Raw genomic sequence first — 72,089 nt, 5'->3', positions numbered from 1 at the left:
CTAGAAAATAGGTGAGGGTGGTCCTTGAGAAAATCTTCCTCTCGCTCCCAGGTGGCTTCATCCTCCGTGTGGTGGCTCCACTGAACCTTGCAAAACTTGATAACCTTGTTGCGGGTGACTCGACTGGCATACTCTAGAATCTTAACTGGTTTCTCCTCATAGGTCAAATCGTTATCCAACTGAATTGCTTCCAATGGCACGGTGTCTCTCAAGGGTATGTCAGCCATCTCCGCGTGGCACTTCTTCAACTGAGAAACGTGGAACGCATCATGAACTCCTGACAATCCTTCGAGCAATTCCAACTTGTAGGCCACTTCTCCCATACGTTCCAATACTCGGTATGGTCCTACAATCGTGGCGCTAACTTTCCCCTAACACCAAAATGCTTTGTTCCTCGTAGTGGCGATACTCGAAGATAAACTCGGTCTCCGACTTCGTAAACTGTCTCCTTGCGCTTAGAATCTGCTTAGCTCTTTTGCCTGGATTGAGCTACATTGAGCCTATCGCAAATCAATTTCACCTTCTGCTCAGACTCCTTAATCAAGTCTGGTCCAAACAACTGGCGGTCTCCAACTTCATCCCACGACAACGGTGTCCTGCACCTTCTTCCATACAAGGCTTCGAAAGGGGCCATCCTTAAACTGGATTGATAGCTGTTGTTGTAAGAGAACTCTGCATATGACAAATTCTCGTCCCAACTAGATCCATAATCTAGCGCACAAGCTCTCAGCATGTCCTCCAAAATCTGATGGACTCTCTCGGTCTGTCCATCTGTCTATGGATGAAAAGTTGTGCTGAACTCTAGCCTGGTACCCAAAGTTTCGTGCAACTGATTCCAGAACTTTGAGGTAAACTGGGTTCCTCTATCTGATACTATACTCCTCGGAACTCCATGTAAGCATACAATCCTGGTCATGTATATCTTTGCCAACTTAGCACTGGTGTAAGTGGTCTTTACCGGGATGAAATGAGCTACTTTCGTCAACCGATCAACTACAACCCAAATCGAGTCATAGCCTGAACGAGTCCTGGGTAATCCCGTGATAAAATCCATGCCTAACTTATCCCACTTCCATTCGGGTATCGGCAATGGCTGTAGCAATCCTGCTGGCTTCTGATGCTCTGCCTTTACTCTCTGACATACGTCACAAACTGCTACATACTCCGCAATATCTTTCTTCATTCCGGTCCACCAGAAAATATCCTTCAAATCCAAATATATCTTGGTAATTCCTGGATGAATCGAATATGGTGAATCATGTGCCTCTTGCAGAATCAACTTCCTGATCTCCGGGTCATTGGGCACATAAACACGGTCTTCAAACCATAGGGTGTCGTGCTCATCCTCACGAAATCCTTTAGCCTTTCCTTCGCTCATTTTCTCCTTTATAGAGGCAATCTCCTTGTCAGTCTTCTGAGCTTCTCTGATTCTATCCATCAAACTTGACTGAATCTCCAATGCTGCTACATAGCCTCTCGGAACTATTTCCAAACATAGTTCATGAAGATTTTCGGCTAACTCCCTTGGTATTTCTCCCGTCATTAGTGTATTGACATGGCTTTTGCGACTTAATGTGTCAGCTACTACATTAGCTTTTTCTGGGATGGTAATGCAATCTCATATCATAATCCTTGATGAGCTCCAACCATCTCCTTTGTCTGAGGTTCAACTCCTTATGCATGAAAATGTACTTCAAACTCTTGTGATTCGTGTACACCTCACAATGATTTCCAATGAGGAAATGTCTCCAAGTCTTTAGTGCATGCACTACGGCTGCTAACTCCAAATCATGCGTAGCATAATTCAACTCGTGAGGTTTCAGTTGTCTTGAGGCATATGAAACAACTCTCCCTTCCTGCATAAGCACTGCTCCAAGTCCTCGACGTGAAGCGTCGCAGTACACCTCATAATCCTTGGTCTGGTCTGGCAAAATCAACACTGGTGAAGTAACCAAGCGTTTCTTCAACTCCTGGAAACTAGCCTCACACTCCTCAGTCCATATGAACTTGGTATCCTTCTTTAATAACTCCGTCATAGGCTTTGCAATCTTTGAGAAATTCTCAATAAATCTCCGGTAGTATCCTGCGAGTCCAAGAAAACTCCGGATCTCTCCAACTGTTGTTGGCGCTTCCCACTTGGTCCCGGTATCAACTTTAGTGGGATCTACTGATATACCTTCTCCGGATATAACGTGTCCGAGGAATCCTACTTCCTTCAACCAAAACTCACATTTGCTGAACTTGGCATACAACTGGTGTTCTCTGAGCTTCTCAAGTACCAATCGCAAATGCTCCTTATGCTCCTCTTCACTTTTCGAGTAAACCAGAATATCATCAATGAACACCACGACGAACTTATCCAAGAACTCCATAAACACTTTGTTCATCATGTTCATAAAATAGGCAGGTGCGTTAGTCAGACCAAATGACATAACGGTATACTCGTACAGCCCATACCTGGTGGTAAAAGCTGTCTTAGGTATATCCTGTTCTCGAATCTTCAACTGGTGGTATCCTAATCGCAGATCGATCTTGGAAAATACCTTAGCTCCTTGTAATCGATGAAACAGATCATTGATCATTGGTAGTGGGTACTTGTTCTTGATGGTTACTTCATTCAATCCTCGATAATCAACAACCATCCTTAACGATCCATCCTTTTTCTCCACTAGAAGTACTGGTGATCCCCAAGGCGACGAACTTGGGCGAATGTAACCTTTATCCAGTAACTCCTTAATCTGCTTCTTAATCTCCATCAAATCCTTTGCAGACATCCTGTATGGTCTCTTCGATATTGGCCCTGTGCCTGGCAATAGCTCAATCATAAACTCAATATCTCTATCCGGTGGTATGCCTAGCAACTCTTCTGGAAATACTTCAGGGAAATCCCTTACCACTGGTACTTCCTCCTGCACAACTCATGTTAAACAATTTACTTGAGTCCCTTTTGGCATATGTCGGGATACATACTTGATCCTTCTCCCTTCTGGGGTGGTAAGCAAAATTGTCTTACTGGCGCAATCAATGTTTCCTCTGTACATCGACAGCCAATCCATACCCAGAATTACATCCAATCCTTGTGATTCCAAAATGATTAAATCTGAGGAAAACACATGCCTACCTATACTCAATGGCACTTGAAAACATCCTTGACTAGCCATATACTCCGCTCCTGGTGATCTTACTAGCATAGGTGTTCTAAGAACCTTAGTGGGCAAGTTATACTTATCGACAAATCCCCTTGATATGTATGAATGCGATGCACCAGTATCAAAAAGAACGAGTGCAGTAAATGACTTAACCAAAAACTTACCGATTACTGCATCCGGTTGCTCTTCAACCTCCTCCACGTTAACGTGGTTCACCTGTCCCCTGGTGAAAGGGTTCGGCTTCTTCCTAGAGCTTCCATTGCCATTCTGGCCTTCAGGACATTCATTGGCATAATGTCCGGTGTTCTGGCACTTAAAGCAAGTGACTTGGCTCAGGTCCTTCTTGGCTGGGGTTGATGGATTGGTACGGTCCTGGCCGTTGCTTCCTCCATTGCCATTACCATTCTTGGTGTCGTTGTGATTGTGCGAGCTACCTCCTCCATGGGTATGCTAAAAATGTCCTCCCGATCTAGGGGTAAAACGTGGCTTCTGTTGGGCTCCAGAATTGTACTTCCCTTGTCCATACTTCCTCTTGCGGTTCTCAATTTGCTGCTGCTTGCCTTCAATCATAAGAGCACGGTCTACCAACTCCTGGTAGTTGTTGAAGGTTGCTACCATCAACTGCATGCTCAACTCATCATTCAGTCCTTCCAGAAACTTCTCCTGCTTAGCTGCATCCGTAGCAACGTCATCTGGGGCATAACGTGCTAATTTACTAAAGTCCTCCACATACTGGCCAACTGTCCGTCCTCCTTGGCGCAAGTTGCGAAACTCACGCTTCTTCATGACCATAGCTCCTGCTGAAACATGGGAAGTTCGAAAAGCCTGCTGAAACTGGTCCCAAGTGACAGTGTCGCCAGGGAAAGTGGCTATGAAATTCTCCCACCATGATGCTGCCGGTCCTTCAAGCTGATGTGCGGCAAACTTCACCTTCTCCTCATCTGTGCATCCTGCTGTGGTCAACTCTCTAGCTGTCTTGCGGAGCCAATCATCTGCTACTATCGGCTCGGTGCTACTGGAAAACACCGACGGATTCAGCCTAAGAAAACGGGCTAAGTGATCAACAGGTGGTGGTGGTGGTGGTGGGTTGTTGTTGTTCCCCTGATTCTGATTCTGGACTAGCAACTGTATCAATGTGTTCTGCTGCTGGATCAACTGGGTGAGCTCCGGTGGAAAAGTAAATCCGGGGTCACGTCTCGGAGGCATCTGAGGGTTTAGAAAAGATGAGATTTAAGAATAGAGGGGGTCTAAAGAGAAAACACTACCCATATGCACATGAGGAAAAAGCAAACAATTCACTTCATTCAATCAAACAAGGGCATACAATCGATCTAACTATCGCAAAAGTGCTCGGACTATTGTATTTACATGGTGGTCTACTACTACTAATGAGGTGGTCTACTAGAAATATTCTTCGGTTGCAGACTCCATGATATCTGCTCCGACTTCATCAACATAGTCATCATCGCTATCATCTGGGTCCGAGTCGGTGTCGTCGATGATGATGTAGTCTTTCGGGCGAATCTCCTTGGGTTCTTCGTCTTCATCTACTGGTGTAGGGCCTCCCATAAATATTCCGATCTTCTTGATCAGATCGTCATTCTTCTCCACCAATACTTCAATTTCTTCTTCATAATCTTCACGTGTAGCCTTGAGTTCTTCCTCCAGTTCTTTGATTCTTGTCCTAGCCTTCTTCAGATCTATCATGTCGGCGCACATCTGGTTCTTCTGTCGTCGAATGTGCTGATTTAACTCCTGGATAAAAGCTGCAATTGATCTATCCTTCCGGGTGCTGATCATCTCCCAGTGCTCATCTCGGCGCCCACAAATCTGGTAGATAGTATCCTTGAGATCATTGCGGTAGACTTCTCCAATGCGTCCCATGGCGATGTGAGCTGCCATGCTCTTTCCTAGACTCCATGTTGGTGCATCAAAAGAAAACTCTATGGGCTCAGTGACTGGCATGAACGTCCTTCCTGGAATTTGAACTTGAATCATCCAGCGCTCTTCTTCAGGTAAAGTGGCGTTGTAGGTTCCGGTGAAGCTTGGTACTCCTATGTTCAGGTATCTAGTGACTTCCTTCAAGTGACATCCAAAGGGTGTATCGTCATCCGGTTGCGTGAACTTGTTCCTTGCATCCGCCATCCTAAAGAGTAGAAAATATGAGAGGTCAGAAGAGAAGAGAGTGAATAGTGATCTAGGTCTTTAGCTTAGTGGTCGTGTCCTACAGTCAGCGTGTGCTCTGATACCATCTCTGTAGCGACCAGACCTCAAACAGTCTGATCTATGTGCTCAGGTGTCATCCCTGGATCAGTAATGCTGACACCACACAGTACTCGGAGGATTTATAACAGAGTAGCAATCACACACTTATTGCATCGAGTGTCTCAATAGAGAACTTATTACAATAAATATGGCTTAAGGCCATCTATTAACTATAACAGCAGAAGGCTTGGAAGATAAGTGAGTCCATCAACTCCAACGGCATCACTGAGTATAGAACCACGACCTAAAACTCCTTAATCATCGTTTGAAAAGTCTGCAACATTAACGTTGCAGCCCGAAACGGGTCAGCACATGGAATATGCTGGCAAAGTAACACATAGAGAGTAATGGAATGAAACAGCTATACTATATGCATATTTGGCTGGTGGAAAGCTCTATGGTTACAGTTTTGCGAAAAGCCAATTTTTCCCTACTTCAAAGGAATAAATTTTATTTAACTATCATGGTAGTTGTTAAACATTGAGAATGGTTGACAGCATCCTCAATCCCAATTAAGCATCATCATTAAACACAACAAAATTAATTTTTAGAGTAACATGTTGAGATTCACATGATAATCCAAGTACTAGATACTCAAACTGTCCATAACCGGGGACACGGCTAACCATGATTAGTTTATACACTCTGCAGAGGTTTGCGCACTTTTCCCCACAAGACTCGATCGCCTCCGATTGGTTTCTCGCACTACATGGTGTTTGAGAAGTCGGATGACTGAGACATAGTCTTACAGAAGCGCTAGCACCTTATGATGGATAGACCGTTACACCTACTTTCCCCTATATCTGCTAGTCTACCCTGTAAGAGTTCGCACGACTTATTCAACTATGCTAGAGCCCATAATAGCTTGTGGCTGCACACGGAAGTTTCTAGTATGAAAAATCTCATGATTCCTTTGGGCCTGGGTGGCGGTCCATAAAAAAACAGGCAATCCTGGAATACCCAGGTACCTCAATCCACCCATATGTGTGTTTAAGTTGCCACCTTAGATAAACCATTAATTAACAAACTCACATCTTTCATGGATATCACTCACCCAATCCACATCTACTAGCATAGCATGGCACAATAGGCAAACGTAGAAGTAACTCCCAGAGGTTTGATAATAAACAGGTAATAGGTACTACCTCAACTACTTCCCATCCCACAATTTAGTTAGATCCTAATCATGCAATGTTTGAGGATTGATCTAATGCAATAAAACTGGGTGGTAGGAGGTATGATCAAAGTGTTACTTGCCTTGCTGATGATCCGCGAAACCTAGAGATTCGAAGTAACAGGCGGCACACTCCGGGTATTCTATCGCAGACAAACAAACAAGCATACAATAAGTATTCTAATGCACGGGTAAAACTCAAATAAGAGATCTAACCAGAAGGTTCAACTTAAGAACTCCGGTTTGCAAAAAGAATCAAATCAAACGAAGCAACGAAAGTCAAACGGCAAAAGAAATAAGCTTTGTTTACTATTCTGGATCTAGGGCAATTTTTATAGTGGCAAAAACTTGTTTAAGTTGGTTAAACGGATAAAGGGTTTCGAGACGAAACTCCAGGCGCTTGAATCGCCTGATTCCGATAAACGAGCGAAAAATTATACTAAAACGAAAATCGGATCAGGAATCGCGATCAGAAAAATCACGGATTTAATCCGAGAAAAAGAAAAACGATGAACGTTCGCTAGAACAAACGTACGAACGCTCGCTAAATAAATAAACCGGAAAAACTGGTCTATTTAAAAAAAATGAAACTAAAAAAAATAAAACTGCGACTTTTTTTTCTCTTTTTTTTACCTCGGGAGGCGGGTCGGCGGCAGCGGCGGGCGCGCGGATCGAGGTGCGGCTAGGGTTAGGGTTGGCGGCGGCTCGGGTGGCGGCTATTTAAAGGCTGCCCCCGGGCGGAGTCCCGCTTGGGTACGGCCCAAAGTCGGTTTGCGTTTTTTTTTATTCCGCGCAGAAAAACAAATAAAAGAAATAATAAACGGACTCCAAAAATCCCGAAATAAATTTTCTCGGGCTTCTAAAATCAAGACGCACAAGGTGAACATTTATTTGGGGCCTAAATGCAATTTTGAAAAACACACATTTTTCCTAAATTCAAATAAAATACCGAAAAACTCCGAAATAAAATCTTATTTGATTTTATTATTAAATCCTCAATATTTCTTTATTTTGGGAAAGTCATTTTATTCCCTCTCTCATATTTTTGTAATAGAAATAATTGATGATAAAATAATTAAAATCAAATGATCCTATTCGCAAAATTTGAGAGAACTCAAATATGGAAATAACGAAATCCCCAACTCTCTCCGTGGGTCCTTGAGTTGCGTGGAATTTCTAGGATCAAAACCAAAAGCAAATAAATTATGATATGCAATGATGGTCTAATGTATAACATTCCAAATTGAAAATTTGGAATGTTACAGCTAAGGTGACATTGGAGCCCCCATGCCAGCCAAGTTGTCAAAGCAGGTAGGCATGGTGTACATCGGCTTAAATAATCAACGGTGCGGCGATGCTGACGCAGGTTAGAGTTTTTGACGCGGTCAATGCCGGCTTGACGAAATGACCGTGCGGTGATGCAGGTGCACCCAACCTATGGAATCCGTGGGGCGACTATGTTTATCTTGACGATTATTTGACATTCGCGCTGCTGAATTCTTGGTCGGCTCGCCGAGGTGATAATCCGAGGCGGTTGTCATCGGCTCAATGAAGCGACGTCACGGTCGACGCTATCACTGGTCGGCATCTGTGGAGCAACGTGGTCGGACTAGTTTGACACCGCCGCAACGTTGAAGATCGCCTCGGAAAAGGCTAAATTTGTGGGCACGTGTTTGAGAACACAACACACTACGTAGAAAAAAATCTTTCAAAAAGGACGTCCGATAACCCGTTCATGGAAAAAGATGAACTCAGGTCGGATTCATGCAGAAAACAGATCCAAAAATTGATAAACTCATTGTATGTTTCCTGAAGTTTGAACTGTCGGATCGATATGAAAGTTTGAGGGGTTTTCGATATAGGAATTCCACAGTCGATAAACGGTTGGATCTTCCAAAAGATATCCGAGATGACCGCTGGAGCCCATGTACCAATCTTGTCCAGATTTGGCAGGGGTTCAGTATATCGGAGATTTTCTGGAGATTCCTCCATCGGAAAATGGTCAGATTTTATACGGTTGTTGTAGAGCCAATTCCACACAATTCCACCAAAGCAATCATCAAAGCGACGCTCGAGTAGGCGGGGACGCGAACACGAATCTGTTGTCCAGAAAAAAACAGCACGATCACGTGAGGGCAATGTTGACGTTGAGCCCACTAGCTCCATCGACGATTCTTCCATGATCTCATTTGAGGTTTGAGTTGATGATGAAGGCACCCGTCCGATCTTGACGATCCTACACAGAGCATAATCCTCGGTCCAGCAATGGTGACCACTCGAGTCGGCGATGAAGATGCTGATGTCGACGACAAAGTTCGGTTCCCACATGTAGATCGCGTTGGAGCCAATCTGAATTCCCATGCACCACGGCGATTGCCGACGAGGACCTGCATGGGCCACCAATGTCGGTGCTAAATCTGGCATAACTCGAGGTAGGGGTCTTAATCTAGGCGTCTTGGAGCGATGATAACGCAGACACGGGATTTTACCCAGGTATGGGCTTTCACGAAGAGATAATACCCTACGTCATACTTTTGATTGTATTGATATGGGGGATAGTACATACTACATGTATCTACCACGAGATTGTTCTAATAAATATGATCTTAGTTGTCATGATCTATCGACTAGCTGGCCTCAATTTATATAATGCACCAGAGGCCGAGGGTTACAGGAGTCCTTGTCATGTGCACCAAGTCTTGTAGAATCTCCCTTGTATGAGTCATGGGCTACCCGAAGAAGCCCATTAGTGAACCGACATGGGGTCCTCGGCCCGACCAACCTGGTCGGGAAACGACGTGGTGAGTACCCCTAGTCCAAGACACCAACAATGACATGTTTCAAAAATGTTCAATGTGTGTTTAAATAATGTTCACCATGTATTCGTAAAATGTTTAACATGTGTTTGACAAATGTCCAACATGTGTTTGGAAAAGTGTTCAATATGAACTTGAAACAAAATGTTGTGGATCTAAAAAATATTTTACATGTATTAAAAAAACAACATGTATTTGTAAAAAAAGTCATCGTGTATTACAGAAAGGAAATTAGAAAAATGAACTAAAATGTAAAAGGAAAATCTGAAAATGAAAACCGATAAGCTAGGTGAAAAAAATAAGGAAAAAACTCGATGAAGCTTTCCCAAAAATAATACCCACTGTACATATATGGAAACTTCCGAAAACGGTTCACACACAACATTGTTCGCCGGCCCGTTCGCGCAAACGTTGTAGATGAGAGCTGTATTGGTCTCAAAATAAGTTCTAGACTTTTGTTCCGCTATGGTATGATATTGTGATGTCTTGATATTTATGTTGGGAAGGTCTAGATGAGTACTCCAAACTATCGATTCAAAAGCTATATACTTCCATTTTGAACAATTAGATGGAAAAGAAAGGTCAAATATGTCAATTATTGATACCGAAATGGAGGAAATGAATATATACTCAAAATTTAATTAGTTGGTCTTTGCTCAAAACAAATGTCTGTTGGATAGACTGTTACTGAAATTATCAAAGAAACTACAAAAGGGCTATAGACAAGCTATTTTCTTGTCAAAATAACGGTGTTCAAAGGAAACCAAATATTTTAATGGCACATTGCGGAGACACTGAGGTGAGTACAATTTTCTAAGACTTGATGTACTCTTTGATGACATGTTTGTAGCTTTTTTGGCTTATTACTATAAATATTTTCTTCTTGCAAGATGTTAAAGATATTTTACATAACCATCCCAAATTATGAATATGTTGAACTCTTAGAAAATTTGGTGTGAAGCAAGAAGTTTTATTGTAGCCTTTTGATAAGGATATTCAAAGCCTAATTAAATTTAACTACAACTTAGTGGAGATAAAGGAAAACACATGTGATAAAATTTCATCTATCTATCTATCTATCTATCTATCTATACCTATACTAATTCTTGACTCCCTAGAAATTCCTACTTTAATCAGTAATTAGGAGCCGTTAATCTGGTGGGACCAAGTTATAACGGTGTCGATTAATTCACGTAATCCTTGACTGAAACGAATAGATCTTTTTTTAAATTACCTCATAGGAGTCCTTGCGATCTATCCCGCAGGCATGATTCTTCCATGATCAGCTGCCAATTTTTTTATTGGGGCCTCTCGAATCCCCAGTTCATCTACCACGCCATGTCAAACAAAAAAGAAAAGCACATCTCCTACACCGGTGCAACATGAAGTGGCCTGTAGTGTTCGATCTGGTGCTCCAATCCATGTAAGGGCTCACCCAAATTCCAATCCAATCTTTCTTCGATACCTATTGTCCAGGCTTACCATGTTTCTCTCATAGATTCGTTATTGGTTTTTCATCCTTAGAGCAAATCACCCAGGACCTGATGTGCGTACGTGCAACAAGCAGACAGGTTGCTTGATTGATGAGAATTAGCACTAGCTCACGTAAACGTGAGAAGCTAGGTTCAACACGATCGCTTAATTCGTTTCTCGACGGGATAAGAACGACTCGCCTCTCTCCACAGAAGTCCCGTACATGAGTTTGTGTGTGGCTAGCTCTAATCAATTGGTTTGGCTTACTCCGGCGCCGTCGTCGGAACTTCTGCGAGTTTGGCGATGGAGCGGCAAGGCGGCAACACCACTAGCTCACGTATACGTGAGAAGCTAGCTTAAATAGAATCGCTTGATTCGTTTCTCGACAGGATCGGAATGAGCCGGCTCTCTCGATAGACATCCCGTAAGTGAGTTTGCGTGAGGCTATCTCTAATCGACCGGATTGACTTACTCCGGCGCCGTCCTTGAAACTTCTGGGTAACTTGGCGATGGAAGAAATCGATCGGGAGATTTTGGCGATGGAGCGGCAAGAAGGCAACACTACTAGCTCACGTAAATATGAGAAGCTAGCTTCAACGGAGTTGCTCGATTCGTTTCTCGACGGGATCGGAACGACTCGGCTCTCTCGACAGAGGTCCCGTACGTGAGTTTGCGTGTCGCTAGCTCTAATCGACCAGATTGACTTACTCCGGCACCGTCGTCAGAACTTTTGAATAATTTGACGATGGAAGAAACAAATCTGGAGATTTTGGTGATGGAGCGGCAAGGCAGCAATACGGCGGATCACACCCCAAACCCTATTGAAGTTCATCCGTAAATTTATGTGCCGCAGGCACGTAACGTTGCATCATCCATTCTCTCCTGTGTTCTACACCCTGATTGAGGCGAAGGAAGGAGGCGAAATCTCAGTAAGGTGACGGTTCTGCCGACGGAGACAATCATGGCGGAAGAAGAGAACTTATAAAAACACGCAGTTTGGCACAGGGAGGCACGAAGGAGTCTTCATATATTTCTAAAGTAGCATGCGCAAGGCTGCACCCTATTTTTGAACAAGCTGCTCCTGATCCAAACAGGGTTGGTTAGCTCTCTGCAGTCCGACCAACATGCATTATGTGCTAACGGCCATGGTGAAGATCAGCTCAATGATCTCAATTCATGTAGTGGTGTCCACGATGGTGGTCATATGTAGACGCGGCATCTGCGGGATCTAGCCATCAGGCATGCTTACCGAAGATATGGCCCACGTACAGCGACATGCAGATTACCGTTTTGGTCAATGTGTGGCGGCAGTTAGGATGATCCACGTAGCTGCAGCTTGCAGGGTTTGACGGTTTGACTGCCTGGCCAAAGATGCAGCCTTTGCTGTACCTTGAGTCTCAACGGTATATTTCTTATTGCTTCATATGGCAAATTGCCGGAATGAGTTATTGTTTTGTGGCAGCAAGTAATCACAGTTTATCCTGAGATTACTCATCTGACCTCATGCAAAAACATCAAATCCTTTTTAAGACTACAGGAAATAGCTTTAGAGTTTACTATGGCCATAACAAATATGAGCTATTTGGTGAGCTGACATATGAGTCTAAAACATTGTACTATGTGGCGAAGCACTTAAGGAGGCAACAACTAACAGACTGTGGTTTGAAGAAAATAGAAAATCCAGTTGCCCACCATTGATCTCATTTATATGTGTAGAATACGGTCTTAGACAAATATATAATCTATCAGGATCGGTGGAAGGTTAGCTTAACTACAAATAATTTTTTCACCACGCAGACAATTGCCAACTCAAAGTCATCCTCTATCTGTTAGGCCGCTGAACTCTGATGATCTACAATATACATTTTGTTAGTTCAGTAGTTCGTTTCCTGCATAAGAGCCAACTGTTCGCAGGAAATACACTGTATTTCTTATCGGCATGCAAAAAGAATTGTTATCTTGGAAAAATAATGAATTTTGATTATTACTTTCAACGGTGAATTTTTTTTATCAGGTTAACAACTGTTAACAAGAAGTCTTAAATTTCCAGTCAAGCCTTTTGTTTCAGTAAGCCCAACTGATGTTTTTTCTTCTATGGTTATCAAGTGTTACAGGTCATTCCACAGTCATTATAATTTGTACTAAGAATCAGCCTGGTGCTCTATATTTGTAATCCATGCACCACTGAATCTTTTACAATGGAGCTGTGTTAGCAACCTCAACAATGAAACACAGGCCAGCTTCATTGATGTCTATTTGAGGCTCAAGCTATATATCATTTTCCATGTCCCACCATGTTAGGTAACAGGATTAATTATGTTTTCGATGTATGCTATTTCTTCCCGATACATGCTTAAACTCGGATTATCTACAGTGGATATCTTATCATTGACTCACAATTAAATGAATATACGACGCCTAGACTCTGAATATAATCATATGCTTATGTCATGTAGCGTATAACGACTTCCTATATTTTATAATTCGGTCTTGGTTTTTCTGGACAGACATGAAAAGTTGAGGGAAGATTCAGGGTACATGTGGATTAGTAATTGTTGCCTACAATCCCATATCTTATACATAAAAAATTCCAATAGCTTTTGTTAATTTTGTGTTTGAATGTATTGCTTGCGGACATGCTGTGAACGATTATTCATGCTTATAATTTTGGATTGCTGATATTTGTTTAGATGTTTCCTTAGCGTTGCTCAAACATAATAGTGCTCATTTTACTTGCTGCTGCTGGTAAATAAATACATCAGTTTGATCTCAATTTGATAGGGTGTCTATGGAACGATGGTTTCTATTCAATTTAGGTATATACATTGACTCTTAATCTCATTCTGTCTACTGTTTTCATAGTAATGGCATAATGATGCTAACGAATTTAACTATCTAGCTTAATATAAAAGAAGACATCTCTGTTTTTTGCTACTCAACTATGATATTAGTAGGCTCATAACAGATAATGTCACAATCATTCACTTAATTGTCTTTTTTTCTGCTATATATCTTTTTTCTATGGGAATGATTTTCTTCAGCTCTAAACATTCTGTCTTTACTTATAGGAGGCTCATTCCTAGCATCCATGACTTTACGGGTTTTTGGTACTAATTCTTGGGGCACCCAATTACAATTAATATTTTACAACGCAATTTTTTGTCGCACTGTTAGTTCACCTATCCCCACCATACTATGCCTAGATATCTCTGAAGCCCCTTGGTCTCCTCAATTGTGTCTAGCTCCACCATATCTGCCACTGGCACCCATGATGCATCTGTCCTCCTCAATTGTACAACTTCATCATTAAGGCGTCCTCCTCTTTGCTAAGGTTCTCTGCTTTCATCGCAGCCATGCCTGGGTGACAGAGTATTATCAATGTTGTTCTCTCCTCAGGCTGATGAACAAGACTATGCATCATATCAAAAATTCAACATCCTCACCCCTAGCATCCAACTCAGCCAAGAATATATACGTAATTAATTTGATTCCCTAGCTGTTCGCCGTCTTGACACCATGGGATGACTGTATGCGGAGTTCTCCCATCGTGAGTGAGTGCGGCTGCACGATCTGAGCGTCGATTCGACGACCACCAATTAAGACAGCACGCGTAGCTCCACAACACGTACATGCTTGGGTTGAATCTGCTGAGACATACAAGTATATGATCTATCTTTAGATGCAGGCTTCTGGTCGATTCCGGTCAAGGCTAGCTAATTTTCAATTGGCCGGAAACACACGCACGCTACATCCCAGGTTAATGAATTTCAAGGAGCAGCTCGGCCGATGCTTTTGTACGGAAGCAAAACGCACAAGCGCCAACATGTCAGATGACTATGCATTGGTCTGCACTCCGTTGTGGGCCAGGTGCGCTCGAGAGTTAATATACCGGCCTCGGCCTCGGGCATGCTCTCGGTGTACTGCAAGCACCTGTGCAAATTCAGAGTATGTTCTTTATTTTCTCATCTTCGATTCCTTTGTGTTGCTTCCAGTGCCATATGTGTAAATTGCTAACTGCATGTACATGGGATAGATATCTACAATAAGTTGCAAAAGAATTACTCGCATATAGGCTGCTACATCGGTAATGACATGAATGTTCTTCTGTCATGATCTATTTGTAATACCTTGATTTTGTTTCCAAATGTTTTCAGAGTACTTTCATCATTACAGACTAAAACAAAATTTTGTTGTTGTTGTTGTGGCTGCTTGATTTCTCCATCGTAGGAAGAATAGGAAGTGAACAATTGTTCAATTCAGGTTTATGCACTGATGTGTGTGATATGTAAGCAAACATATTATTATATATTTTTCTAATGGTTGATTGCATGTTTTTAAATAAAAAATAAATATGCAATGAAATTACATGACATAGCAATCATAACTTATAGGACGTTGTCAAATCTTCTCTTACATTGCAGATGGTAGAGGAATAAACTTGCCTATATCAACAAAATTGCACAATAATGTTTTTGGCGACCATGTACTTGATCTGCATGTTTTGTTGTATACCCGTTCCTTCCAAGGCCTTTTGTTGAGCTAGAAAAAAAGATAGCAAACTACAATATCAACTTCACCCAACTAGGTCACAAATTTATGTCTTGGATTTCAGATGATTTCAGTTTGAACTGAAGCATCAATAGTTAATGCAATGCTTAATGTTATTGTTACCATGGAACAACTTGATTCCAGTGTAATTTTTTAATCTTCTTTATTTTTCAGGGAAGAACCATCAAATTTGTGCGGCAACACTGACAGGTGTAGGTGTTTAAATAGTACGAATATGTTTAATAATTGGTATTACAAGCCATATTGCTTGGAGACAAGTGAGATGCTTCAAGTGCATGAGCCGTAAGGACCCCTTAATTATGTAGATGTCAAAAAAAACTGCAATTCTACCTGCCTGCACTAATTAATTCTATTGTAATCCTCATAGATGATTTTTACTATTTTATTTAGAGGTATAATCAAATCCTTTGACGTAATTTAGGAATACCTGAGGTCTAAGTGTTATATCTACCTAGGAAATGGAGAAGAGTAATACGGGTCAAAGCTTCTCTAATTTGATGCCGATAAACTTCCCAGCTATTAGTTAGACCAACACGATTAAGCCTGGGTTTGGCATTTGCCTTGCAATTTTTTGTCTATGTTATTGTTATTTGACCGGCTTTTTCGTACTTTCACTGTCAGTTTTCCATGGTCAATTTTAAAGTAATTACAACACATCACTATTTATCAACTAAAAATCTGAGCCTAAAAGAATACAAGAAAGATTCAAATTATATGCATGCATCTTATTGCAGAATTATGAACAACTTGTGGAGTATTATTTATGTTTGCTACATATGATGAAGTCTATTACACAACATTAAAAATTTCATGTACACTTCAATTTTCTATACATATGTATAATGCTAGCCCGTGCAAATGCACGGGCTGACGACTAGTACTATAAATTACCCATGGGAATTTACGAATGTAACCAACTTGTGGAAGTAACTGTTATTTTGTTTGTTATGTACTTCTAACTAAACTTAGTGTATGGATGTGTGTATCGGTTGGGGCCGAGGCTAGGGCTCCTTCCCCTTATCCAACAGAAAGGATTTCCGTTATGTGCAATCAATTAATGTGATTCAGTTATACTATTGTATGGAAATACTCTAAAATATTTAGGCCCTTTCACAGTTTTGTATTCTTAAAAAGGGATAAGTATATTTTTCGTCCTTGAATTCTCTCGAAAGTATAGAAATCATTCCTGAATTACGAAACCAGTAAAACTCAGTCCCTGAACTAATCAAACCGGATAATTTTTGTCCCTGATAACACTTCCGGCGGTTTGAGTATGATGTGGACCTAGTTTTGAGTAGCACTGGCCACGTGGCCCGGTTTGATCGCCGCGTCTCTTAAGCTTAGGTTTCGGGAGCTGATGGACGCCGGTAGCTGCTCCTTCATCGCACGAAGCTCAGCGCTTGGAAGCAGTCGAGCTGGCGCGCTGCCGTGGCCGAACCATCGAGTGCGCCAACAAGAAGCGCATGCCGGCGCCGGCGGGTTCCTCGTGATGGCGCTGTTCGCGCACTGGATGACGGCGGAGGAGCCCAACACACCAAACACTCAGGCTGTCCTCGCCCTACCCAACATTGTATCTTCCCCTGACCTGTTGTGGCGGCACAAATCGTGCGCGACGGCGCCAGCATAATCCTTGACTCAACGAGCAGAGTCCAGCATGGTGCCCAGTACTGTGAGCGGCGTCGAGGCTGTGCAGATTTTTGACCAGACGGAGGTGGCGGGGCAAGCCAAAGTGCGCGGCGGCGAGGCCGACCAGGGCGCACGGCGGCGTTGCCAGCCTAGTGCCGCATGCGCGTTCCCTCGGCCATGGCATTGGCTTGCTAAGGTTGGCCGAGCATGTGCGTGTGGTTGACTAGCAGAGCTTGCAGGTGCAGCTGGCTAGCTGTGTTGCCGGCGTGCTTCCTGTGTTCGTGCGTACGGCTTCCATGACGGCTTCCATGGAATCCATGTGCATGGCTGGGCGTCGGCGACTGCAAGAACGGCGATGGCGGCTAATGAATTCGGACGCGGCCCCGTGAGTTTCTTGCCGACCTGGAGGTGCTCGGCAGCCTCAGCCTACGCAACCTCGCCCCCGTGTGCGTTACCTCGAGCTCGGCCACGGCCACCTTGCGTGCCACCTTGAGCTCGAACGATACGGCGGCGGAGGTGGCATGTAGTGACACGCGTGGATGGGCACGCACTAGTCGACGAGCGGCGCCGACGCCGGCTGCCGGTGAGGCACCTGGAACGACGCGAAGGCTCGGCTGCACCGTGACAGCTTGACATCTCCGGGTACGGCGGCTGCATCCCTGGCCGCCATACGCCTCACGGAGCATACGGGAATGCTGAACGGGACGTACAGACGGCGTGGTGCGGCTGGCTGAGGACGAGCTGACGCGCGCCGGCGTGGAACACCTTCTCGCCCGTTTGCTACAGTGGCATGGCGGTCAAACCGGGCCACGTGGGCAGTGCTAGTCAAAACCAGGTCCACATCACACTAAAAACCGCCGGAAGTGTTATCAGGGACGGAAATTATCCGATTTGAATAGTTCAGGAACTGAGTTTTACTGGTTTCGTAATTGAGGGACGATTTCTATACTTTCGAAAGAATTCAAGGATGAAAAATATACTTATCCCTCTTAAAAAACATGAATGTACACTATTGTTCCCCGTATTAAATTAAGATTATATACCTTATAATATCAATACAGATAGATAATATAGACTGGGCACATTTGACATATGCAAATAATTTTTTTATTTACCATTTGTATCATTTTACGTATGATATAAAGATGATGCCCATGCACTAAAGACGGATTTGCAACTGCCAATTTGCTAATTTTTTTCCGAATGGAAGTGGTCGCTGAAATTGCAAACATGCCAAATGCTCGTTTATTTTTATTGTTTTGCCCTTGATATCCCGTGTGTGCCTTTAATTTGCGCTCATCAAATTACCTAGGTTGGTCCATCCATCTATGTTGTAGTAGGTGTCATGAAAAGACAACAACAACCTAATAAAGACAAACAGGATAAAAATTTCATGTCAACGTGGAGGGGAGGCACCCCACCTGGAAATATTTCCAATTTTGAGTTTTTACAAAGACACACAAGGGGTCACACGGAATGCGCAGAATGTGAGGAAATGTAAATTTAAGTATTTTTAGCATTTACTCAAATCACACCAACCTCCACAGTCAATTCCATTGAAGATGCATAAGAGAACCTAGAACTAATGGCATCAACCTAGTGAAAGAAAACTCGATAGCACCAAACACCTCAAACAACCAACAATGCTTCTCGGTGATACTTCGTTTCATTACACCATTTAACCGGGGAGAACCAAGGTGTTCTGTTTCAGACCCTTTTCCTCCTCAATAGCCCCCATTTTATCTGTTGACATCCATGCCCTCCTGCTTCCTCCTAGGGTTTTTCTCTTCTTCCCACTGCTCCAGCAAGTGGTGGCGATGGTTGGTGCGATTGAGGTGTGACCTAACGAGACATGATGACTCTAATAGCAAGGAGGACGAGAAAGGAAACATGCATGGTTGTACATCTATGGTGGAAGGTTTGCAACGAAACCCTCGCTTCCAAGATCTACAAAAAGCTTGACCTAGATTTATTTTCTGGATAAGAATGCCTTATTTTATACTCTGGTGGGGGTTAGAGGTTGTCTCTTTGCTTGCAGTGTGTTTGCAAAAAAAGATGGAGGATTTCATGATACACGTTTCGTATTGGGACCATTGTTTATAAGCGGTAAGGCGAGCACCATCCGCGTTGATGCCTAAGCACCTAAAGCGGTCATATTTGTAAGGCGTTGCCAAGGTGCCTTACCACCTAAGCGTCTAAGGTATGACCCTTCATAAACAATGTTTGGAACTCCTTTACTTTCCAAGAACTTCTCAATTCAATAAAAAATTGTCGATGTCGTCAGTAGTATTCCTGAATCATACCACCAGTTCATGGAAAAAATAGACGTGTTATTCTCAATTAGCATGTCCTAATCTCTTTAGTAACTTCCTTCGTCCTGGTTTATTGCCCCGGGTATTTTGGGTCAAACTTATAAATTTAACTAATAAAACATACACTATATATCACAAAAACATATGGTGGGAATCCTCTTTTGGATATGAATCGAACAATATACTTTTCATAGCATCTAAATCATATTTTGTTGTACCACACGTTAAACAATATTTGTGGAATGTTAAGTATTTTCATGTGGTTTTAGAAAATGATAGTAAATTTCAAAGGGAAGTGTCCATGACATTTAAACAATGTTCATACTTTAAAAATATGTACATGTCATTTTTAGAAGAAAAAAACATGAAATGCAAATATTTTTTGACGTAGTTTGTAAAAAAATAACCAAACAAATGTTCATAACATTTAAAAAATCACACATTTAAAAATATGTTTGTGACATTTAAGAAAAATGTGCATGAAATGTAAAAAATGTTCTCGCAATTTTTGAAAGTTTTTTCATACAATTCAAAGAAAAATGTTTATGACACTTCAATAATGTTTCACATGTTTACAAATATGTTCATGATATTTTGGAAAAAAAATCAGTTTGTGTTTAAAATATGTCCACCTTTTATTTACAAAATGTTCGACGTGTATTTGAAAAATGTTCAACATGTGTTAGGAGTCAGATCACATAGTTGTCCCTCGAAATCATAAAGCCTAATCATTAACACAAAACAAAAACAATCATATCTCACAGGGGTGAAATTACCCATCGGTTGTGAGGCGGCGGTTATTATACTTGTATGTGTACTTTGTTGTGGCATGGGTTGGAAGGCGGTTGCGACGGTTGTGGTTATGGTGATCGTCATCACCACCGACGTGGTTGTTGGCGTTCACGCTGGTGACCTCGAAACCACTGTTAGCTATGTCTTTAACCTTGTCAACGGAGTCAGATAGGCTGCCGAAGAGCCTATACATCACCTGGTTCTGGAACTCCTCCAAACTCCTACCTTGGGCACCTTGTCCTCCAATATCATATGACTTTTGGTGCTTCATATCTATTGTTGCTTGTGCGTGAGGAAGACGGAACCGACATTTTTGATTGGGACCTTGGGAAGGGGGAATTGTTGGGTGCATATTGGCACCTTGACGAAAACGCGGAGCGGCTAGGGCAGTGGTTTTAGGCATAAATATGAACACAACGCACCGCATGCTTCTGTAGGTAGTTCAGGGGTGGTGGTTGCACACCATGACGTCAACCAGGAAGGCAAGGGTTGTGTGGAGTGTTAATAGATACGACGTGGGCTTAGGTGGGCAATTGTGGCATAGAAGCGACACACGGTGATAGCACTTATTGCCTATGTGCGGGACAACGAAAACTGTTGTTTTTAGTTGAGTCCTAGAGGAGGGGGAGTTGCTGAATGCATATTGGCACCGTGATGCAAACTGATACTATGGCGTTATTAGGTGTAAATGTGAATATGGTGCATCTCGTGTAGTGCTAGGTCGAAGTTGGTGGCTACACGGCATGATGCCGACCATGCTGGAAGGGATGTGTGGAGTGTAAATAGACGTTACAATGCATGCTCATGTGGTGGCGTGTGGCCATGTTCATAATTATGGCATACACACGACACATGGCTTTTGGTGCTTCCTATCATTTATTGTTTGTGTGTGAGGAAAACAAAACCGTCATTTTTGGTTGGGGAAAGGTATCTAGTGCACTGGGGCAATTTGTGCTACCATGCACCGGACCCCGTTTACATTCAAAAATGTTCGGAAAAAATCCGGAAAAAACTTAGTGCATCGACACAATATCAATGTATGTTGTCACAAAAATTAAATCAAAATTCAAAACAATGCTCAAGATACAAAAATGATAAATTTGACATCAATGCAATAATGGGCCAAAACTGAAGCCCAACTTATGTTATGTACTATTCAGTGTTCAAATTTTTCATTCATGTATCTCGAACAATGTTTCAAAATTTAATTTGAATTTTTTTGAAAACGTACATTGATGTTGGTCAATGCACTAAATTCTTTCTGAATTTTTTGAACATTTTTTATTGTGTAACGGGTGACCAATGCCCCGGTGCACCACATATATCCCTGGGGCATGTAGTGGTGTTATTAGCCGTAACGCGAACACAGTGTGGTGCGTGCCCATGTAGTGGTAGGGCGTTTCTGGTGGTTGCAAGCCATGACACCCAGGCTGGTAAGGGGTGTGTGCAGTGTGAATAGACGGTGCGGCGCATGCTCTTGTGGTGGCATGTGACCATGTTGGTAATTATGGAATTCCTGAATCGCACCACCAGTAGACGGAAAAAACAAACGTGTCATTCTCCATTAGCATGTCCTAGTCACTTTAGTTACTTCCTTTGTTCGGGTTTATTGGATCCCCTCCTATTTTGGTTCAAGCTTACAAATTTAACTAATAAAACATAAACTATGTATCACAAATACATATGGTGGGAAACCTCTTTTGAATATGAATCTAATAGTACACTTTTTATAGCATATAAATCATATTTGGTTGTACCACACTTAAAAAATATTTGTGGAATATTAAGTTTTTTTATATGGTTTTAGAAAATGATAGTAAATTTCAAAAAGAAATGCTTGCGACATTTAAAAAAATTCCACACGTTTACAATATGTTCATGACATTTTTAGAAAAATAATAATGTAAATGTAAATAGTTTTTCACGTAGTTTGTAAAAAATTCAAACCATTCAAAAGAGTGTTCAAAACATTAAAAATGTTCAAGCATTTAAAGTTATGTTTATGACATTATAAAGAAAATATTCATGAAATGTAAAAAATATGTTCGCAAAATGTTCAAAATTTGTTTCGTACAATTCAAAGAAAAAATTTCATGACACTTTAATAACGTTTCACATGTTTAAAAATATGTTCATGATATTTTTAAATGTTCATACATTTAAAAATATGCCCATCACATTGTTTTAATGTTCATAAAATGTACAAAATTCTTCACGTATTTTAAGGAGATGTTCTGTACCATTAAAAATATGTTTATGACATTTGAAAATGTTTCTAATATTCAAATATGTGTTCCTGACATGTTTAAAAAATGGTCATCGTGTATTCATAAATGTTTAACGTGTGTTCGACAAACGTCCAACATGTGTTCGGAAAAGTGTTCAATATGAACTTGAAAAAAAATGTTGTGGATCTAAAAAATATTTTACGTGTATTCAAAAAACAAGATGTATTTGTAAAAATGTCACCGTGTATTACAGAAAGGAAAAATAAGAAGAAAAGGATAGAAAAATGAACAAACAATTAAAAGAAAAATCTAAAAATGAAAACCGATAAACTAGTTGAAAAATAAAGGAAAAAACTCGATGAAACTTCCCCAAAACTAATACCCACTGTGCATATATGGAAATTTCTGAAAACGGTTCACACACAACATTTTTTGCGTCCGCCCGTTCGCGCAAACGCTGTAGGGGAGAGCTATATTTGTCTCAAAATAAGTTCTAGACTTTTGTTCCGCTATGGTAGGTTATTATGATGTCTTACTTGATATTTATGTTGGGAAGATCTAGATGAGTACTCCAAACTATCAATTCAAAAAATATAGACTTCCATTTTGAACAATTATATGGAAAAGAAATGTAAAAAATGTCAATTCTTGGTACTAAAATGAAGGAAATGAATATATACCCAAAATTTCATTAGTTGGTCTTTGCTCGAAACAAATGTCTATTGGATGGACTGGTACTGAAACTATCTAAGATACTACAAAAGGGCTATAGAGAAGCTATTTTCTTGTGAAAAACATTCCAAAGAAACTCAAATAATTTTAGGGCATGTTGTGGAGACACTGAGGTGATATAATTTTCGAAGAGTTCATGTACTCGTTGATGACATGTTTGCACCTTTTATGGCTTATTACTATTAATATTATTTTTCTTGCAAGATGTTACAGATATTTTACATAACCATCCCATATTATGAATATGTTGAGCTCTTAGAAAATTTGGTGTGAAGCAAGAAGTTTTATTGTAGCCTTATGATAAGGATATTCAAAGCCTAATTAAATTTAACTACAGCTTATTGGAGATAAAGGAAAGCACATGTGATAAAATTTCATAATAGAAAATACCCATGGGAATTTATGAATGTAACGAACTTGTGGAAGTAACTGTCATTTTGTTTGTTATGTACTTCTAACTAATCTAGGTTTCACAGATGGATGTGGGTATCGGTTGGGGCCGAGGCTAGGGCTCCTTCTGCTTTTCCAACAGAAAGTATTTCAGTTATGCACAATCAATTAATGAGATTCAATTAGACTGTTGTATGGAAATAATCTAAAATATTTAGGCCCTTTCACAGTTCTGTATTCTTTAAAAACATGAATAAGCTATTGTTCCCCGGACTAAATTAAGATTGTATACCTTATAATATCAATACAGATGGATAATATGGACTAGGCACATTAGACATATACAAATAAAAAATTATTTACATTGTAGTATTTTATGTGTGATATAAAGATGATGGCCGTGCACTAAAGACGGATTTGCAACTGCCAATTTGCTAGTTGTTCCCGAATGGAAGTGGACGCTCAAATTGTAAACATGTCAAACCCTCATTTATTTTTACTGTTGCCCTTGATATCATGTTTGTGCCTTTGATTTGCGCTCATCAAATCTTACATTCTTAAGAAGCTGGTCCCAATTCTGTCAACATGCAAAGTGTCCACCTCAACGTTCCCACTAAGGCCATACACTTAAGTATTCTCCTCCACTAAGCCATGCAAAATCTGCCAAATAAGCGAACGTCCCCACTAAGGGCATGTTCTAATGTCCACCCAACTCCACAAACTCCTCAAATACAGCTTCTCATTGCAGCTTCCAACTCCATGCAGCGACACGAATGTGTTCGATAGCATTGCCAGCTTCTTGCTTCGTCATCACGGGCTGGCAGCATCGCTGGCTTGTTTGAGCGCCAAAATGGGCCGGCTGGACCAGCCCAGGTCGGCCAGCCTGTGTACGAGAGAGGAATTGCTGTATCGATTCGAGGGGGGCCGCTCGTGCCATCTATTTCAAAGGGGAGGAGGACGAACCGTTTTCTTTGGCGGTGGCAAGTTTTTGTAAATATGACAAACTCCCAGCTTCTCAATTTGGTGGAGCTCGGCTTTTCCAGCTTTGCATTTTTGCACTACGGGTTGCCTCAGCTTCTCATATTCCACTTCTAGGAGCTAAAACGTTCGGCCCAACTCCAAGTTTGGAATTTGTGGAGTTGGAAGCTGGAGGGCTGCAGAACAGGCCTTAAGGCCATGCATTTAAGTCTTCTCTCCCACTAAGCCATGCATTAAGCCATGCAAAATTTGCCACATAAGCGAACTTATAATTTACAATTTTTTTGCATTAGTTTATGCATGTAACGCTACCATACATGCATGTTAGTCATCCTTCACATTTTTGTTCGAAATGATATTTTTAACAGTAATTCAAAAGTTTATATTCTATTTTTAGAGACTTTCTTTTATTCATTTTCAAGCTTATATATTCTTTTCATTAGATTTAGTTATTTTTTAGCAACTATTTACACATTTTTCCATAAAGTTACCGCAGCAATGCGCGGGGTATCATCTAGTTAACTAGGTTATTTCATCCATCTATGTTGCAGTAGGTGTTATGCAAAGACGATAACAACCTAACAAAAACACAAAACATAAAAATTTCATGTCAACATGGAGAGGAGGCACCCCACCTGGATAAGTTTCAAATTTTGAGTTTTTTCGAAGACAAACAAGGTGTCGCATGAAATTTGAGGAAATGTAAATTTAACTATTTTTACCATTTACCCAAATCACACCAACCTCCACATTCAAATCAATTGAAGATGGCATTAGAGAACTAGAAACAATTGCATCAACATAGTGAAAGAAAACTCGATACAACCAAACACCTCAAACAACCGATAATGCTGCTCGATGATCCTTTGCTTCATTGGACCACTCATCTGGGGGAGCAAGGTGTTCTATTCCATACCCTTTACCTCCTCAACAGCCCACTTTATCTGTGACAACCATGCCCACATGCTTCCTCCTCCTAGTTTTTTCTCTTCTTTCCACTACCACCAACAAGTGGTGGCGATGGTTGGGGTGATTGAGGTGTGACCTGACGAGACATGATGACTCTAATAGCAAGGAGGACGAGAAAAGAAACATGCATGGTTGTAGATCTATGGTGGAAGGTTTGAGACAAAACCCTCGCTCACAAGAGCTCCAAAAGGCTTGATCTAGATTTATTTTCTAGATAAGAATGTCTTATTTTATACTTTGGTGGGTTCGGAGGTTATCTCTTTGCTTGCATCATGTTTGCAAAAAAGATGGAGGATTTCATGCTATATGTTTCATTTTGGAACCATTGTTTATAAGCGGTAAGGCGACCTAAGGCGAGCACCATAGGCGTTGACGCCTAAGCACGTACAACGGCCATATTTGTAAGGAGTTGCCAAGGCGCCTTATAACCTAAGCGATGTCTAAGCGTCTAAGATAGGACCCTACATAAACAATGTTTCGGACTCCTTCTATTTCCATGAACTTCCCAATTCAACAAAACTATTGATGTCATCAATAGTATTCCTGAATCGTACCACCAGTTGACTGAAAAACTGACGTGTTATTCTCAATGAGGAAAGTATCATTTTCCCATGAAATCCTCTATGATGCAATTTCCCCCTCAACTCTAATACCGGATCAATCAGCTCCTCAAATCTTTAAAACCGGATCAGTTCCCCCCTGGGGTGGTTTTGGACTTGATTTTGAGTGGTTTTGACTCGCCCCATGTACCCGCTCTGCTCTCCTCCGTTCCATATCGCTTCAAATCATGCCAGTCATGGACTCAGGTTCTACCTCTGCTTACTAATTAACAATGTCGATGCGCAGACGTGCTGGACAAGCTGACCGTGCTTCGGGGCGCCTGCATGGGAGACGCCTACTCCTGGTCCTCCAAGCGGAGTTACAAGACCGGCTATGTCTGGCAGACTGGCATGACCTCACCGCCGACGTTCCCGTGCACCCGCCAGGCGCCAGCGGCGCTGAGTACGCGCTCAAGGGCTCTGAGCTGCTCCGCCTCCTCCCTGCACGACGCCTCCACTGTCTCATCCTTGTCCTCCTCCACCTCTAGATGCTAGGTCGGGAACGAGGAGATGCCCACAGCGTCCATTAGCAGGGGCCACGGCCGATGCAAGAACTCGATCTCCTTCGACATCGGCGAGTACAGTGTGGTCGTCGTGCAGTGGCACTGTGTTACGACCTCTGCTCCCCCTGGCCCAACTACTGCTACGCCCATTGGGCCGGAACGGCCCCGTCGACAAGTCAAGCCCAACAGTTGGCTGGCGGCCCAAGTCTGGGACACCACTCGCTAGGTTAAGTATCACCTGTTCCCCTCCTGTGCGGGGTGGCGTTGATGTAATCGGCTAGGCGGCGGCTCTCCTCTCCCAGTCCCCTTCCCTTCTCCACCTAGAACATCCGATCGGCCAGAATTCTTGTATCCTTGATCCTATAAGAGAATTATTGTAGTGGGAGCCTAACAAGTGGCATCAGAGCCGTCCCGATCCACCCCAAAAAATTTCTCACCACCATCAATCTGGCCGGCTGCTTTCCTTCAATTATCCAGACACAATGGGGCAAGGTCACGGCCATGGAGGAGGTCAACAAGGCTCTAGCTTACCTGACGGCGACGATCAGTGCCATGTCCGCCTAGATCAGTGAGATCCACCCGGTGGTTCTCGATCTTCAAGGGTGGCGTCCGGCGATCGAGCGATCCGTCGACGAGTTGCCTGCGGAGGTGACCGATCTCCGCCAACACATCCAGGCACCACGCCCGGTGTCCGAGCAGGCGCCCGATCCGGTGCTGCCGAAGGAGACGGCGCCCCTGATCTGCCTCTTCGACCTGCCGCCCTGCTTCCGGCCACGGCCGGCGCGTCCCTCGCTCGACCAGGCGAGCAGCCACACGCTCGCGGTGACGGCAGTCACGGGCCCGGTGACCACGGCGTTGCACATGATCTTCGGGGGAAATCGGTGGGTGACAATCACACCCCACGATTGCCTCTGGCCACTGGTATGTCTGATTTCCTTCTATATGGCGAGCAATCGTTCTTAGGGGACCGGGGGTATCACCGTTTGCCACCACCGCCGCGGTTCGATTTCCCTGTTTTCGACGGGACGAACCCGAAGGCTTGGCGTCTTAAATGTGAAGCTTACTTTCGTGTCTGCACCCTTAGCCCTGACAATTGGGTTAGCTGTGCTGCCATGTATTTCACAGATGGGGCGCTCACCTGGCTCCAATCCTCCCAAGCTCACTTGCAGTATCAGGATTGGGGGGGTTTTGCTGCTGCAATCTGCACCCGGTTTGGACGTGAGGAATTCCAGAACCTGTTAAGGCAGTTTAATAGGTTGAAACAAACCGGCACAGTGGCAGAATATGCAGAGCAATTTACTCAAATTATGCATCACTTCCTGGCACATCACCCCTCTTGGGATCCTGCATTTTTTGTTACCCAACTCATGGAGGGTTTGCAGCGTGATATTCATGCAGCTGTTGTCTTGCATTGACCCCAAACTCTGGATACTACTGTGGATCTCGCATGTTTGCAGGAAGAAGTGGTGGACGCATTCCGGCGGGACGATGGGCACCACTCGTTTCCACCTTCGCTACCAGTGACTGGACGCGCTACGCCGCGCACGGCACTGCCGCTTCCGCCACCCCCACCGAAGCCAGGCGTCGCGGTACCGGAGGCGCGACGAGAGGACCGTCGCGACCACGACAACAACAAGTTCACCTCTAATGATGACAAGCTGGCGGCTCTCCGTGCCTATCAACGTGCCAAGGGTCTTTGCTTCACCTGCGGCGAGCGATGGAGTCGCGAGCACCGGTGCGCCCCTACGGTACAACTACATGTCGTCGAAGAGCTTCTTGAAATGCTACAAGGCCAGCCTGCCGAGCAAGGGCAAGGGGAATCTGCGCCAAGTGAAGCAGACTGTTGTGTTCTGTACAAGGAAGCCCTCGAAGGAGCCGAATCACCCACAACAATGCGATTGCACGGCTGGGTGCAGGACCGAGAGGTCTTAATGCTGGTGGACTCTGGATCCTCTCATAGCTTCATTAGCTCGACCTTGGCTCATCAACTGCAAGGGGTCCAGAGCGCGCGCCGCCCACTGTCTGTGCGCGTTGCTAATGGCGGCGTCCTTTGCAGTGATCAGGAGATACCCAAGTGCGAATGGCATTCGCAGGGGGTCAAATTCACCACTGACCTCAAGGTCTTGCCCCTGGGATGTTACGATGTGATACTGGGAATTGATTGGCTGGCTTGTCACAGCCCGATGCAAGTGCATTGGCTGGAGAAGACGATGGATTTTCAATACAACGGAGTTCCAGTGCATCTCTGCGGTGCCCGAGCCGATGTTACTCGATGTGATCTCATCTCAGGGGTGGAACTACACCATCTGCTCGAGCAAGATGCATTCACCAGGGTGGTTCAGCTATGTGCTACTGTGCAAGACATGGAGCAGCCCCCATTACCGGCGGCAATTGGAAATCTCATCGAGCAATATGGAGTCCTGTTTGAAGAGCCAAAAGGATTGCCACCACAAAGATCTTTTGACCACTCGATTCCGCTGGTTCCCGGAGCCCGTCTAGTGAACCTGCGTCCATACAGGCACAACCCAGGACAGAAGGATGAAGTGGAGAAGCAACTAGTTGAGATGTTAGAGCAGGGCATCATTCAGCCCAACGTGAGTCCTTTCGCATCCCCGGTCTTGCTGGTACAGAAAAAAGACCTCACTTGGTGATTCTGCGTCGATTACCGGCACCTCAATGCGGTAACCATCAAGAATCGTTACCCTCTACCAGTCATTGAGGAGCTCTTGGACGAGTTGGCAGGCTCACAGTTTTTTACAAGCTTGGACATGCGAGCGGGCTACCATCAGATTCGCATGAGGCCTGAGGATGAGCACAAAACGGCATTCAAGACGCATCATGGTCATTTTGAATTCAAGGTCATGCCCTATGGTGTTACGGGGGGCCATCAACTTTTCAAGGAGGCATGAACATTGTCCTATCACCTCTGCTTCGAAAAGGCGTACTTGTCTTCATTGATGACATCTTAATACATAGCGAGGACGAGGACTCGCATCTCAGCGTGCTCCAACAGGTCTTCCAGCTCTTGAAAAAACACAATCTGAAGGTCAAGCTTAGCAAATGCTCTTTCGTGCAGCCAAAATTGGTCTACTTGGGCCATGAAATCAGTGGGGAAGGTGCCCACACAGATCACAAGAACATTCTGGCCGTTCAGCAATGGCCGATGCCCAGCAACATCAAAGAAGTGCGTGGATTCTTAGGCCTGGCAGGGTATTACCGCAAATTTGTTCGGGGGTTCACAGTCACCAGTCGACCACTCACAGACTTGCTCAAAAAAGGTGTCGTGTTTCGCTGGACAGACCTCGAAGACGGCGCTTTCCGTGCCCTTCAGCAGGCACTGGTTACGGCGCCGGTGCTGGCGTTACCCAACTTCACAAAAACCTTCAAGCTGGAAATAGACGCATCGGATCAAGGCATTGGAGCAGTGCTCTCCCAGGATAAGCACCCGATCGGGTACTTGAGCCGTGCGTTGGGGCCACGCAACCGACTCCTGAGCACATATGAGAAAGAAGGCTTGGCGATCCTGATGGCAGTTGATCACTGGCGAACATACCTCCAGAATGATGATTTTATTGTGCATACAGACCAGCGAAGCCTCATTCACCTTGAAGATCAACACCTGGCCACTCTGTGGCAACAGAAGATAATGGCCAAACTGTTGGGACTGCGCTACCGCATTGTGTACAAGAAAGGAACAGACAACCGCGCCACAGATGCCCTCTCGCGCGTACCGGGACCCCCCATGGCGATTTGACAGCTATTACCACTGCAGTACCAGCCTGGCTCGAGGCAGTTCAGCAAGGGTCCGAGGGCGACCCCGCGGCTCAACGCCTGCTGGCCCGCTTGGCCACACAGCAAGGCAACCTCGATGGGTACACACTACAGGAGGGCATCATTCGGCAACATGGGCGCATTTGGCTGGGTGACAATGTGGACTTACAGAAACAACTTCTGGATGCTCTACACACAGGAGCAATTGGGGGCCACTCGGGATTTAATGCAACCTACCGACGGGTTCGACGCCTATTCACCTGGCATGGACTGAAACACCATGTCAAGCTCTTTATTGAGGCATGCCAGATATGCAAACAAGCCAAGCCTGAACGGGTCCGTTACCCCGGCCTGCTGGAGCCATTACCGGTGCCTAACCAAGCATGGCAAATGATCACAATAGACTTTGTGGAGGGTCTTCCCCGTTCATCTGGCTGCAATTCCATCTTAGTGGTTGTGGACAAATTCTCTCTATGCTCACTTCATTGCCTTATCTCACCCATTCACTGCCTTCCAAGTGGCGCAGGCGTTTCTGGCTCACGTCTACAAGCTACATGGATTGCCCGAGTCCATTGTCTCCGACCGGGATCCCATCTTCACGAGCACCCTGTGGAAAGAGTTGTTCCGTCTCTCATACCAAGTTGCGGATGAGCACAGCGCACCACCCGCAGATGGACGGGCAAACGGAGCGAGTCAATCAGTGTCTCGAAACCTTCCTTCGCTGCTTTGTCCACGCGTGCCCTACAAAATGGTATGCATGGTTGCCTCTTGCTGAATTTTGGTATAATACTTCACCACACTCTGCTCTGGGCACCACTCCCTTTGAGGTTCTCTACGGGCGCGCGCCTCGCTACTTCGGTATCATCGACCCCGTCGCGTGTGCCTCCCCGGACTTGTCGGATTGGCTGCAAGACCACGCACAGATGGAGGCCTTGATCCGCCAGCATCTTCTCCGAGCGCGCCAAGCCATGAAGGACTCCGCCAACAAGCGTCGATCTTATCGGGTGTTCGCCGTTGATGACTGGGTTTTCCTCAAGCTTCAACCGTACGTGCAACGCTCCGTGGCTACCCGTGCCAATCAGAAGCTAGCTTTCCGCTACTTCGGGCCGTACAAGGTTCTCCAACGCGTTGGCGCGGTCGTGTACAAGCTACAACTTCCAGACTCCACCTTGATACACCCTGTCTTCCATGTTTCCCAGCTGCGTCAAGCTCTTCCGCCAACTGAACAAGTCCAAGACCAGCTCCATGCAACAGCGGCGGCAAGTCCAGTTCCAGAGGAGATCCTGGAACGCCGGACTACGCAACGCGGCCGCTCGGAAGTACCTCAGGTTTTGGTGCGCTAGACTGATCAGCCATCGGAATTCGCGACATGGGAAGATTCTGAGGAGCTCCGGCAGCATTTTCCACGAGCACCAGCTTGGGGGCAAGCTGTGTCTCAAGGAGGAGGGGGTGTTACGGCCTCTGCTCCCCCTGGCCCAACTACTGCTACGCCCATTGGGCCGGAACGGCCCGGTCGACAAGTCAAGCCTAACAGTCGGCTGACGGCCCAAGTCTGGGACACCACTCGCTAGGTTAAGTATCACCTGTTTCCCTCCCGCGCGGGGTGGCGTTGATGTAATTGGCTAGGCGGCGGCTCTCCTCTCCTGATCCCCTTCCCTTCTCCACCTAGAACACCCGATCGGCAGAATTCTTGTATCCTTGATCATGTAAGAGAATTATTGTAGTGGGAGCCTAACACACTGGGGCGGACGTCGCCACACGGACTGGCGAGAGACGCCGCCGGCACCGGGGCCCAGAGCCGTCTCCGCCACAAGAGCTTACGACAGAGCTCGAAGCTGATGAGATCTCGCTGCCGACATCGTCCAGCAGCCCCGACACGCTGGAGATGCTCATCAAGAATGACGCCCGCGTGGCCTCGAACACCGCCGCCGCTCGCCGGGAGGAAGAGAATGCGGGCATGGCGCGGCAGGGCGTGATCGCGGGCGGGCGGATGAGCGCGTCAGCGGTGCTGATGCAGCTCATCTCCTGCAGCGGCCAAGCTGGATGCCGGTCCGGGTGATGCTAGGCACACAGAGCGGTTCCTGCACGGGCAATCGGACTTGAGCAGTAGCATGGCAGCAAATGGCTACTCGGGAAGCATCGGCGTCAGTGTAGGCATGAAGTGGGAGTACTTCTGCGGCAGCCTGGTCGAGACCAAGAAGACGGTGAGCGGCGAGCATGCCGGACACGGAGGCGAGCTAGGCGCACACTGAAGACGTGAAGTGCATGGTTATAACCGAGAGAAGTGCACGGTCTGGGTCAAAACCACTCAAAAATCAAGTCCAAAACCACTTTAGGGGGGAATTGATCCGGTTTTAGAGATTTGAGGGGCTGATTGATCCGGTATAGAAGTTGAGGGGAAAATTGATCCATCAAAGAGGATTTCGCGGGAAAACGATACTTTCCTCATTCTCAATTAGCATGTCCTAATCTCTTTAGGTACTTCCTTCCCTGGTTTATTGCGCCCCCCCCCCCCCCCCCTCCTTCGTATTTTTTGGCCAAACTTATGTATTTAACTAATAAACATAAACTATATATCACAAAAACATATGCTAGGAATCCTCTTTTGGATATGAAGCATCTAACAGTATATTTTTCATAGCATATAAATCATATTTTTGTTGTACCACCCGTTAAAAAATATTTGTGGAATGTTAAGTTTTTTCATGCGGTTTTAGAATATGATAGTAAATTTCAAAAAGAAAAGTCCCTGACATTCAAACAATGTTCATACGTTTAGAAATATGCGCATGATATTTTTAGAAAAAAAATACATGAAAATAAAATATTTTTCCCGTAGTTTGTAAAAAAAATCAAACCATTCAAATAAATGTTCATAACATTTAAAAAATGTTCACCCATTTAAAAATATGTTTGTGACATATTAAAAAAATATTCATGAAATGTAAAAAAAATGCGGAATTTTTTAAAGTTTTTTCATACCATTCAAAAAAAATGTTCATGGCACTTCAATAGTGTTTCACATGCTTAAAAATATGCTCATAATATTTTGGAAAAAAATCAGTTTGTGTTTAAAATATGTTCACTATTTATTTATAAAATGTTTAACGTGCACTCGAAAAATGTTCAACACGTGATAGGGGTCAGATCCCATAGTTGTCCCTCTAAATCATAAAGTCTAATCATTAACGCACAACAAAAACAATCAGATCTCATAGGGATGAAATTGCCCATCGGTTGTCATGGAGGCGGCGGTTATTAGACTTGTATGTCTGCTCTGTTGTGGCAAGGGTTAGAAGGCGGTTGCAACGGTTGTGGTTCTTGTGATCGTCGCCACCACTGGCGTGGTTGTTGGCGTTCACACCGGTGACCTCGCGACCATCGTTTGCTCCGTCTTTCACCTTGTCATCAGAGCCAGATAGGCTGCTGAAGAGCATAAACATCACCTGGTTCTGAAACTCCTCCAAACTCCTACCTTGGGCACCTTGTCCTCCAATAGCCTCCAACCACTACAAAAAAAGACACATCTGTGACATCATGGCCCGAACAAAAACTTTTTCTATCATGTATGTGACACCTTTGTGACTCTATGATGATAATTATGACAAAAACACGTATCATCTTAGATGTGGTGGGTTCCTACTTCTATGGTAAACAATTATGACAGAAAATAGGCTCTTTTGTTTTGGGCAGGCCGGAGGCGCACCTGCATGACATTCTTTGGTTCGTTCATGACGTAAAAAATCGTGGTAGAAGTGAGGGCGAGAAAAAATTTTGGGAGTTTCCGGTTACGGTGGGCAATCGGGGGTGGTCGGGCCTGAGCGATGCAGTCATTTGCATGTTTCTCTCGTACGCGCGCGTTTGTGCGAGCCGATGTTCGCTAACTAAACCCGAGCAAGGCGTTCTCTTACTGAACCCGAGCGATCGATCCCTTGCACTACGTACTGAACCTGATCGATCCCTTCGCTGCTAACTAAACCCGAGTGATTCCTTCGCTCCTAACTGAACCCAATCGATCCTTCTCGATGCTTACTGAAGCCGATCGAGCCCCCATGCGAGATGTAGTCAGCCGGTGTTGAGAGGTAGTGTTGGGTTACCTCTCGATGAACAGTGCATGTTGCTGTCGCGCACGCGATACACGTAGACAAGAGTCGAGACGCGTCGATCGAGACGGTTGGTTGGCTGTGGATGAACAGTTCCCGTTGCGGCCGCCCGCTCGTACACCTCTCCCTAGCCAGTTGGGGTTTGATGAACATGACCCCGTGGTAGTAGTCGGTTGCCGTTGGAACAGGACCCGAGGAGGCCATGCCGCGGTACGCCACACCCTAGTCGATTGGGGGTGGATGAAAAGGACCCCATGGAGGCTGGAAAGGAAGTTGACGGTGGATGAACAGTGGACAGCGAAGATGCGCGGTAGGAAGATGACGGTAGATGAATAGTGGTTCGTGGAGTCCCATTTTGTGGTACGCCACACCGCTCCCGATGAACAGGACCCCGTTTTGACCGTAGGCAGTTGGCGAGAAGTCTGTTTCCTCCATTTTGCGGTATGTGAAACCCCTGCCAGTCGACATGACCCCATTTAGACCGTAGGCAGTCGAAGAGAACTTCGTTTTGTCCGTTTTGCGATACACCAGACCCTGAGCTGGTGGAGGGTCGATGAACAGGACCCCATTTTGGTTGTTCCGTCCAAGCCGATGGCTCCCGGTGAACAAGACGCATTCTCACCCAATCACTTGGCTCCCGATGAACACGACGTTGTTTCCTCTGTTCCGACCCAGCCGATTGGTTGCCGATGAATAAGACGTCGTTGCTGTACACGTTCGAGACCCCGCTCATATGTATGTACATGGTCGTGTTTTTGCAGTGTGGTTGTACGTATTTGTACATGATTTAGACAGGACTGACTGAACTGCTACCGCTCCTTACTTGGCCACGTTCATCGTGGCAGAGAGACCGATCGACCGGTATGTATGTACACGTTAGCGACCAAACAGATAACGTTACATACGCTTCGACCTGGTGGATCTCAACTGTCATGGGGAATAAGGAGGCACTTCCTTCCGTGTGAAGATATAGCTGGTTGGTCCCGTCTGTCATGGGGAGGATTCGATTTTTGTCGCGTAATAAGGAGGCACTTCCTTGTGTGCAAAGATGTGGCTGGTGGGTCCCAGCTGTCAGGGAGAGGAAACTTTTTTTCCACACAATAAGGAGTCACTTCCTTGCATGCAACCGTGGACCATGGATCTTGTAGGTCATTCACCTAGTTGCATATCTAGACAACCTATTTGTTGCTAAATCTAATTTGTTAAGAAAATCTAAAAATTGCTAGTTTCCTATTCATCATATCAATCTTTCAACCACTTCAAGTCCTCTTCCCCACTCTCCAAACACAACCTATTCTGGCGCCACTTCTGGATGAAGACTCGGTGAAATAGACATGTTTGTGAAGATGCAGACTACCTGCACCTGGACAGAAAGACCCTATGAAGCTTCACTGTTCCCTGGGATTGGCTTTGGGCCTTTCCTGCGCAGCTTAGGTGGAACGCAAAGAAGGCCCCCTTCCGGGGGGGCAGAGCCATCAGTGAGATACCACTCTGGAAGAGCTCGGATTCTAACCTTGTGTCAGACTCGCAGCTCGTCTCGTCGCTACCTTATCCTATTTCCATACTTTTGTCGCTCCATCCCCGTATGGGTGGAGAACCCGTCGCTATCTCGGCTATGATACCGGAGGCTCTAGGGAAGTCGGAGGAGAGAGCACTCATCTTGGGGTGGGCTTACTACTTATATGCTTTCAGCAGTTATCCTCTCTTCCCCGCAAAAAAAGTAGTTATCCTCTCTAAACTTAGCGGATACTATGATAGCGATAGCATTTGCCAATTCGGCAGTTCGATCTATGATTTCACATTCATGGACGTTGATAAGATCCTTCCATTTAGTAGCACCTTAGGATGGCATAGTTAATGGCGAGGTTCAAAAGAGGAAAGGCTTGCGGTGGATACCTAGGCACCCGGAGACGAGGAAGGGCGTAGCAAGCGACAAAATGCTTCGGGGAGTTGAAAATAAGCATAGATCCGGAGATTCCCAAATAGGTCAACCTTTTAAACTGCCTGCTGAATCCATGAGCAGGCAAGAGACAACCTGACGAACTGAAACATCTTAGTAGCCAGAGAAAATTCCATCCTTACTGGATCAATTCTCTATACCACTTTGCAATGAAAAGAGGAATGTTTGTTATGGTAAAACTTCATTTAAAACGATGTGGTAGAAAGCAACGTGCGGCTTGAAGGACATGATCAATTGTGGATTTTGATATCCATCATTTTCCATAGACATGTGTTCAATCATATTCGGGAGGGGTGGTGGCGTACGATGATTATTTCGTAAGCAAGGGGGATGCCCTGGGAAAGGTTGGCTTCTCGATGGTGTGGAACATGCTTTTGGTGTTTTTTAATCTCGATGGGACATCGCTCGGTATCCTAGAACAACACTAAGAAGTTGTGATAGATGATGACTACTTGCATGATTATGCACAACATGATCGTGGAGGTTGAACATGAGGACGAATTCTTCGATCAGGGGTTTCAATTTCAGGGTGAAAATATATGCCTGAGCATGATGGAGCGAAACGTTTGCACAATTCATCCAATTTCATCAAAATATGTGATTGAGCAACTCACATTCAACTATAAAATGATTTGGTTGAGTATATATAGGCTCACTCACTCTTTTCTTTCAAATGTATTTGTGACAATTTAAATTTCGTTTGGTTTGTAAATTATGAGATTTTATTTGGTTGTAGAACTATGATATTTATATTTGGTTGAATTGTGCGAACTTTCGGCAATGTTTTTGGTATGTATGAAAAAAGTGCATAAATATGACCACATGGTAGCCACACGGACAAAACTACATTGGCGCACTCGGCAACCACCCAAACATGGACAGGACGGACGCCCCCCGAAACGCCGACCCAAACGGACAAAATCCACGTCCATGTCCGTTTGCGTCGTTCAAGTTGCCATTACTACTTGCCAAAGTGCAAAGAATTGAGCCAAACGTTGCGCCGTCAGGCCAGGCCCGCCCCATGTCTAAGATCCAAGCCAAGGAGGAAAGTGCGACACTGGTAGTGGCGGATATTTTGTAGGGCCCACCACTCCTGTGCTTTTTTCTTGCCATTATATTTAGTAAACAAAATCTAGTGCCCCCCGTGCCCCACCACATAACTCTGTAAACACACAGAGAGAAAACTCAAATACGTACGTACGTCGAGTTTTCAGTTTTTGAATTTAAAGTGAACATAAATGAAGAGAACAAGATGAAACTTGGCATGATGTCATGATACACCTCATGGACAGGGTCAATGTACATACATTTAGTTGTGCCCGGATGAACACCACACGGACAAGATGGCATCCCAATCACTAGCTGGGCATGGTTCCTCTCAATCTGTTAGCGATGTGGAGGAGGTGATCTATGTTAGTTTGCGGGTAGTGCTGCAGCAGCTGGATATTGGCGGTGAAATCTCCAACCAGGAGCCGCTTCCGGACAAGGATGAGCATAGCACAGCATATCCTCAGCAACGTGTCCTGTACAAGAACATACGAGGCATTAGAAAGACCACGCATCTTGCTTGGAGGTTTATTCACGAGGCCACATACCGGAGGACCTTCGGGATCGCCCAACATGGCATCCCAGATGTGAATACACACATTGAAGCTGAACTCCATTGTCAACAGTAATGTAATCCATCTAAATGCATAGTATTGCGGGTACACCTGTAATTTCAACATTCAATTGTTGATAATAAATTATATCAAAAATGAAGATGGTGACATACTAGAGAAAAGTTATAGCCATTTCAAGTTAAACACTTCAACAACAAAGGAATAGTATATCTTTATATTTCAAAAAAAAAAACTATGTCCCCGCCATAATATGTCCATATGGAGGCCTGTGCAGCTTAAGATTATTAGCTCATTTTCAAGCCTAGCATTAGCTCATCTTCTTAATTTTTGTTGAAACAGTCATACTTATGCACATTTAGACCCCGCAACAACAGTAGATCTTACGCTTCATGAACTTCTGGTGTGCTATTCACACCACCACACCTCTATGAAACTCAAAAAGCTCCTAAACCAGCATAAAATGTCCATATATAAACACAAGTGCAGTTTCAAATTATTAGCTCATCTTGTATTAGTTATTATTAATAATGCTTTCATAGTTTTAACCATTGACTGGATTATACTTATGATTAGCTTTGTTTGTGATGCTGTTTTTGTTTCAATGGGAGTAAGTCATAGGATATATGTGTATTTGTTTGTTTGCTAAATAAACAATCTCGGCTGCAGTCATCTCTTTGTTTTTATTAAGTTTTAGACTCGAGATTAAAACTATACTTAATTTTCTAAAAGGCAGGTTCTATAGGACGGCGATTCGACCTGTGATATTGCATGGCGCAGAATGTTGGCCAACTAAAAGGCAACATGTCCAACAGTTAGGTGTAGCAGAGATGTCTACTCTATGTACATTTCTTCTTAATGCAATGACACGCAGCTCACCAGCGTATTCCAGAAAGAAAAAGGAATACTTGTAGTGTTTTACTGAGAACAAGTCGCGGAGCACAAAACATGGATAAGATATGGTACACAGTGAAGCATCTAGATACAACTACTGATGTAAAAATTAGAGCATAACATGACAGATGTTTCCCCGGTGCAGCTGCAGGTGCGCTTCATCAGCATTATACACTTGATTTTCCAGACAGTATATAAATCAGTGCTGTATTACTTGCCAACATAAATCTAATATTAAATATGACCTACCTTTGTAATGACCTCCATATGACGCCATAGCTCTTCGTCATGTTTCTTTAAGAGTTGAGACAACTTTGAAAGTATAGACCGAATACCCACCCGGCTGTTGTCAAGATGTTTACAATAGTTGTTTTTAAAGCCACTAATCAATTCAACAAAGCAAAAGAAAGTGTCTGCTTCAGCTGAAGTCTGCAATTCCAGTAGAGGGATAATCGAGTTAATGAACAGTATTAGAAGGTGAAACCACTGATCAAATAGAACAATTGTGAAGCACCATACAACACAGATTTTTTTAACCCAGATTGAGAAAAATGTTCTACATAACTCTTCATCATTGCCACTGCTTTAGAAACCAAAGACACAAAGGATGGTTGCTTTACAGCTTTAGCCTGGTGTGGAAGAAGAACCTTACCGAGTTACTTGTGTCAAGGTCGTTCTTCAATACGTAAAATAGAGGTGCCAAAACTTCATTCAACCCTTGCACATATCTTACACTAGGGTATAATCTTGAAAATATAATGAGAATACGCCTTAGTGATTCCTGAAAGGGATATAAATGGAAAGTTTAAGTGATACACTAATATTTCTATAGCAGATAACAGTTAGAACATTTTAAGAGCTGGGCGAGAAAACCTGGTTAGACTTGGCAGAAAAAAATGACTTGTCTGGATGTGTTCGCTTCACATCTCGGTCTATCTGCTCCAGGATCTCTGATTCCTGGATAACATGTATATTCTCAGACGAACTGTTCAATTATAAGACAAAACCATATTTTGCAAGTCATGTTTAGGTCGAACATGACCTGTTCACTGGATTTGAAATGTACGAGCAGCTAAATAAACTCAAGGGGAGTATGAACATGTGTACATCAGAAGAACCAAACTTTTGTATCCACTGTCAACGAGGCGAAAAGAGTATTCCCTACATGGGAACCCGCTTAGTCCTATGTGGCATCTACATGGCAGATTGAGTCAAGCGGGGTCAACATAAGTCCACAAAACTAGTCATGGAAACAAGTCAAATGGAGAGGAAAATAAAAAAGACAAAGTCAAGAGGGAGGCCCACTAAGAAAGAAGCCCACAATGGGCAGGGATGAGAGAGCTTGTCCCCCATGGACCATGAACCACCCACCATCCCTAGTCCATCATGGACTAGTAGATGAACATATACCTCTACTGCCCTTACACTCCAATCTCCCCCTTGGGGGGGGGGGGGGGGGGGGGGGGGGGGGGGATGGTCATTTGTCAAGACTCCTGATCGTAGCCCATATAAGAGCTAAGTAGACATGTGCCATCATTCACTCTCACTTGAATCAACTCAAGGGGAGAAACACGGATGAGGATATCCCAAATTATGTGCTTAATGCTGCACAATCAACTCAACTAGGACAAATTACAAGAGCAGCAATTCCAAGGGCTCGAGCTAAACAAATACAAGATGGGCCAAATACAATAAATAAATACAAGATGGACCAAATACAATCACATGTGAATCTGATCCTACTTGCTTCGCCACCTATCTTCCAGAGAACTGGTTACGACCTAACGCATCCACACATTGTACTATCATGTTCGATGATTGTGATGAAACCAAGGCCAAGAAGATGACGAGTACCAAGATGAATGCTGAGAAGTTCTCTCTTGAGGAAGACGGTAAAACTGGGTGACGCAAAGAAGCTCTATCTTGTCATGGCCGAAGAGCTCATTCTTGAGGGAAGGCATTGTCATGCGTGATAATAATGATAATAGTCGTCTCAGGACTAAATCTGAAGTGGCTTTTGCAATGGGCTTGGCTCAATTCATGCGGTTGTGAAGAGACTATAAATAGGAGGCAGCCTCTTTTTCTTGTTAGGCTTGATTGGAGAAGAAACTAGTAGAGCTTTGCTCCTATTTTAGGGTTTGAGCTTCTAAGCCATTCATAGGATTGAGAGATCCCCACCACCATACTTGTTGCGTTTCCTTGGGTTTTGTAAAATCAAAAAGCGTTACTTCAAGTGTAAATCAAGATGTCTATCAAGTGTTTTGTTGGCTGAGTTCATTGTCAAAGGCTGTCAGGATTCGTGCGTGTTGTTAAAATTTGGTTCATTAGGCAAAGCAAGTTATCCTTTCCTAGAAGATCAGGCCAAATCCGATAGCCTCGCATCAAGCACTCCCCCTTGTCAAGACGTATTTGTATTAAGATCTGCTTACTTGTACTACAAGCCTTTTGTACTATATATTTGCCCTTTGGTATGCAACACTCATAAGTTGCTCCTTTAACATGGCATCATGAGCCCAAGTTTAGGGTTCTTCCTCTCCTGGTGTCGCAACTCACGCTCCAATCGATTATTTTTCTGTCTCTACCTCACTCCATTAATTAGATCAATTCTCCCCATCAGTGATCGGTCTCGTCTTCCTTCTTGACCGATTTTTTTTTCGATCTCTTCTCATCTCTATCAATTCCATCTTTCACTCAAAGCTGACGTTCGCTGGCCGCCTTGTTTCTTTCCAGATTGAAGCTCGTGTCAATCTCTAGATCAATTTCTCCCGTTCGTTGCTTTCCAAATCGAAGCTCGTGTCGATCTCTAGATCAATTTCTCCCATTCGTTGTTGTTGTTCCTCATGATAGCCGCCGCTTCCAAGTCTGGAACCAAGGACGCCGGATCAACATGGATCAGTCTTTTCCAGATTGAGAGCTCCTCCTTCCGGACCAAGAACGCCCACCTCTGCGTGGTCGTGGGCCGGCTCTATAAAGCCATTCTCCTTACCCGATTGGATCGCTTCCTGCCTCCCACGATTGGATCGTGCATATGCAACGACGCACCCACAACTTCCTCGTCATCGACGCTAACCACCCTGTACTCGATGCCTCCATATCGTTCTCCCCAAGCATCATCATCCTCACCCTCCCTGTACTCGAGCCTCCATATCGTTCTCCCCAAGCATCGTTATCCTCACCCTCGCTTGCATAGGATTGGGCGCACCCGTCCCGCACGGTCTCGTTAACCTCGAGAGCGCACGTCTTGCCCCCAAGCTCAATGCGCCTGCCGACTCTCCGTCTCCTCTTAGTCGGCACTACTTCCCAAGCCACCATAGACTGCCTCCTAATCAGCCCAAAAGTGAGGCGGAAAAAAGGCGGGGATCATCAATGCACGGATCGTCTCAAGAAGGTGACGATGCTTGCGCTCAACAACAATATTTTGAGCATGAGCACCAGGGCAAAAGAAGTGAGTAAAGGGGCCCTGCTCAGCAAGGAATCTGCATGGCAACCATGAGACATACTCACAGCAGAATCAGCTTGGTGGGCAGAAGACCAAAATCAATCAGGAGGACCAGGAGCACAAGTTAGTTGCACATGCAGGAGATGCAAAAAACGTAGGGCTCTAATACCATGTTAAGGAATATGCAATTTGTATTCCCATGGGGGTATAGGCCAATATATATACACGTAGGGTGCAGGAAATATGCAGAAAGCCACTTATACAACGGAAAAAAATAAGGCTACAGGGCGCTATATTATAACCAATAGTAGTGTTCACTTGCTATTGCACATGCATGTTTATCTATGTTACTTTGTTATCTTGCGTACATTCCATGGACTCACTTGGCTTGTTGATTTGGCCACATGTAGGTGACGATCTGTCTTCAAATAAGTGAGAAGAGCATGAGTTCGTGAGCTAGATCCTAGCCCTGCTAGTTCCTTGTGGAGTGGAGCCGCACAGAGAGATCATGCTACATTTAATTTGTTATCTTCCGTTGCCAACTATTAAACCGTATTGCCATTATGGTAATGTTGTACAAATCATACCATAAAGACCATGTAAACTCGCATTTGTATTTATGGTTTATGAATATGATGCCAAGTTTAGTGATAACCCTGGGCTAGTGTGAGTTACACAGAGGGCATCCGGTCATTATGATCAAGGACATCACACCATAACATCTACTTTCTATCATCCTGCAAGAAATTTTTGCAAGGGCACATAAGAAAATCATTTGTGCCTAACACACAACTCCATTTCTAGAGGCCACACGCGCCATGGGACTTTAATACACAACCCACAAACTAACTGAAATTGCACCCAATATGGAAAGAACAATAAGATCAAGTTCGTGAAAATTATGATATTGCGATAGCATGTATCGTGGCGAACGTCTAGAGACTACAAGGCATGCATCACTCACCATATGAGTCGCTAACAACATTTTCAATTCCACAGTCATGGCAGGCAGGGGCGGAGCCAGCGTAATAGCGTTGGGTTCAATTGAACCCAACGATTTTTCCTGGCTGAGTATATGTACACGTATACGTACTTGCATGAACCCAGTGGAAAATAGGGGCTGAACCCATCAAACTTAGAATGCAACGCAAGCCGCCCAAAAGCCCGTAAAGTGAACTCCATCCGTGCCAGCCTGCCAGGCAAGTTCGGGGCTTCGTGACCCTTCTAGGTATTCCTATTCTCCTGTAGACATGTACGTGCACACAGGCAGCCGTCAGCAGCATGATCTTTCGCCGTTCGCTTCGTCGACTCTCTCCCAATCTCCTCGCCGGCGACGAGCCCCGCCGACAAGGGTAGGTCTGGGCGGCAACCTTGCCGCCTAATATAAACCAAAAATTCAAGGTACCGAGTCGCATCGTCATATCTCCTCTCCGTTAAACATGGTGTGGTTTTCTAATTGTTATTCCCCGTATTTTGATTGATCCAGGCTATGGGATAGTATTTTTCAGATATAGAGGTCATCCATTAGAGGTAGGCAAAGTGCACCAAATACCACTCCAAGTAGTCGTCTGAAGCCTTCTATACAAAGAGGAATTAATTAAGACAAGTTGCCTTATGATCTGACTTATAGGAAGAAAATTTTGGAGTACACGAGAAATTCCAAGGAACAAGATGAGATATATTTATAACTATATAAGGGGCCTCAAATGTTACCGCTTTTGGATTATCCACAAAGAGAAATTGGAGATACTAAAGTTAGATTTAGTCCAAACTAATGATGCGGACAAATAAGATATTACTTTTTCTCTGGGCTATCAACTTCTAAAGCTAGTACTAATACTATTTGTTGTCACAACATCTGTGGATGGATGCTTTTCAGCTATGAATGCTGTGAAGAAAAAATTGCACAATAAAATGGATGATTGGCTCATCAGTGATTGTTTAATTTGCTATGCGGAGAAAGATATGTTTTCTGCCACTAGTAATGATCTGGTGTTTGATCCTTTTAAGTAGATGAAAATCAAAAGCGGGACTCTAAAATGTGATTTACTTTACAACTTCTTTCGCTTGATAATACTTGTTTTTAAACTTCTCAAATTAACTTATCATCTTTTCAATGTTTTTAGGAAGATGAGAAGCTACAACTAGAGTTGCAAACTATTTTCGGTATTACTCTATTTATAATATGTAAGGAACTCAATTTATAATTTCATCCGACGGGTATGTCTTGCACTCTTCAGCTTTCAATGTAACACAATTTGTGATAAGTAATAGCATATGTATGTTATTTTTTAGTGCTATACTCTTGCTTAAACTTGTGTCAAATTAGACATTACACTTAATTATACCATACCAAATCTTTATAATGAGTTGATGAGTGAACCCAATGGCAAAATTTTCTGCCTCCGCCCCTGATGGCAGGAAATCACCAAAAGTTCTTATTGGTCTTAGGCTACCTTAAAGATCCAATCAAGTGGACCTTGAGCATGACAAGCATAATTTCTACTGAAATTTGCGACATCAGCTAAAGATTCTTACGAGAAAAAACACACTCACAAATGCAAACATTGATAAAACTCAAAGAGAACAGGAAACAAATCTCATATGTAACATACTGTTGATATTTCAGCTACATCAGCACAATCCGTGACCAAACAGACTTTTAGGTGTATCAGGAGACTAGCTGGTTACCACTGGTTTTCCAAACCAAGCATATTAACTCTAGTTTTTGCTTACATAGCATAAGACCACAACTCCCACATAATAAGCTAATGATAATATGTAGTACCTGGAAGTATTGATTCCACAAGCTAGATTTACCAAAGCTCAAAGGATGCTCTTCATTAGTTACTTCTGACCTTGGGAGCAAGCCACTCCTTTCACCAGTTAATTCTTTCTTTCTTGACAGCTTTGATTCCTCGATTCTACGTAATTTTTCTGACTGCAAGAAAAGACACCATTAGCACTTCCATATATAACACATTAAAGTATCTAAAAAGTAAAAATCTGCAGAATTTTCGTGGAGTTAACTGTAACTATCAAAATCTGCCACCCCACAAAACGTACCGAATCACCCGACCTCACCCCGACACTCAGAAACACAGCGGGGCAGTCACGAGCTGACCCCATGATCCTAACCGACACCCTGTCCTTGCGCCGCTCCACCGCTACCACACATTGCCTTCCTAGCTCGCTGCACTGACCTCCATCCCACCCCACCCCCCTCCTCCCTAACCGGTTACCACAACCTTCTCCCTCGAAAGAGCAACGTGGGCACAAGCTACTCTCAGCGTCGCAACAGTGTGACCAGGCAGCCACGAATGTGCAACACTAGGCTCAACCAACACAACCAACAGTGTGACCAGGCAGCCACGAATGTGCAACACTAGGCTCACCCAACACAATGAGCACCATGTGACATCGTACCTGGTGGTGACCGTGTGACCAGACAACCATGCCGCCACGCGGGACCGTGCGAGCAAGACGGTAACGACGAGCTGTGCAGGATTCCCGAAGGCCTAATTGTAATTTAGTTCACACTATTGGGGTATAGTTTCTGGTAATGTTTTGGACACATTTATGTTCTTTACTACTGGGGTGATTCTGATAAGAAGCAAAAGTCAAGAAGGAAAGTTCTTTAAGAGCATCTTTAATAGATGATGTAGATGCAAAAATAGCTAACGTGTACATCTCCGAGGCCCAAAAACCCACCTCCAACAGATGATGTAGATGCAAAAAAATCACATCACCTCCTCTAGGAGATGTAGAATACAACACCTTGAGATGCAAATTTGCATCTCCGCCTCCAGGAGATGTAAAACTGGCGATCGCACGCCAACCCAACTGCCTTCATTTTCATTCCGCCTGCCCGCCTCCGCCGCCGGCGATTTCTGTCCAAAATTGCCGCTGCCACCGCCCGCCCGACCATCTCCGACCCCGCAGCGACCCCGCCCACCTATCCCCGCCGCCTACCTCATCGACGTAGCGACGGCCGCCGATTCGATTCGGAGATTCGCCGGAGCTCCAGCTGCCGTAATGACGTCGACGCGTGGTCGTGGACGCGCTGGTGCTTCTGCTAGCCACGACCCGCCGCCGGAGCTTGTGGAGCCGCGCCACGCCGCCGGCCCGACGGCTGCCCACCTCAGTCGTTATCTTTGTTCTTCCGGTCGCGCGACGCCACCCGCCCGATGGCTGCCCACCTCAGTCGTTATCTTTGTTCTTCCGGTCGCGCGACGCCGCCCGCCCGCGCGTGGAGCCGCTGCGGTGTTCAAGAAATGGAGTAGGTTGATACAACGGTGAGGAAAGGTGTTGATATCCTTTGTGTCCAAGAAACCAAATAGAGGGGACAGAAGGCGAAGGAGGTGGAGAATACCTGCTTCAAGCTATGGTACACGGGGACGACTGCAAACAGAAATGTAGGCACATTGATCAACAAGAGCCTCAAGTATGGAGTGGTAGACGTCAAGAGGCGTGCAGACTAGATTATCCTGGTAAAGCTGGTAGTTGGGACTTAGTTCTCAATGTTATCAGCGCGTATGCCCTGCAAGTAGGCCACAATGAGAACACCAAGAGGGAGTTCTGGGAAGGCATAGAGAACATGGTCAGGAGTGTACCTATTGGCGAGAAGCTCTTCATAGGAGACCTCAATGGCCACGTGGGTAGATCTAACATAGGTTATGAAGGGGTGCATGGGCGCTTCTGCTATGGCATCAAGAAGCAAGGAGAAGATGTCGTAAGCTTTGCTCTAGCCTACGACTGATCGTAGATAACACCCTCTTTAAAAAGAGAGAATCACACCTAGTGACTTTTACTAGTGGTCGACACTCTAGCCAGATTGATTTCATCCTCTCAAGAAGAGAAGATAGGCGTGCTTGCCTAGATTGTAAGGTGATACCTAGAGAGTGTTGTCCCTCAACATGAACTTGTGGTGGCTAATTTCCGCTTTCAAATTCGTGTCCAGCGGGATAAACGTGCCAAAGTGGCTAGAACGAAGTGGTCGAAGCTTGGGGGGAGGGGGGGTAGCTCAGGCGTTCAAGGAGAGGGTCATTAAGGAGGGCCCTTGGGAGGAAGAAGGTAATGCAGACAATATGTGGATGAAGATAGCGACTTGCATTCGTAAGGTGGCCTTAGTGGAGTTTGGAGTGTCCAAGGGAAGTAGACGCGAAGCTAGAGATACCTGGTAGTGGAACAATGATGTCTAGAAGGCTATTAAGGAGAAGGATTGTTCCAGAGGCCTTTACCTGGATAGGAGTGCAAACAACATAGAGAAGTACAAGGTGGTAAATAAGGCCACAAAGCGAGCTGTGAGTGAAACTCAATCGCTTTCCATACATTTGTGAAGACGATGATAACAGAATGAGCGCTTGAGTTGGTCCACACTGACCTTTTGTCCCCAAGGCCACAATAACAGAATGAGCGCTTAAGTTGGTCCACACTGACCTTTCTGGACTGATTACACCGGCGACCATGAGAGGCAACTTACTTCCTGATCGTCCATGGTCACTCCAAGTTCATGTGGCTCGAGGTGATCAAGACGAAGGACAAGGTGTTCGAGTCCTTCAAGAATATCACAACACTAGCAGATATTTGACTCTGGTTGCCAGCACATGGCATTTCAACCAAACGCGGTAGCGAGTTCAACTCAATCGCTTTCCATACATTTTGTGAAGATGACGACATCAAGCAATGCAAACCATCGCCCTAAACACCACAATAGAACGGCATCTTCGAGCAACGCAACCAAAGTGTGGTGGAGATACCACGTTGCTTGCTGAAAGGCATGGCAGTGTCCGCCATGTTCTATGGGAGGCAATGAAGGCATCGGTCTACCTACTCAATCACGCACCTATGCGCAGCATTGACGGCAAGACATCGTATGAGGCATGTCATAGGAGGAAGACAGTGGTGCACCATTTGCGCACATACGGGTGCATAGCTCGTGTGAAGCAGCTCGGCTTCAGCATCGACAAGCTTGCTGACAAATCAACAACGATGATCTTCGTCAGCTATGAAGAACGTGTTAAGGCGTATGGGGTCTTCGATCCAGCGACGAACAAAGTTCATGTGACCCGCGACATGGCATTTGAAGAATAGAAGTAGGATTGGTCATCGCCGACAACTGGAGACGCACCGACACTGAACGAACAGTTCGCGGTCATCGAAATCGAAGAGTCAGGCGACAATGGCCATGCTCGAGAGTGCACGGTGACACCCAAGCTCTGGCATCGGCAACGCAGATATCCACCGTACTACAGTTGTGGAACACCACACCCATCTCTTCCAGAGATGAATGGGCCACCCCACCGAGCAACAACCACGACGGCCACAATCTTGATGAGACGTCCCGGCACTACCACGAGATGAAGCACACTTTCCCATAGTTGGATGCGGAGGAGGAGCATCATGGGCACTGCCTTGTCGCTGTTGAGAAACCTTCAAGCATCAACGAGGTGCTAACCACGGTTTGCTGGAGGCACAGCATGGATGCCGAGTTGGCGACAATCCGCGTCAACAGCACCAAGGGCCAAAAAAATCAGTGTTTTGGAAGCACAAAATAAAAAAATACAAACAACCAATTGCTTGCAAAAGGAGGCCGAAATCATTCCAAGTTGGCGGTAAGATGATGGTCTACCTCTAAAAAGGAAGACCACCTTTAGGTGTTAAAGGGAAGCTTAGGCTGCGAAGAAATGGGTATATCTTCCAAGCGAGATGATTGTAGTGCTTATATGATAGATGTTCCGATCGAGATGGGTATATCCAACACATTCAATCTTAGAGACTTGACTCTCTACCACCCAGAACAAGCACTCTATGAAGATAACTCGAGATCGAGTTCCAAACAATCATAGGACAATGATGGGGAACAATAAGGAAAAACATTAGAAGTCAAATTCATTTGACTTTTACACACTTGTACTCCTTTCTAGAGAAGTTGGTCCCCAAGTCATAAGTAATTGTATTTGTTTTCTGAACCTTTAAATAATGTTTTCTAGGGTGTCCCAGCTATGAGTATAAGCTAGACCTGAACTAATGTTTTTTAGGAACATCTAGCTATGAGTAGAAGTTGAGATGTGAAGGCTTTACAAAGCCTATAAATAGAGGCCCTCGCCTCTAGTGTGTAACTCTGGCTGACTACCCGCTACCTATAATAGAAGCTAGAGTTTTGTGTTCTAGGAGTTTCTGAACTCCTGCTACCATACCGGCCTATATTCGCCTCTAGAGGGATATTTAGTGGAGCGCGTTCAAGTAGTTCCTTCAACACTAGTGATGCACAATTTGTAGCGGCAAGGTGGAGTTGCTCCGCCACGACCTTGTGCTGCTTCAAAGCGCCAGCAGAAGGAAGTGGAGTGGCGCAGCCAAACGGTTTTTCAATCACTAACGATCGCGTGCGGAGCTGAATACCGGAGCAAAGAGCGGGAGTCAAAGAGTTAGGGAGAGATGCCAAACAAGCCCTAAGGCTGGAATGAATTATGAGTTGGTGGGCATATATATCATACTTAGAAATTCAGTTTTCCTTTAAACGGGTAAATCTAACATGCAATAGTCATCACTAACCACTTTTGGGTCATTTTGTGGCTGTATACTTGTAGGCACCACACAATAATGCATGTCTATGTCTTAACATCCATAAGAAAAGATGTTTCCTTCCTTGGTCAAAATCACGCTGACAAGTACCAGAGATCCATAGGGTAAATATATCTTCAGAACTGATAACTGAGATGGGCAATCATAACTTACAGGATTTAGAAGAAACTCATCTTTATATGCACTGTACTGACTTCGCTTCTTTTCTAGTTCATAAGGCCATAAAGAGCGTTCAGTTGGCAAATACCCCAAAAGAAGCTGCACACTATAAAGATACTCAGATAAGTTTCTTGTGCAGACAGGTAGCTGGATAACATAATTATTAGAAGCCTATCAGCATGTCCTATGTTGTACACTTTATAATTACATGCAAACCATAAAATGGCAATTTGCAAAATAACTGGGAAATTGTATTGATGCAGCATAGGAAAGTGGGGTCAGTTATCACTGCCATGCATGCTTAATCCATAGCAACCAGCTTTAGAAGAGCGATTTCAGGTGGGCACAGATGATTTTAACGTACATAAGAGGATGTAAATAAGACAAATATAACATGAGAGAGCAAAGTGTCACTGTTAAACAATATTAGCAAGAACCTTATCCAGTATAAAATAAGGAAGTATGTAGATCACTGTAGAACACAAGTTATGTACTCCCTCCGTTCGGAATTACTTGTCGCAGAAATGAATGTATCTAGATGTATTTTAGTTCTAGATACATCCATTTCCAAGACAAGTAATTCCGAACGGAGGGAGTAGTAATAATCTCAGGATGTTAATAAGCTTCTAGCAGTCTAGCACAGTTGCACAATAGTACGCCTTACAGCATCTCAGCATCTAAACGAAGACGCATCTCTGATCTCTCCCACAGCATTAATGAGAAACCACTAAAAGTTGATTTACAGGAGCAACCAATCTACCTCCGTTTCCATGCCACCAACCTTTCACCTTATCACTAGACTGTAAAACGGGCAAACCCAAATTTCATCTGCTGTTTCCTGCCTAATTTTTTTTCCAATGACTGGCAGGAGCACTGTTCTTTCTATTAGAAGAAGGAAGCGAAGTACAGTTAACAGTTATTTGCAGGGTGATAAGGCACCAAAAGGAGATTAGCTATAATTTTCTTGCTAGTTATACACACTAACACTGACATGGTTCTTATATTGATGATACAGGATGAGTAAGTGTTGTCAGTCATGACTCCTTGCATGCTTAATCAACAGCAGCAAACTTTAGCACAACAATTTCAAGTGGAAACAAAAGATTTGCACGAACATAAGAGGACATAAATAAGACAAATAATACATGTGAGAGCCAAGTGTTCACTGTTAAAGAATATAAGTGAGAACTTTGTACAGCATCAAGTAGGGAAGAAAGTAGATCACAACACAAAGGGTTCTGTGCACATCCATGGCCGAATTGCAACAGTAGGGAACTAAGTAGATCACAACACAAAGGGTTCTGTGCACATCCGTGGCAGAATTGCAACTACAGAATTAAAGTTGTGTAATAATCTCAGGATCGTAATGAGCTTACCCGCATAGCTGAACAATAGTATGCCTTACAGAATCTAAATGACGACACACCTCTTACGCGAAATTAACAAAAACCACTAAAAGTTGGTTTACAGGAGCAACCAGTCCCCAACCATTTACCTTAGGACTACAAACTGTAAAGCAGGGCAAACCTAAATTTCATGTGCTGCTATTTTCTGGCTAATTATACACACTAGCAATAATGCCGTTGTTATCCTTCGTTTCTAAGCATCTCTGATAACTAAAGATTCATAGGTAGCCTTGTAAAGGTTTTCCACTTCTTACTCTATGCCTTTCGAAATTGGCTCATAAACCTCCGAATTTGCTAAAAATGACAGCTCCAAACAACCAAAATTTTGAACACCATAAATTGGGGAGAAAAAATGAAGCGGCAGCAGCATCAGAGATGAGTGAGGACCTTCCACACGAGCGGTCGTACGTCCGTGCCGCCGCCATCTGGCACGCCAAGGCAGGCGAGTCTCCGCAGCTCCCCCATGTTCACCACCTTCTTAGACAGCTGCATCAACGGACAAACACAATAAGGCAAAACGATTAGAACCCAAAGACAGATCAAACCTACGGGAACGGCAGGCCCCAAAACAGAAACAGAAACCCTCACACGCACCGCGGCCTTGAAGTCGGCAAGCAAGTGCGCCCGGAGAGCAGCGCCAGCGCCGTCCTCTTCTCGTATCTCTCCCCCGCGGCCAGCATAGGAATCGACCGCCTGCTCGCGCATCGGCGGCGGCGGAACGGAAGGAGACGGCTTGGGGGACGGGGCAGGCGGCGGGGAGAAGTCGGTGCCGAAGGGGTCGGCGGGGGTCGAGGCGAGCGGCGGGGTCGACCAGAGCGGGCTGTTCAGCCACTCCGGCACGGCCTTCGCCTTCTTCCGCATCGCTTCTCGAGTCATCTAGAAACCGCGGGGAGGACGGAGGTGCGAATAGAGGGGTTTGGGCTCGGGAGGTAGGTGGGGAAATTTGGGAAAGGTCAAGCCGCAATTTTCTCAAGCCGAAGAGTATGTTAGAGCATTTGTAGCACAGCAATCTCGGCGCAAAATCGATTTTGCGGACACTTTTTTCCGAAGTAGTACTCCCTTCATCCGGTCCTCGAAATGAATAAAATGGATATATCTACAACTAAAATAAGTTTAGATACAACTATTTTAAGGATAAATATTTCAGGACGGAGAGAGTAACTTGTAAAGTTAAAAATTTAAGATAAACATGTTCTCGCTACATTTTAGGTAGTCCGGACCTCACCGGAGTTCACACAGACACGCACACAAATCCTAGACGGAGGGCGGCGGCGGCTCACGGCTTCACGCCGAGGTGGTACTCAAACGCGGATTTGTAGTTGATGTACGTTAGCTCGTGCTCCGCGTCCATCTTCTTAAAGTGTGCGGCGGCGCCCTCCTAGCATGCGCGCCTCCTTCATGGCGAATCGGGGACTTCCACCTTGCGGAGAGCCTTCATGGACGACTAGCGGGCATCGTATAGCTCGTCGAAGCGCCGCCACCCGCGGCTCCTTTCTTTACGGGAGAAGGCGTCATGCTGGCAAGCCTGCTCACGGCGCCACGGCGCGACGGCGTGGCCGCTGGAGCTGCCAGCCTCTGCGTCGTGCTAGTTGCATTTGCGCGACGGCGACGGGCGGGGGCCACCATGTCTGTGGCCTTCTCCCGACATGGCTGCACTCGCCAGTGGTATGAAGAACGGTGGCGGGAAGAGTAGGAAAGCGACAAATATGATATGAGGCGGTAGGTATAGCGGCTGGAGGGAGCGGAGCGAGCCGCCCGAATATGGCAGACCTGTTTTGGCCCGAAAACGACCGGATACGCCATCCCACCCGCGAATATATAGGTCGGCGGGGGTAGTGCACCTCCTAGAGATGCTCTTAGAGCAACTCTACCTCGTCCACCCCGCATAATTCCGGTCAATATAACATGTGTACATTTTTTACGGCCCGAGCAGATTCACTATGTCTAGCCCACCCCGAAAGATTATACAAGCAACCCGCAAAACTGCCCTTCCGCCGCTATATCTACCGACCGCCAGCGTATCAGGGTTCGCATCTTGCATTTCCTCCGCCAGAATCCACCTCCTCCTTCGCCCCCCTTTCTATCTTCAATGAGGAATTTCACCCGACGCAGGTCTTTTTTCCGACGAGCCATGGCGGGATCCACATGCGGGCATGGTGGCCAAGGTCATGGCAGGTCGCGACCAAGCAAGATCTCACGCAATGACACGGAGGCCGGCAGATCCAGCTGGCCCCCCGTCGAGGCTTGGCAGTCCAAGCAAGCACGGGAGCACAATCGCCTCTCCCACAGCGGCGGGCGGTCCCCTTGGGCCAACTTCCACCGCCTCCACGAAGAGCTCTACCCGCACATTGTGGCGTGCCGCAAGGCGGATGCAGAGCTCCTCGCCGTGGAGTGCACCGACGAGTCCAGAGAAGAAGGGGTCGCCGACAGGCTCACTGTGGCGCAGGAGGAGCATACCTACGCCCACGCTTGCTGCAGGTCGGCGGAGGCGTTCTTCCTCAGCATCGGCCACTGAGCCACCACCTCCCTATCTATTAGATCTAAAGTTAATCTAAGTTTATCCATGTTTTATCTATGTATGAACTCCGGTGTGTTGTGATGAACTTTGTAGTGAGAACTATGTATGATATATGTGTTTAAATTTGCAATATGTGATAGCGGGTCTGTTTTGCGGACACTTTTTGCCCGGCGTAGAATAGATACCACAAATCAACCTGTAAATTTAAAAACTTAAGATTAACATGTTCTCGCTACATTTTAGATAGTCAGGATCTCACCGGGGTTCACACAAACACACACGCAAATCCAAGACGGAGGGCGGCGGTGGCTCACGGTTTCACGCCGAGGTGGTGCTTGCACGCGGATTTGTAGATGGTGTTGTTGGGTTTCGTAGTAATTTCAAAAAATTTCCTACGCACACACAAGATCATGTGATGCATAGCAACGAGAGGGGAGAGTGTTGTCTACGTACCCACGCAGACCGACTGCAGAAGCGATGACGTAACGTAGAGGAAGTAGTCGTACGTCTTCACGATCCAACCGATCAAGCACCGAAACTACGGCACCTCCGAGTTCGTGCGCACGTTCAGCTCGATGACGATCCCCGGACTCCGATCCAGCAAAGTGTCGGGGAAGAGTTCCGTCAGCACGACAGCCTGGTGACGATCTTGATGTACTACAGCAGCAGGGCTTCGCCTAAACTCCGCTACAGTATTATCGAGGACTATGGTGGCTGGGGGCACCGCACATGGCTAAGGAATAGATCACGTGGATCAACTTGTGTGTTCTAGGGTGCCTCTACCTCAGTATATAAAGGACCAAAGGGGGGAGGCTGGCCGGCCACAAGGGGTGCGCCAGGAGAGTCCTACTCCCTCCGGGAGTAGGATCCCCCCCCCCCAATCCTAGTTGGAATAGGATTCGCGGAGGGGGAAAAGAGAGAGAGGGGGCCGGCCACCTCTCCTAGTCCTAATAGGACTAGGGGAAGGAGGAGGCGCGCAGCCCATGTAGGGCTGCCTCTTCTCTTTTCCACTAAGGCCCATTTAGCTCCCGGGGGGTTCCGGTAACCTTCCCGGTACTCCGGTAAAATCCTGATTTCACCCGAAACACTTCCGATATCCAAACATAGGCTTCCAATATATCAATCTTTACGTCTCAACCATTTCGAGACTCCTCGTCATGTCCATGATCACATCCGGGACTCCGAACAACCTTCGGTACATCAAAATGCATAAACTCATAATATAACTGTCATCGTAACCTTAAGCGTGCGGACCCTGCGGGTTCGAGAACAATGTAGACATGACCGAGACACGTCTTCGGTCAATAACCAATAGCGGGACCTGGATGCCCATATTGGCTCCTACATATTCTACGAAGATCTTTATCGGTCAGACCGCATAATAACATACGTTGTTCCCTTTGTCATCGGTATGTTACTTGCCCGAGATTCGATCGTCGGTATCCAATACCTAGTTCAATCTCGTTACCGGCAAGTCTCTTTACTCGTTCCGTAATACATCATCTCACAACTAACATCTTAGTTACAATGCTTGCAAGGCTTATGTGATGTGTATTACCGAGAGGGCCCCAGAGATACCTCTCCGACAATCGGAGTGACAAAACCTAATCTCGAAATACGCCAACCCAACATGTACCTTTGGAGACACCTGTAGTACTCCTTTATAATCACCCAGTTACGTTGTGACGTTTGGTAGTACCCAAAGTGTTCCTCCGGTAAACGGGAGTTGCATAATCTCATAGTTATAGGAACATGTATAAGTCATGAAGAAAGCAATAGCAACATACTAAACGATCGGGTGCTAAGCTAATGAAATGGGTCATGTCAATCAGATCATTCAACTAATGATGTGACCTCGTTAATCAAATAACAACTCATTGTTCATGGTTAGGAAACATAACCATCTTTGATTAACGAGCTAGTCAAGTAGAGGCATACTAGTGACACTTTGTTTGTCTATGTATTCACACATGTATTATGTTTCCGGTTAATACAATTCTAGCATGAATAATAAACATTTATCATGATTATAAGGAAATAAATAATAACTTTATTATTGCCTCTAGGGCATATTTCCTTCAGTCTCCCACTTGCACTAGAGTCAATAATCTAGATTACACTGTAATGATTCTAACACCCATGGAGCATTGGTGCTGATCATGTTTTGCTCGTGGAAGAGGCTTAGTCAACGGGTCTGCAACATTCAGATCCGTATGTATCTTGCAAATCTCTATGTCTCCCACCTGGACCAGATCCCGGATGGAATTGAAGCGTCTCTTGATGTGTTTGGTCCTTTTGTGAAATCTGGATTCCTTTGCCAAGGCAATTGCACCAGTATTGTCACAAAAGATTTTCATTGGTCCCGATGCACTAGGTATGACACCTAGATCGGATATGAACTCCTTCATCCAGACTCCTTCATTTGCTGCTTCCGAAGCAGCTATGTACTCCGCTTCACATGTAGATCCCACTACGACGCTTTGTTTAGAACTGCACCAACTGACAGCTCCACCGTTTAATGTAAACATGTATCTGGTTTGCGATTTAGAATCGTCCGGATCAGTGTCAAAGCTTGCATCAACGTAACCTTTTACGGTGAGCTCTTTTTCACCTCCATATATGAGAAACATATCCTTAGTCCTTTTCAGGTATTTCAGGATGTTCTTGACCGCTGTCCAGTGATCCACTCCTGGATTACTTTGGTACCTCCCTGCTAAACTTATAGCAAGGCACACATCAGGTCTGGTACACAGCATTGCATACATGATAGAGCCTATGGCTGAAGCATAGGGAACATCTTTCATTTTCTCTCTATCTTCTGCAGTGGTCGGGCATTGAGTCTGACTCAACTTCACACCTTGTAACACAGGCAAGAACCCTTTCTTTGCTTGATCCATTTTGAACTTTTTCAAAACCTTGTCAAGGTATGTGCTTTGTGAAAGTCCAATTAAGCGTCTTGATCTATCTCTATAGATCTTAATGCCTAATATGTAAGCAGCTTCACCGAGGTCTTTCATTGAAAAACTCTTATTCAAGTATCCCTTTATGCTATCCAGAAATTCTATATCATTTCCAATCAGCAATATGTCATCCACATATAATATCAGAAATGCTACAGAGCTCCCACTCACTTTCTTGTAAATACAGGCTTCTCCGAAAGTCTGTATAAAACCAAATGCTTTGATCACACTATCAAAGCGTTTATTCCAACTCCGAGAGGCTTGCACCAGTCCATAAATGGATCGCTGGAGCTTGCACACTTTGTTAGCTCCCTTTGGATCGACAAAACCTTCCGGTTGTATCATATACAACTCTTCTTCCAGAAATCCATTCAGGAATGCAGTTTTGACGTCCATCTGCCAAATTTCATAATCATAAAATGCGGCAATTGCTAACATGATTCGGACAGACTTAAGCATCGCTACGGGTGAGAAGGTCTCATCGTAGTCAACCCCTTGAACTTGTCGAAAACCTTTTGCGACAAGTCGAGCTTTGTAGACAGTAACGTTACCATTAGCGTCAGTCTTCTTCTTGAAGATCCATTTATTTTCAATCGCTTGCCGATCATCGGGCAAGTCAACCAAAGTCCATACTTTGTTCTCATACATGGATCCCATCTCAGATTTCATGGCTTCAAGCCACTTTGCGGAATCTGGGCTCACCATCGCTTCTTCATAGTTCGTAGGTTCATCATGATCTAGTAGCATGACTTCCAAAACAGGATTACCGTACCACTCTGGTGCGGATCTCGCTCTGGTCGATCTACGAGGTTCAGTAGTATCTTGACCTGAAGTTTCATGATCAACATCATTAGCCTCCTCACTGATTGGTATAGATGTCGCAGAAACAGTTTTCTATGATGTACTATTTTCCAATAAGGGAGCAGGTACAGTTACCTCGTCAAGTTCTACTTTCCTCCCACTCACTTCTTTCGAGAGAAACTCCTTCTCTAGAAAGGATCCATTCTTAGCAACGAATGTCTTGCCTTCGGATCTGTGATAGAAGGTGTACCCAACAGTCTCCTTTGGGTATCCTATGAAGACACATTTCTTCGATTTGGGTTCGAGCTTATCAGGTTGAAGCTTTTTCACATAAGCATCGCAGCCCCAAACTTTAAGAAACGACAACTTTGGTTTCTTGCCAAACCATAGTTCATAAGGTGTCGTCTCAACGGATTTTGATGGTGCCCTATTTAACATGAATGCGGCCGTCTCTAAAGCATAACCCCAAAACGATAGCGGTAAATCAGTAAGAGACATCATAGATCGCACCATATCTAGTAAAGTACGATTACGACGTTTGGACACACCATTACGCTGTGGTGTTCCGGGTGGCGTGAGTTGCGAAACTATTCCACAATTTTTCAAATGTACACCAAACTCGTAACTCAAATATTCTCCTCCACGATCAGATCGTAGAAACTTTATTTTCTTGTTACGATGATTTTCCACTTCACTCTGAAATTCTTTGAACTTTTCAAATGTTTCAGACTTATGTTTCATTAAGTAGATATACCCATATCTGCTTAAGTCATCTGTGAAGGTGAGAAAATAACGATATCCGCCACGAGCCTCAATATTCATCGGACCACATACATCGGTATGTATGATTTCCAACAAGTCTGTTGCTCTCTCCATAGTACCAGAGAACGGTGTTTTAGTCATCTTGCCCAAGAGGCACGGTTCGCAAGTACCAAGTGATTCATAATCAAGTGGTTCCAAAAGTCCATCAGTATGGAGTTTCTTCATGCGCTTTACACCGATATGACCTAAACGACAGTGCCACAAATAAGTTGCACTTTCATTATCAACTCTGCATCTTTTGGCTTCAACATTATGAATATGTGTATTACTACTATCGAGATTAAATAAGAATAGACCACTCTTCAAGGGTGCATGACCATAAAAGATATTACTCATATAAATAGAACAACCATTATTCTCTGATTTAAATGAATAACCGTCTCGCATTAAACAAGATCCAGATATAATGTTCATGCTCAACGCTGGCACCAAATAACAATTATTTAGGTCCAATATTAATCCCGAAGGTAGATGTAGAGGTAGCGTGCCGACCGCGATCACATCGACTTTGGAACCGTTTCCCACGCGCATCGTCACCTCGTCCTTTGCCAGTGCCCGCTTATTCCGTAGTCCCTGTTTCGAGTTGCAAATATTAGCAATAGAACCAGTATCAAATACCCAGGTGCTACTGCGAGCTCTAGTAAGGTACACATCAATAACATGTATATCACATATACCTTTGATCACCTTGCCATCCTTCTTATCCGCCAAATACTTGGGGCAGTTCCGCTTCCAGTGACCAGTCTGCTTGCAGTAGAAGCACTCAGTTTCAGGCTTAGGTCCAGACTTGGGTTTCTTCTCCTGAGCAGCAACTTGTTTGCCGTTCTTCTTGAAGTTCCCCTTCTTCTTCCCTTTGCCCTTTTTCTTGAAACTAGTGGTTTTGTTAACCATCAACACTTGATGCTCCTTCTTGATTTCTACCTCCGCAGCTTTCAGCATCGCGAAGAGCTCGGGAATAGTCTTGTTCATCCCTTGCATATTATAGTTCATCACGAAGCTCTTGTAGCTTGGTGGCAGTGATTGGAGAATTCTGTCAATGACGCAATCATCTGGAAGATTAACTCCCATCTGAATCAAGTGATTATTATACCCAGACATTTTGAGTATATGCTCACTGACAGAACTGTTCTCCTCCATCTTGCAGCTATAGAACTTATTGGAGACTTCATATCTCTCAATCCGGGCATTTGCTTGAAATATTAACTTCAACTCCTGGAACATCTCATATGCTCCATGACGTTCAAAACGTCGTTGAAGTCCCGATTCTAAGCCGTAAAGCATGGCACACTGAACTATCGAGTAGTCATCAGCTTTGCTCTGCCAGACATTCATAACATCTGGTGTTGCTCCAGCAGCAGGCCTGGCACCCAGCGGTGCTTTCAGGACGTAATTCTTCTGTGCAGCAATGAGGATAATCCTCAAGTTACGGACCCAGTCCGTGTAATTGCTACCATCATCTTTCAACTTTGCTTTCTCAAGGAACGCATTAAAATTCAACGGAACAACAGCACGAGCCATCTATCTACAATCAACATAAACAAGCAAGATACTATCAGGTACTAAGTTCATGATAAGTTTAAGTTCAATTAATCAAATTACTTAAGAACTCCCACTTAGATAGACATCCCTCTAATCTTCTAAGTGATTACGTGATCCAAATCAACTAAACCATAACCGATCATCACGTGAGATGGAGTAGTTTTCAATGGTGAACATCGTTATGTTGATCATATCTACTATATGATTCACGCTCGACCTTTCGGTCTCCGTGTTCCGAGGCCATATCTGCATATGCTAGGCTCGTCAAGTTTAACCTGAGTATTCTGCGTGTGCAAAACTGGCTTGCACCCGTTGTAGATGGACGTAGAGCTTATCACACCCGATCATCACGTGGTGTCTGGGCACGACGAACTTTGGCAAGGGTGCATACTCAGGGAGAACACATCTTGATAATTTAGTGAGAGATCATCTTATAATGCTACCGTCAATCAAAGCAAGATAAGATGCATAAAAGGATAAACATCACATGCAATCAATATAAGTGATATGATATGGCCATCATCATCTTGTGTTTGTGATCTCCATCTCCGAAGCACCGTTATGATCACCATCGTCACCGGCGCGACACCTTGATCTCCATCGTAGCATCGTTGTCGTCTCGCCAATCTTATGCTTCCACGACTATCACTACCGCTTAGTAATAAAGTAAAGCATTACATCGCGATTTCATTGCATACAATAAAGCGACAACCATATGGCTCCTGCCAGTTGCCGATAACTCGGTTACAAAACATGATCATCTCATACAATAAAATTCAGCATCATGCCTTGACCATATCACATCACAACATGCCCTGCAAAAACAAGTTAGACGTCCTCTACTTTGTTGTTGCAAGTTTTACGTGGCTGCTACGGGCTTAAGTAAGAACCAATCTCACCTACGCATCAAAACCACAACGATAGTTTGTCAAATAGACTCCGTTTTAACCTTCACAAGGACCAGGCGTAGCCATACTTGGTTCAACTAAAGTTGGAGAGACAGTCGCCCGCAAGCCACCTGTGTGCAAAGCACGTCGGGGGAACCGGTCTCGCGTAAGCGTACGCGTAAGGTTGGTCCGGGTCATCTCGTCCAACAATGCCGCCGAACCAAAGTATGACATGCTGGTAGGCAGTATGACTTATATCGCCCACAACTCACTTGTGTTCTACTCGTGCATATAACATCAACATAAATAACCTAGGCTCGGATGCCACTGTTGGGTTTCGTAGTAATTTCAAAAAATTTCCTACGCACACACAAGATCATGTGATGCATAGCAACGAGAGGGGAGAGTGTTGTCTACGTACCCACGCAGACCGACTGCGGAAGCGATGACGTAACGTAGAGGAAGTAGTCGTACGTCTTCACGATCCAACCGATCAAGCACCGAAACTACGGCACCTCCGAGTTCGTGCACACGTTCAGCTCGATGACGATCCCCGGACTCCGATCCAGCAAAGTGTCGGGGAAGAGTTCCGTCAGCACGACAGCGTGGTGACGATCTTGATGTACTACAGCAGCAGGGCTTCGCCTAAACTCCGCTACAGTATTATCGAGGACTATGGTGGCTGGGGGCACCGCACACGGCCAAGGAATAGATCACGTGGATCAACTTGTGTGTTCTAGGGTGCCTCTACCTCAGTATATAAAGGACCAAAGGGGGGAGGCTGGCCGGCCACAAGGGGTGCGCCAGGAGAGTCCTACTCCCTCCGGGAGTAGGATTCCCCCCCCCCCAATCCTAGTTGGAATAGGATTCGCGGAGGGGGAAAAGAGAGAGAGGGGGCCGGCCACCTCTCCTAGTCCTAATAGGACTAGGGGAAGGAGGAGGCGCGCAGCCCATGTAGGGCTGCCTCTTCTCTTTTCCACTAAGGCCCATTATGGCCCATTTAGCTCCCGGGGGGTTCCGGTAACCTTCCCGGTACTCCGGTAAAATCCCGATTTCACCCGGAACACTTCCGATATCCAAACATAGGCTTCCAATATATCAATCTTTACGTCTCGACCATTTCGAGACTCCTCGTCATGTCCATGATCACATCCGGGACTCCGAACAACCTTCGGTACATCAAAATGCATAAACTCATAATATAACTGTCATCGTAACCTTAAGCGTGCGGACCTTACGGGTTCGAGAACAATGTAGACATGACCGAGACACGTCTCCGGTCAATAACCAATAGCGGGACCTGGATGCCCATATTGGCTCCTACATATTCTACGAAGATCTTTATCGGTCAGACCGCATAACAACATACGTTGTTCCCTTTGTCATCGGTATGTTACTTGCCCGAGATTCGATCGTCGGTATCCAATACCTAGTTCAATCTCGTTACCGGCAAGTCTCTTTACTCGTTCCGTAATACATCATCTCACAACTAACATCTTAGTTACAATGCTTGCAAGGCTTATGTGATGTGTATTACCGAGAGGGCCCCAGAGATACCTCTCCGACAATCGGAGTGACAAAACCTAATCTCGAAATACGCCAACCCAACATGTACCTTTGGAGACACCTGTAGTACTCCTTTATAATCACCCAGTTACGTTGTGACGTTTGGTAGTACCCAAAGTGTTCCTCCGGTAAACGGGAGTTGCATAATCTCATAGTTATAGGAACATGTATAAGTCATGAAGAAAGCAATAGCAACATACTAAACGATCGGGTGCTAAGCTAATGAAATGGGTCATGTCAATCAGATCATTCAACTAATGATGTGACCTCGTTAATCAAATAACAACTCATTGTTCATGGTTAGGAAACATAACCATCTTTGATTAACGAGCTAGTCAAGTAGAGGCATACTAGTGACACTTTGTTTGTCTATGTATTCACACATGTATTATGTTTCCGGTTAATACAATTCTAGCATGAATAATAAACATTTATCATGATTATAAGGAAATAAATAATAACTTTATTATTGCCTCTAGGGCATATTTCCTTCAGGTGTATGCGAGCTATTACTCTGTGTCCACATCCTCGAAGCGTGCGGTGGCACCCTCCTAGCCGGCGTCCAGCGCCTCCTTCGCAATGAATCGAGCGACCTCCACTTCATGGAGAGCCTTCATGGACGACCAGAGGGCGTCGTATATCTCGTCGAAGCGCCCCCGCTTGTGGCTCCTACCGCTACGGGAGAAAGCGTCACAAGGTGAGCTTGGTCACTGCATCACGGCTCGACGGCATGGCCGCTGGAGCTGCCGGCCTCCACGTCATGCCGGTCGCGCTTGCGCGGCGGCCACCACGTCTGTGGCCTTCTCCCGACATGGATGCACTCGGCGGTGGTATGAAGAACGGTGGCGGAGGGAAGGAGGAAAGTGGCGGATATGATACGGGGTGGTAGATATAGCAGCTGGAGGGGCGGAGCGAGCCGCCCGAATATGGCGGACCTATTCTAGCCCGCAAATGACCGAATACGCTATCTCGCCCGGCAATATGTGGGTCGGCGGGGGAATAGTGCACCTCCTAGAGGTGCTCTTAGAGAAACTCTACCTCGTCGGCCCCACATGATTCCAGCCGATATAGCGCTTGTACACTTTTTATGGCCCGGACAGATCCGCTATATCTAGCCTGCCCTGAAAAATTATACAAGCGGCCCTCAAAACCACCCTTCTACCGCTATATCTACCGAACCGCCAGCATATCAGGGTTCGCATCTTGCATTTCCTCCGCCGCAATCCACCTCCTCCGCCACCTCCATTTCTATCTCCGGTGAGCAATTCCACCCGACATAGATCTTTTACCGACGAGCGATGGCGGGATCTGCACGTGGGCGTGGTGGCCATGGTCGTGGCAGGTCGCCGCTGAGCAAGATCTCATGCAACAACACGGAGCATGGTGTGAGAGCCTGGCTTAATAGGAATGATAGACTACTCATATCAACAAGGAATTCCTTCTTTTTGGGGAGCCCATTCGAAAAGAACTCCACAGTTAAGTGTGCTTAGCTTGGGATAATTCTAGGTTGGGTGACCAACCGGGAAGTTGGTCCCAGGTGCGCACGAGTGTGGACAAAGTGCCCAGGAAAGACTATTGTTGGTCTGTGGGGCCAGTCTTGATCCCGCCAGGCGTAATGGGGTGTTACAATTGGTATCATAGTTGACCCTCGTGGTTATACAGGCATGCACGGGTCAAGTGCGCGAGCATGTGGCGCATGGCGTGTGTGGCCCGTTGTGGCACACGACATGGCCCATGTGCCAGACTGGATGCGCATATGTGTGATGACCCACAAGTATATGTTGGGGAACGCAGTAATTTCAAAAAAAAATCCTACGCACACGCAAGATCTATCTAGGTGATGCATAACAACGAGAGGGGAAGAGTGGTGTCCACGTACCCTCATAGACCGTAAGCGGAAGTGTTATGGCAACGCGGTTGATGTAGTTGTATGTCTTCACGATCCGACCAATCTTAGTACCGAAGGTACGACACCTCCGCGATCTGCACACGTTCAGCTCGGTGACGTCCCGCGAACTATAGATCCAGCTGAGTGTCGAGGGAGAGTTTTGTCAGCACGAGGGCACGATGACGGTGATGATGAAGCTACCGACGCAGGGCTTCGCCTAAGCACTGCAACGATATGACCGAGGTGGATTATGGTGGAGGGGGCACCTCACACGGCTAAACAATGTCAACTTGTGTGTCCTAGGGTGCCCCCTGCCCCCGTATATAAAGGAGCAAGGGGGAGGCCGGCCGGCCCTTGGTGCGCCCAAGGAGAGGAGGAATCCTCCTCCTAGTAGGAGTAGGATTCATCCTTTCCTACTCCTACTAGGAGGGGGAAGGAAGGAGTGGGAGAGGGGAAGGAAAAGGGGGCACCACCCCCCTCCTAGTCCAATTCGGACTCAAGGGGGAGGGGCGCGTGGCCTGCCCTGAAAGCCCCCCTCTCTCTCTCCACCAAGGCCCATCTAGGACCATTAGTTCCCCGGCGGGGGTTCCGGTAACCCTCCGGCACTCTGGTTTTACCCGAAACCACTCGGAACACTTCCGGTGTCCGAATATAGCCATCCAATATATCAATCTTTATGTCTCGACCATTTCGAGACTCCTCGTCATGTCCGTGATCACATCCGGGACTCCTAACTATCTTCGGTACATCAAAACACATAAACTCATAATACTGATCGTCACTGAACGTTAAGCGTGCGGACCCTACGGGTTCGAGAACTATGTAGACATGACTGAGACTCATCTTCGGTCAATAACCAATACCAGAACCTGGATGCTCATATTGGTTCCTACATATTCTACGAAGATCTTTATCGTTCAAACCGCATAACAACATACGTTGTTCCCTTTGTCATCGGTATGTTACTTGCCCGAGATTCGGTCGTCGGTATCTCAATACCTAGTTCAATCTCGTTATCGGCAAGTCTCTTTACTCGTTCCGTAATGCAACATCTTGTAACTAACTCATTAGTCACTTTGCTTGCAAGGCTTATAGTGATGTGCATTACCGAGAGGGCCCAGAGATACCTCTCTGATACACGGAGTGACAAATCCTAATCTCGATATATGTCAACTCAACAAACACCATTGGAGACACCTGTAGAGCATATTTATAGTCACCCAGTTACGTTGTGACGTTTGATAGCACACTAAGTGGTCCTCCGGTATTCGGGAGTTGCATAATCTCATAGTCATAGGAACATGTATAAGTTATGGAGAAAGCAATAACAGTAAACTAAACGATCATCGTGCTAAGCTAACAGATGGGTGAAGTCAATCACATCATTCTCTAATGATGTGATCCCGTTCATCAAATGACAACTCTTTGTCCATGGCTAGGAAACTTAACCATCTTTGATTAACGAGCTAGTCAAGTAGAGGCATACTAGTGACACTCTGTTTGTCTATGTATTCACACATGTACTAAGTTTCTGGTTAATATAATTCTAGCATGAATAAGAAACATTTATCATGATATAAGGAAATATAAATAACAACTTTATTATTGCCTCTAGGGCATATTTCCTTCAGTATATGGGATCAATCATAGTCCTTTCTATAAGTAAGAGTGTCAAACCCAACGAGGAGCAGAAGGAAATGACAAGTGGTTTTCGGCAAGGTATTCTCTGCAAGTACTGAAATTCTAAGTAGCGAGTAGTTTGATAGCAAGATATTTTGTAACGAGCAAGTAACGGTAATAGTAACAAAAGTGCAACAAAGTAGCCCAATCCTTTTGAGGCAAAGGACATGCCAAAATGGTTTCTTATGATAAGCAAAGCGTTCCTGAGGATACACGGGAATTTAATCTAGTCACTTTCATCATGTTGGTTCGATTTGTGTTCGCTACTTTGATAATTTCATATGTGGGTGGACCGGTGCTTAGGTGTTGTTCTTACTTGAACAAACCTCCTACTTATGATTAACCCCCTCGCAAGCATCTGCAACTACGAGAAGTATTAAGAATAAATTCTAACCATAGCATTAAACTTTTGAATCCAAACCATTCCCTTACAGAATAGCGCATAAACTAGGGTTTAAGCTTCTGTCACTCTAGCAACCCATCATCTAATAACTACTCCACAATGCATTCCCTTAGGCCCAAATATGGTGAAGTGTCATGTAGTCGACGTTCACATGACACCACTAAGGGAATCACAACATACATACCATCAAAATATCGAACACATATCAAATTCACATGATTACTTGCAACAAGATTTCTCCCGTGACCTCAAGAACAAAAGTAAGTACTCACAAATGATAATCATGCTCAAGATCAGAGGGGTACTAAATAGCATATTGGATCTGAACATATAATCTTCCACCAAATAAACCATATAGTAATCAGCTACAAGATGTAATCAACACTACTAGTCACCCACAAGTACCAATCTATAGTTTTGGTACAAAGATTGAACACAAGAGATGAACTAGGGTTTGAGAGGAGATGGTGTTGTTGAAGATGTTGATGGAGACTGCCCTCCCCAAGATGTCAGAGTTGTTGGTGATGATGATGACGATAATTTCCCCCTCTGGGAGGGAAGTTCCCTCGGCGAAATCGCTCCGCCGGAAGGCAAAAGTGCTCCTGCCCAAGTTCCACCTCGAGACAGTGGCGCTTCGTCCCGAAAGTCCTCCCTCTATTTTTTCTAGGTCAAAATGACTTATATACTAGACGAGGGGCATCGGAGGTGGGCCGAGGGGAGCACAACCCACCAGGGCGTGCCTGGGCTCCCTGGCGCGCCCAGGTGGGTTGTGCCCACCTGGTGGGACCCCTCTGGTACTTATTGACTCCAATATTTCTTAAATATTCCATAAAAATTCCTCGTGAAGTTTGAGCTCATTTGGAGTTGTGCAGAATAGGTAGCTTGACGTAGCTTTTTCAGGTCCAGATTTCCAGCTGTCGAAATTCTCCCTCTTTGCGTGTACCTTGCATATAATGAGAGAAAAGGCATTATAATTACTCCAAAAGCATTATTATGCATAGAAACATCATAAATAAACAGTAGGAAAACATGATGCAAAATAAACATATCAACTCCCCCAAGCTTAGACCTCGCTTGCTCAAGCGAAAACCGAAATCAAAAAACATGTCCACATGCTTAGAGAGAGAGAGATGTGTCGATAAAAACAAAATACGGGTATAGAAGCATCATGTAAATTAGTATAACAACAACCACTACTGCAGGTTGCTGCTAACGCGACACTATGATCAGAGACCCTTCGACGAAACTGTGTGCGATGCCATAATCGCAAACAGTGGTGTAAAAAAACCATCAAAAAGGTGCAAAACGTTTGCGATGGAGGATGCATCAAACACGGTTCAGATTTTAGTTGCATGTGCGATGCAGGGCATAGGATTCAGTTCAATTAATCCGACCACCTTGCACTTCTCCGCGGCAAGCAACAACTCCATGATGTGGATGGAGTGCTCCACCCAGACTGGGTCGTTGGTGTACACCATCGAGAGTTCCATGAACCGTCTGTGGGTGTCCACCATGGCACGCATGGTGAACTGCTACTCGTCGTCGGCAGCCGCTCGGCGCGCCATTGGAGCCGCGCAAGATACCCTCTAAGAATTTCTCGTGGTGGGTGTGCTTCTTGCAATGGCGGGGCGCGATCGAAAGGTTGAAGAGACACAAGGGTTAAATGGCCGTTGTAATAAATGGGGGTCGGCCGGCCTGTAATTGTCACGTCTTGTCACAGCGTTCATAGTGGAGGATTCCAGTGCACGCTTGACAACACTGCCCCGCACGCGTGGGCTCGAAGAGGCACCAAATGAATCATCGGTGAGCATGTTCTCGCGCCACCGCGCTGTTTACCGCGCAAGCTTCCTGCCCGGCTTGTTTGGCCATGCGTCGGCTAGAAGAGGGACAAATCGTGGGCGTTTATTGGCAAAAAGCTTTGTAAAAACAAAGTGTGTGGAATGACTTCGATTATAAGTTTACCCGTGGGTGATGAGGTCAAAGTTACACAGAAGGATGATGATGGACACTCGAGTGCGATAAGTAATTCTGTGCTCTGCATTGCACACGGTGGAAGAAACCAACTGTGTGCAATAATGTCGAAGATCGTAGTCGAGTTAGCTATACAGATCGTGTGCTGTGAGATCGACAAGGTAAACTGATTCGAAAATGGTTAATAAAATCTAAGACCATTGCATATTAAGGTTAAAATAGTGTTAGCAATATACAAGTCTCATACGATGCCATTTCAACGATTGTACCACAAAAGCTCAAAATATTACAAGGTTCAAATTCTAGAGTTATATGGCTCAAATTCGAAGATTACAAGGTTCAAACTGATATTAGAAATGAAATTCAGCTCATCAGCTGCAAACGCTCGCGCCTATCTGCTGAACATGGATATCAGATAGGTTCAAACTAATATCACCGCTTCTAAGTCTGGTTTCAAAACCTCACAATTTTTGCAAAGGGGTCAGCCACTGAGAAGTCTTGTATGGGGTTGACATGATGACTTCCGATTACTCTATCATCTGAAGTTCCAAAATGAAATTCGGCATTTTTGGAGCCTACTCCATTCTGCCGCATGCGCCGGCACTGATCAACAAACCAATCATTTTTGCGAAATAGATGTAGGGCAAACCTCATTTCCTTCAGCACCCTTGCTCTGAGAACAAAGAACCTGGTGAATATAATCTCCGGTAAGGTCCCTCGGTAGGAGTTCAAAGTAATTTCTGAGAGATGCAGATCTAGGCATTCGATGTGATTGTTATATTGTATCACATTATCCACCACTAGGCCTAATCTTATCTGCAAAAGAAGAAAACACGTGAGTGCCTACATGCAGTTTTGAACATTACTACAAGCCTATTTGGTTTGCAGGATTCGTAAAATGCACTAACATGCCATCTTCGACCTGACATGATTAACATGGGCATTTGAGTACATTCTATAAAAATGTAGCCTTCTTCACAAGAGGTTGGAGTGGATGAAAAGTTCCCTAAGAAAACTTGAACTCCCTTATGGTTAACATTTAACAGGAAAGGAACATCACCTCAATATATAGCTTCTCCAGGCATGGAAAGCATCCGAGGAAACTAATAGCTTGTTCTAGGTTGGGGCCAATAGATTCTAGTGCCAAGACCTTCACTATGCACAGTTTCAGGGTCAAGCTTGTCGGAATCATTTTCTGAATGACAGATGGACAAACATCTTCAAAATTAGAAATAATGTTAATTTGTAGAAGGAGAGGTAGAAGGCAGCTGTTGTACCTGAACAGGTGTGGATCCAATAACAAGTTCGGAGTATTTGTGAGACGAGTAGCCCACCACTGTCAATTTTGGCGCATAAATGACATTGATTCTTGTTGGACCTTCTTGATCAACTACAAGTAATCTCTCGAGTGCAGGTGTGTCCTCAATGACCATACCGTGGTACACATCTTATGATGTCTTCCTGCCGCACCAGCAACACACATAAATAGTCCGGAGAGTCATGGAGGTGATGTGGAAGGTACTCAACCCATTGATCGCCTGAAGACGAAGGTACTCGAGTGCAGTACAGCCACGGAGTAGGTGCTCCATGTCACCGTTTGAGAGGCAGACGGCGACGATCTCGAGGTGCTTCAGTTGTGGTAGAATAAGAGCGGGTGCGTCATTAAGGGGGGGGGAATGGCAGTTCCTGAACTTGGCGACGTGCAGCGTGCGAGGCGGAGTGCGGACGTTGGCAGCGACTGCATATGCCCATCATTAAAAGTGATATCCTCGAGCTGATCTAGGGCGGGGGATCAGAACCAGTCGTCAAGCTTGTCTCGGTCCTTGCCGTTGGAACGGAACTTGCCCATTCTAAGGCCTTTGGTTGAGCCAAGGTGACCGACGAGGATCTTGGAGAACGTATCCAAGCTTTTGCGATAGCCATGGCAGAGCTCATGGGTGTCGATGAGGATGAGAGGGCTGGAGTTCCATAGGGGGCGCCACCGCCGAGAAAGGAGGGTTGTCCGCGCCCCATATTTGATTGAGAGGAGGGAGATGATGACTCTCAACATATCATCGGGGAGGCTGCTGATGAAGTCTGGGCCTGTTGGAGTCGCTTGCGGTTCTAGCTCGCGCCGCCTCCGCTTGTGGGCAACCCGGTTATCCACCTCTGGAGTCTCCTTGTCAGCGGCGCTTTCTGATAGAAATGGGAGTACATGGAATATTTAGTTAAAACAGGGCAACAGAAAAGTGTATTGGTAATTAGAAGTTATTAGGTAGGAACATAGTAAGAAAAGGGAATAACAATTGGTTGCTTAAATACTACATAATTCATTTGACATTGCTGGGTAAGTCAACATGCAGATAGTTGAAAAGAAAACTTACTTCGAACAAAGTCTGGACGGATGATTTTGTCAGGGAAGTTAGCATATATCTCATGACCAGGCCCTTTTATGTGCAGTGCAATTTTAGTGCCAGCTTTTAGTACATAAAACTTTGCAATTTCTTTCCAAAAGCCAGTGCCAAAATAGGAGTCACCATGTTCATCAAGTCTTACAGTAGCAACGATTGTAAATCCATGGTTTGTGTGTAGTATGACATCCGTGGAGCCTTCATCTATGTAAAGGGAAAAATTGTGCACTACATAATATGTTGCATAGCAAGAGATGTTCTGCAGAAAATGGTAGGATTGTTAAAGAAGGTAAGATGCAAATATGGGCCCAAATTGAAAGAACTGTACATCCGTTGAAATCTAAGGACAAAAATCTATAATTAAATAGATAGGGTAAACATGATGTCATGAAAATATGAGAGTAATCGAAAGAACAATACATCATTAATTTGCCTAATATAGAAAGAAGAGGGGGTAAATCCCCTTTGACGTATATGGTGCATGTGGCACATTTTATCCAAATGTAGCAATATTTAGAATATGTTCAAGAAAGTAGGCCATGCCAACCGATTTAGGGTGAGATTGAACATACCGCGCGCGTCCTCAAGTTATCTGGTACGGTGAGATGGAATCTCTCGTGGAGGTCACAGAGTCCTGAAGTGTCGGCGCACTGTACATTATATGAATGAAAGAAAACTCTCAAATCAGCTCGAATAAAAATGAATTCACGGCGATTTCCGCCAGGTGATTAAAGGAGGCAGATGAACTGGGATAAGAGATGAGATAATATCTTGTTAATTAGTTATCTTGTCGTCCATGAGAAAGAACCCTAAGTATGGCAGATTCCCCACCCGAGCGGAGCTGGGTCGACCGCGAGCAGCGTCGAGAAAGTCGATGGCGATAGGCGGCGGCAAGCGGAAGTGGCGAAATGCGGTGGGCTTTGCCGGCAGCCTGGCGGCGGCGGCAGGCGTCAAGCTAAGTGTTTACCGCCGCGATAGGCGGTGCCATGGCATAAATGCGGAGGAGCTTGTGCATGTGTGAATGGGGAATGTACCGGAGGGGACGAGGGGGTGGCGGGCGGGGTGAGGGTTTTTGTGACGTGGGGATGGTGAGGGTTTTCTTTTTTCTTTTTTGAATTGGGTGGTAAGGGTTTTCTATTCCACAAAGAATTTTG

The 72,089-nt window shown here is 44.9% G+C and overlaps 2 protein-coding genes and 2 pseudogenes across 3 annotated transcripts; 3 read left to right on the top strand and 1 right to left on the bottom strand.

Annotated features, from left to right (window-relative positions):
- Nucleotides 1-17,100: 17,100 nt before the first annotated feature.
- LOC125519067 (protein SOSEKI 5-like) lies at nt 17,101-32,598 on the top strand (annotated as a pseudogene).
- On the top strand, nt 27,077-27,817 carry LOC147960498 (uncharacterized; annotated as a pseudogene).
- LOC147960497 (uncharacterized) lies at nt 27,943-29,226 on the top strand. Its single transcript, XM_087537472.1, has 2 exons — nt 27,943-27,975; nt 28,033-29,226. The coding sequence occupies exons 1-2, from the start codon at nt 27,943-27,945 to the stop codon at nt 29,224-29,226; spliced, it is 1,227 nt and encodes a 408-aa protein (XP_087393598.1).
- A 5,050-nt stretch (nt 32,599-37,648) lies between the features above and the next one.
- LOC125517968 (uncharacterized) lies at nt 37,649-52,484 on the bottom strand. 2 transcript variants are annotated; one of them, XM_048682929.2, is made up of 9 exons: nt 52,105-52,484; nt 51,898-51,996; nt 50,099-50,203; nt 45,150-45,302; nt 39,796-39,879; nt 39,575-39,703; nt 39,172-39,351; nt 38,005-38,121; nt 37,649-37,932 (listed from the first exon to the last, which is right to left on the bottom strand). In XM_048682929.2, the coding sequence occupies exons 1-9, from the start codon at nt 52,384-52,386 to the stop codon at nt 37,768-37,770; spliced, it is 1,314 nt and encodes a 437-aa protein (XP_048538886.2). In that variant the 5' UTR covers nt 52,387-52,484; the 3' UTR covers nt 37,649-37,767. The 2 variants fall into 2 exon arrangements, with proteins under 2 accessions (XP_048538886.2, XP_048538887.2); XM_048682930.2 differs by lacking the exon at nt 50,099-50,203.
- Between the last annotated feature and the right edge of the window lie 19,605 nt (nt 52,485-72,089).

Source organism: Triticum urartu, chromosome 7A (assembly GCF_056163025.1).
Source record: "Triticum urartu cultivar PI428250 chromosome 7A, HENAU_Tu73, whole genome shotgun sequence".
Lineage (NCBI taxonomy): Eukaryota > Viridiplantae > Streptophyta > Magnoliopsida > Poales > Poaceae > Triticum > Triticum urartu.
Note: the sequence above shows the minus strand (reverse complement) of the source record. Positions and strands in the feature narration are given on the sequence as shown.

Excerpts from the sequence above, each read along its gene's own strand:
- LOC125517968 (XM_048682929.2), bottom strand. The coding sequence starts at position 52,386 with ATGACTCGAGAAGCGATGCGGAAGAAGGCGAAGGCCGTGCCGGAGTGG. Across the intron at positions 39,704-39,795 it reads TTTCTGCCAAGTCTAACCAG|GAATCACTAAGGCGTATTCT; the intron begins GTTTTCTCGCCC and ends TATCCCTTTCAG. Across the intron at positions 39,352-39,574 it reads ACCTTGACACAAGTAACTCG|ACTTCAGCTGAAGCAGACAC; the intron begins GTAAGGTTCTTC and ends CTGGAATTGCAG.
- LOC147960497 (XM_087537472.1), top strand. The coding sequence starts at position 27,943 with ATGGAGGGTTTGCAGCGTGATATTCATGCAGCT. Across the intron at positions 27,976-28,032 it reads AGCGTGATATTCATGCAGCT|GAAGAAGTGGTGGACGCATT; the intron begins GTTGTCTTGCAT and ends GCATGTTTGCAG.